Source organism: Nicotiana tabacum, chromosome 8 (assembly GCF_000715075.1).
Source record: "Nicotiana tabacum cultivar K326 chromosome 8, ASM71507v2, whole genome shotgun sequence".
NCBI lineage: Eukaryota > Viridiplantae > Streptophyta > Magnoliopsida > Solanales > Solanaceae > Nicotiana > Nicotiana tabacum.
Window position 1 is genome coordinate 24,744,620 of NC_134087.1, and position 72,089 is coordinate 24,816,708.

A 72,089-nucleotide genomic window follows, 5' to 3' on the forward strand; every position below is an offset into this window, starting at 1 on the left:
TGTGCCAGGTTGAGGATTTCAGTTCCAGTGTGCCAGAACTTAAGGTTGCTGCATTAGGGAATTCTGGTTGAAGATTTCAGTTCATTAGTGATTAAACAACTATTTGGGATTTTAGTTAATTTTGTAGAACTGGACTGTTAGCTATCTTACAGTTATAGTTATCTATAAGAACTTGTAACAGTTATAGATTATAGTTATCTATAGATCTGGATTGAATGAGAATGATTAGTAGAACTTGTAACTGTTAGCTATCTTACAGTTATATTTTGGTTCTATGTTACAGTTATGTAACTGTTAGAATGATCAGTAGAACTTGGTTCCATTTTGTGTTTGTGCTCTTCTGCTATGCTTCTGGTCTTGTAAGTTGTAAGTGTTAGCTATGTTTCTGGCTTTCTGCTATGTTTCAACTGCATAGCTTTGAATATTTTTAAAGACTGTCAGCTTTAACCAGTTACAATACTATACAGTTACAATACTATAAGTCTATTCATTGATTGAAGATTTCAGTTCATTAGTGATTAAACACAGCTATTTGGGATTTTAGTTAATTTTGTAGAACTGGACTGTTAGCTATCTTACAGTTATAGTTATCTATAAGAACTTGTAAGAGTTATAGATTATAGTTATCTATAGATCTGGATTGAATGAGAATGATCAGTAGAACTTGTAACTGTTAGCTATCTTACAGTTATGTTTTGGTTCTATGTTACAGTTATGTAACTGTTAGAATGATCAGTAGAACTTGGTTCCATTTTGTGTTTGTGCTCTTCTGTTATGCTTCTGGTCTTGTAAGTTGTAACTGTTATCTGTTACAGTTATCTTACAGTTATAGTTATCTATGCTTCAACTGCATAGCTTTGAATATTTTTAAAGACTGTCAGCTTTAACCAGTTACAAGCTTACAATACTATACAGTTACTGTGAGCACGTGATTTTTGTTTTACGTGACAATCGCTCCAAAAGAATTAAAAATGTATGTGTCATGCGTAATTTAAACCATGACCCGTTTGTTAGATGGAAAATTACAAAAATACGCATTTTTTCTTTTGTCCTGATTTGTTGCCGTGTTTAATTTTGCCTACTTTTAACATTTTATCCGCGTGAAATAAATATGTTAAGTGTTAATTAGTGGTGCTTGGTTTTATTTAATTAGTTTGTGTATTTAGGAAATTAAAAATAAAGAAAAAGAAAACAAAATTTGTTGTAAAATGAATTTGGGCCGTGCCCATTTCAAAATCTGGAGCCCAATTGAACAGCCCAAACCCCCAGTCCGAACAGCCCACCCCCAGGACACAAAACGACGTAGTTTAACACCAAAACTACGTCGTTTCAAGGCCGATCCATCTCAACCATTTAAGCCAAACTAATACAACGGCCAAGATCTCACACCCCGTACCTACTAACAAACCCGACCCGTCTCACCCGGACCGAACCCAAACCCTCAAAACGACACCGTTCCATTTAAGCCTTCAGATCCAGACCGTAGATCTAGATCGATCTAACGGTCGAGGTTCACCCACCCACTAACTATATAAGCCCTTCACCATACCCTGCCCCCCTAGCTAACACCCCTGCCTTCGTCTTCACCGAACCCATCCCCTTCAAACCCTAGCCGCCCCTGCACACCTTCACCAGAAACCCGGCGGCCTGAACGCCGGTGACCTCCACTTGAACACCATAGAACCCCCTCACCACCCTGAACATAGACCTGTTAACCGTTTGGTTCGAATCACCCCCCAGGTCCTCGAATCTTCATTTGAAGATTCGAGTCAAAACTCGATCTAACCCAACCAACCCCAGTTTCATACCAGACACTCCCCGGACCCTCCTCGTGACCAAACCATACTTGGTTTGGTCCGAATCTAACCAGGGAAACACGAATCCCAGATCTAAGTTTTTGAACTCTAGTTTTCCCTGTGCATGTTCCGTGTTTTGTTCAAAACGAAGAGATTAAGGTCTAATGGACCTTAATCGAGGTGTTTCTCATCCGAGAAACACTTCGCTTAAAAGTCCATTCAACCTTAAAGAAGGTCCGTTCAAACACCAGTGGATTTTTCTGATTTGTTCCTTAAAAAGATTTGAGGTGAGTCTTGTTTTCTTTTCTTTATTTTTGTTTTATTTCGTGTGATTTGTTTTTAAAAAAAGGGTTCTGTTCATATTTGTTTTGATTTTTGTTTGTCCACTTTGCTTAAACCTCTGTGTTTGTCTAAATCCCCCCCTCTTATTCTGATAAGGCATGTGTATTGGTTGTGTTTCGAGTTTGTACTGACTAGCTAACTCCTCAAGTGCATCTCTGCTTAGTCAGTATAATTCAAACCATGTATCGATACTGTTAAATGTCGGATTTTTGGTTACGATTGTGTATGTCAATGCTAATATAGTCGAGTCGACATGTGTCGTCAATTAGTTTCAACTGTCTGAGCATAGTAAATCAACTTGCTTATGCTGAACATTTGTTGAACCAATTAAAAACCAAATTTGTTTACTTATAGCTGTTGATTTGGATCAGTAATGTAAAAGGGATGTTTGGTTTAAATGCTGAATTGGAGGGCATGTGCACTCTTGCACAGCATGTGCATTGGTGCACCTCATGTGCATCGGTGCACAGCCTGTGGCCTGCATAAAGGTTTTTGTTTAATTTTAAAATGGTTTGACAGCATATGCTGTCAACATATCCTACTGCCCATACCTTGCTTTAAGTTTAAAAAATGTTAAACCTTTTAAAAAGTAAGTCTGCCAGGGAATGTTGATGGGGTTTAATACTTAATTAGCTAAAGTTGGAATTGAAAATGGAAGGCACATGGGAGGGGTACTGGGGGATTCTGAAAACAGGCTGTTAAAAGGGATAGTTTTGAGGCTTATAAAAGCAGGGAGACCTGGGACAGAATAGAGGAGATAGATACGGAGAGAGAATCAGAACTGAAAAAGAAAAATACACACACTGTGAGGAGTTTGGAAAGGAGAGCTGAAATACATACAAAACAGATACACATAGATAGAGAGAGATTAAGGGATAGAAAGGATACAACCAACAATCAGAAACTTTTTTCCTCCTATTATTATTGGGTTTCAATTGTTCAACTTGTTCAAATCAATTCTGATTCTTTGAAATTCCAGTTGTGTCTATTAGTCGAGTGTTTTCATTGGTTTACCACTGGCTTGGTCTGTCTGGAGTTCTGATTCTACTCCACTGGGTTTTGCTGTTATTTGGCTATTGCTTTCTGTTGGCCATAGTTGCATTTCTGCACTTGAGCCTGCTTCTTGCTATATTGCTTTGCCTGCTGCTATCTTGCTCTGCTGCTGCTGCTATTTTGTTTCTTGCTGCTGCTGATTTCCCCATCTTTTTCTTCTTCTCCTTTGCATTTTCAGTGTTTCCAGGTACACATTTCAAACCCAACTTTGGTGTTAACTGTAACAATTCAAAAGCATGAAATGAAAGGAGTTTCCTGAAGAAGATTTAGATATCTGTTTGTAAATGTTTGTGATATACTGACTTCAGATTGTATAAATTGATTAGTGTGATTCAGTAATGAAAGATTAGTTAGATAATACTCCATCAAGTTTAGCCTCTAGCTTCTTAGTTTGTAGTTGTTTGCTGGTACAAAAATGTAATGACACAATACAGAGAGGGCATGGAGAATTAGTATAGATTTTGACTAGGATTCCCGTTCAATTGAGCGACATGCATAGAATAGAATATTTCCACCTTACACAAATGTTTCTTTGTTCATTTTAGTTTTTCTTTTATCATAACTCGTTAGGCAGTACATAATATTATGTTCAAATCCCGTTAGTGACAATGCCTAGTAGTTAATTCCTTTAATTCGGCCCCAATCAGTCTAGTAAATTTCAAATTCAAGAAATGTTTGGACACAAGTATAATGTTGGGTCAATCTCGAGTGTAATTTCTTTGCCCAATTAAAGTATGTTTCATGAGTTATGACATCCCTCCACTTTGTAAATAATCGATCAGAAATTGATAAGAATCCGAATTAGGCAAAAGCCTATAGTTGAATTAGCACGTACCTTTTCTTCTAGTTTTAGAGACAAACGCATTAGAAATGTAGCCACTTTAGGATATCTTTTCTAAAAATAGAGATGAGCCTCGCCAAATAAAAGTGCAACAATTGTGGGGCCCTCCATAAATAACCATGATAATTATCTAGAACTCAAGATAGGCCATTTAATAAATTTCATGGCTTTTCTACAAAATAATAATGCGTTAGACTCTTTAGGCACGGTTTAAGTAAATTATATTCTTAAAATCGGGTGCACATTGATGTGACCCAAATTCAAGTCTCAACAGGAGTCAAAATGTGTTAACAACTACGGGTGCATTGATTGTGACGTGGTTCGATATGCATTTTCACGACGTTGCAATTCTGTAAAATAAATGATAATAATAAAAGCGGTTAAAACTTAATAAAAGCACATAAGTCACAACATGTATTTAAATCAGATATTTAGCCATTATAACAATTTAAGCGACCGTGCTAGAACCACGGGATTCGAGGGTGCCTAACACCTTCCCTCGGGTCAACAGAATTCCTTACTTAGAATTTCTGGTTCGCAGACTTCATTTGGAAAAGTCGAAAATCTCCTCGATTTGGGATTCAAGATAAACCGGTGACTTGGGACACCAAAAGCCAAACCTTTCCCAAGTGGCGACTCTGAATTAAATAAATAATCTCATTTCGAATATTGTCACTTAAATTGGAAAAACTCCACCCGCGCATTTAACCCTTCGGGGTCGGGCGCGCAAAAAGGAGGTGTGACAGCTCTGGCGACTCTGCTGGGGATGTTTGACCCAGAACCACTGGTTCAGGGTTCAAGAATTCGAGCTTAGAATAATTGTTATATTTGGCTTTATTATCTGACCTTTATTACATGTTTTTGCATAATGTGCTAAATGTTGTCTTTTACCGCTTTGATATTATCTGAACTGTATATAAACTGTGCCGAAACCTTTCTCTTCTTACCTCCGGGGAGAAGCTCGCTGGTCGAGACTCCCTATTCTGTTAGTGTCAATGCCCGAAATAAGAAAGAGGACGGATAAGTTACGAAGCCGGACGGCCTTTTGGTTCCCGGTAAGTTGCCCCTCCTCGACTCGAGTTGTCCGCTCGGGTACACGGTCTAGAACAAATACCAAGGTTTAAACCTAGTATAACTCGACTTCATGCCGGATCCCTAGTAGGAACGCTTATTTGCATCATGTTGCATTTGACTTAGGGGGCTCAACACAGGGGTTGGGTCCGTCTAGGACAAGCAACCAGAAATGAAAAGGCCACCCTGCTGCATCTTATTTGTTTTGCGCATTTATTTGCTTCGGTTCCGCATGTTGATCGGTTTCTAAAAAGAAAAAGAAAAATAGCAGTGTAGGGAGATAATTACTTATTTTGGAAAAATAAAACCAATGTCCAAGTAGTGTCGAAACCTCGTCGGAATTTTTCTAAAAAAAAGGAATAAAACCAAAAGTTGCCTTTTAGTCTGATTAAAAAAAAACATATAAAAATTGTTCTTTTCTTTTAAGAAAAAAAAGAGGGTATTTATTTCAAAAAAAAAATGGAAAACTCATAATTCAAAAAATGTGTTGTTTCTTTTGTAGTACCCTTTTATAAATTCGGACTAATAGTCCAAATATTGCAAAAAAAATATATATATTTTTAGTATTTATCTTTCTCCAAAAATAATAAAAATGTTTATTCTTGATTACTAGGTTTATTTGATTTTCTCTATGACCGAACTACGCCGGTTTGATTCTCGCACGGGGTGAGATACGTAGGCAACCCTCGGCGGGTCCAACCTCCCGTTTTACAAAAAAAAAAAAAAATCTAGATAATTTTAATTTTTGAGTCTAATAAAGTTTATCGCCTTAAATAAATGTGCAGGATGAGCACGATACAAAATGAATCATTTTCAATAATGACCAAGATCCCTTTTGAGTTGCGATTATGGTGGAACGACTTAGGCAAAGAAGGGCAAGGCAAAGTGAGGAAATATCTGAAAAATCTCCCGGATTTACTAGACATTCAGCCTCGGGGTGATATTATCAGATCATTGGTCACTTACTGGGATTCGGCGCACAATGTATTCCATTTTTCAGACTTCGAACTCACCCCGACGTTGGAGGAAATAGCGGGATACATTGGGGGTGATGAAGCTCCGTTAAGGTTCAAGTACTTGATTGCACCTAGGGCCGTCACGGTACACCGATTTTTAGATTTTCTGAAAATACCCCGAACATTTCACCATCCAGATCTTGCCAAAGGTTTCTGCAGTCTCCATCTCATGTATGCTAGATACGGTCATGAGGGCGGGTTCAATAAGCCGGATTTCAAACTATGTAGTAAAGGCAACCGACAAAAATGGGACGAACACAGGCAGTTGGCTTTCATGACGGCCTTCTTAGGTCTTATAGTGTTCCCAAGGAAGGACGGCCACATCGATCTAAGAATAACTGGGGTTGTCAGTACTTTGCTTACCCAAGATAAAAGTACTCTGGCGCCTATGATTATGGCTGACATTCTCCGGGCTCTCACTGTTTGTCGAGCCAGGGGTGACTTTTTCGAAGGATGTAACCTACTGTTGCAAGTGTGGATGACCGATCATTTATGTCATCGCTCCTCACTTTTGGGTTATGGTTCGCCAGAGAAAACTTGTATTGGAGAATTCTACACAAGAATCAAAGGGCTCAATTTACCTGAGGGAGTCACATCATGGACCTCATTTCTCCGAACTCTCACCGCCAACCAAATCCAATGGACGCTCGGATGGTCACCTATCGAGGAAATCATATACATGCCGGCAACCCGGCCTCACTTTCTGTTGATGGGACTGAAAAGTATCCAACCCTATGCACCGTATCGGGTTTTGAGGCAACTTGGGAGGTACCAAGTGGTACCGAAAGATGAAGATTTGAGTACCCAAGTGATTGAAATCAGTCCGAACGGTCATTTCCCTGAAGAAGAAGTTCGCCAAATCTGGAGTGAATGCCAACATCTGACAGCAAACACTTGTGTGATCGATACGGCAAAAGGGGAAGTCGCCCCAGGATATCACGCTTGGTTTAGAGGTAGCCTGTCTTACGAAAGACCGGCTAAGAGGCTGCATCTCAAAGATTTCGTAGAATCATCCCAATGGCAATGGAACTGGTTAGCAAAAGAGAAGGGTTATCGAGCAGAGATTGGCGATTTGAAGTTACAAATAGATAGTTTGAAATTCGATAACAGCGTACAAATCGCAGCGGATCGAAGCGAAAAGAATAGGTTGATCCAAGAGAATGAAGAACTTAAGGCCCAAGTCCAAAAATTGCGATTGTCTCTTGATGAGCAACCCAGAAGTCAATCAGACCAGCGGTTGATAAAGGGTCTGAGAAGAGAGATCACGGAATGGCGAGACAGGTTAGAAGAATCCGAAAAGGTCGTGACAGAGTTCAAGGCACGGTGGGAAACAAGAGTAGATAAGCATCGCCGATGTTTGAACCAATCAAAACGTGACCACGAGAAGGCCGTTTCCAAAATAAAGAGGGAGATGGCTACACTTGAGTTTAAAGCAGTTAAGCAGGCCAGGGATTTCCAAATGGAGAATAGATACTGTTACGACTTGTTGGCCCAAATGAAGGAAGAAGTGCAGCAGCTGAGGGATCAGCACATACAGGACTCACAGGTATTCAAGACGTGTGGTGATCAGATAAAGCACCTACTCCTAGAGAAGAAGCAAACCAGAGATAGGATCAAGGCCATTGCCCATGCCGTCACCAGACGATGTCTACGATGTGAGAACATGTCCAGCGCTACCGTCCTCTCAGCAGTAATGGGTTATGTCAAGCAGACTATGCACGAGCTGGAGCAACTTGAGAGGGATCTCACGCCTAGGACCGCGGCGAGGCCGAACGACGCCCCGCGGACACCAATTTTCAAAACTATAATGCACTCATAAGTCAAGCCTGTATCTTAGCGTCTTCTGTTTGTTTTTCCATCATGGTGATTTTTTAGTCTATTTTTGAGTTTAAGTTTATTTTTCAAAGTTTGATTTTTGCAGAATGTAGTTTGTAATAGACTGCTTCAATAATAAAGAGTTTGCTTCTTTCACGCTCATTTGTGTTGTTCGAACTACGTAATGATCTGATTCACGTAGGCATCGTGATACGTAGGCAATCCTCATCGGATCCGGTCGCATTTCTTTTACTACAAAAAATAAAAAATATATATATAAAAGGAAAACAAAAGAGAAAAGGAAAAGAAAAGAAAAAAAGAAAAGAAAAAAAAGGGGGAAAAACTAATAAGAGAAAAAATGCCGGAATGACGCATGCTCTCGTAGCAAACATATAGTAATCCGCTTAACTGTATAGGTGCATCATGCCCAACGTGAGATTAACTATCTATTATTTGCTGCAAAATTAACCGTGCGTTTGTCATTGAGCATTTTTCCCAGGGTTTTTGAAAAGACGGTTGGTTTGGTGAAAGTCTGGCCTCGCACTCATACTTCACGAGGTCAAGGAGAGGTGTTCAACTACCTGGTGTTAGGACCAGAAGCAGTACTCACACTTACTTCACCAGGTCAAAAGGAAGTGTGGAAATGTCTTCGGAAATTCCATTGCAAACAGTCCCCGTCTCTGAGGAGAGCTCAATCTCAGCCGTCCTCACACCTGAATCCGCAACTGCGGAGGAAAATAGGATCCTACGGCTCCGCATGTTGGAAATGCTGGATGACTGGAACAATGGGAAAGAGCCGCCAAGTGTCGTCCCCGGATTCCCTGAACTATTCTCCCGGTCAAGTGGGACTTCTAATGTCCCCATAAATTACCCTGCTACCCCATTTGGGTACCCAGCCACCTCCGCCTTCTCTGCAGGATCACCTTCTGAGCCTCATCCCCGAATGTCGGCCACTGATGCAAGCATGAACATCTTTACTACATCGCCTTGCCCAGCTACGGCACAGCCTGCCATGTACAAGCCAAGCCTTGACTCATCCTCTTTTACATTCCAAGCACCGTCGTTCTCAATGGAACCAACTAGGTTCGCTACCAGTACTAATCCTCTACCGCCTCAGTGCGAGCTTGTACCAGGGCAGGATCAGAACCCCAGAGTTGTAGAACAAAATGAGATGGCCAAAAGGATGAGAAGCCTTGAGCAAAGTCTGAAGAATATGCAAGGATTGAGCGGGCAAAAGAGCGTCTCTTACGCCGACCTATGCATGTTTCCTCACGTACACCTGCCAACGGGTTTCAAGACCCCCAAGTTTGAGAAATACGATGGGCACGGTGACCCCATTGCACATCTTAAGAAATACTGCAACCAATTGCGGGGAGCCGGCGGAAAAGAAGAACTACTAATGGCATACTTTGGGGAAAGTCTAGTAGGGATAGCTTCGGAATGGTATATGGATCAGGAAATGTCCCGATGGCATATATGGGATGATCTCGCCAGAGATTTTGTAAAACAATTCCAGTATAACATCGACATTGCGCCAGACCGAAACTCTCTGTCAAATTTGAAGAAGAAGCCTTCAGAAAGCTTTAGAGAGTATGCTATTAAGTGGCGTGAACAGGCGTCGAGAGTAAAACCTCCCATGGATGAAGTGGAAATGGTCACTACCTTTCTCCAGGCTCAAGAGTCTGACTATTTCCAAAACATGATGTCGGCCATGGGTAAGCCATTCGCGGAAGCGATCAAGATTGGAGAGATGGTGGAAAATGGTTTGAAGACGGGAAGGATTTTGAGTCAAGCAGCCATAAGGGCAACCTCTCAGGCCGTCCAAAGCGGGTCTGGAGGAACGACAAGGGGGAAGAAGAAAGAAGAAACGACTATGGCAGCCTCTGAAGCAAGGGAGTATCGTCATCCCAGGCCCCATTTTCCGGAAAGAGCCCCACGCCACTACTACCCCCACTCAAATTTGGCATATGCTCATCAACCTTACATGGTCATGAATGCCCAACCTTATAACCATCCACCACAACAAACCAACCGAGGCCCAGCTCCACCTCCCAGAAATCAGCCTCCTTACCGCAACCACTATAACCCACAACCCCCGCAGAATAACTACCGCCCCCAGGAGCCACCTCGACGGCGGACTTTCACGCCCATCGGTGAACAATACTCTACATTGTTCCCTAAGCTAGTCCAGTTGGGTTTCTTGCAACCAATTCCCCAAACGAGGCAAAACCCGACATCTCCTTCTTACAAAGCTGGAGTCAGATGCGCCTATCATTCAGGGGCCGAGGGACATGATACAAACGACTGCTGGTCATTGAAAAGAGTGGTCGAAAATTTGATAGAGCAGGGGAAAATAGTGCTAAGGGACGAAGAGATCCCGAATGTGACTAACAATCCATTGCACGCTCACAATAATGGGCCGCTGATCGGCATGATTTGTGAAGACAAAGAGTTCGACCCTGCTTTGAAAGCCATAATTGCCATTGTCGACACAGGGAAGAGGCCTGAAATAGACCAGAAATCAGAAAAAGGGGAGGAGGCCAAGGTTGCAGAGAGCAAGCCTGAAAAGAAGGTGGAGAAGAAAGTGGTACCAGCAAAGGGTGGAGTTCTTTACATACCGCGAGGTCAAGCCAAGAAGACGCAGAACTTCGGGATCAAAAAGACAAAACCTATGTACGTGCCAAAAGGGGCCTATGTGGTCCGGGGGACGATTCAACCACCTCGACTGAATGAGCCAGTGGTTATCGGACGCGTGCCACAAAAGCCAATGACCAACCCGTCCACAGTGCCGTGGAATTATCAAAAGACTTTGGTAATGTACAAAGGTAAAGAAGTCATGGGAGAACTTCCAGAAAATACTTTCATTGGAGGGTACTCAAATACCCAAGAACTGAACAACGCCACACAAAGGCGCTTCCCCCCAAAGAAGCCCGTGAGTGTTGAAGAGGCGGAAGTGTTCTTCCAACAAATGAAGATGCTGGATTACGAAGTGATAGATCAGCTGCGCAAGCACCCTGAGCAAGTATCCATGCTGTCATTATTAATGAGGTCAACCGAGCATCAAAAGATCCTGCTGAAAACCCTGAATGAAGCATATGTACCGGTCGAAACCTCGGCGGAGCAACTGGAGCGGATGACAGAAAGATTCTTCGCCGTCAACCAAATCTCTTTCAGCAAGAATGATTTACCCCCGGAAGGAGCAGCACACAACAAGGCCTTGCACTTAACGGTTAAATGCGAGGACTACTACGTCAAGCGGGTAATGCTGGATGGGGGATCAGGTGTTGACATTTGCCCGCTCTCCACGCTACAAAGAATGGAAATTGGGGCAGGAAGAATCCGACCCAACAATGTCTGTGTGAGAGCTTTCGACGGCATCAAGAGAGATACCATGGGAGAAATAGACCTGTTGTTGGTCATAGGACCAGTCGAATTTCGAGTAACCTTCCAGGTGATCGACATGGACACATCCTACAATTTTCTCCTCGGCAGACCTTGGATCCATGCGGCAGGAGCCGTGCCTTCCACTCTTCACCAGATGGTGAAGTTCGAGTATGAAGACCAAGAGATCGTGGTCCATGGGGAAGACGAACATGCCATTTATCGGGACCCATCCATCCCGTATCTTGAACCAAGAGAAGGGAGCGAACATACGGTCTATCAAGCTTTCGAGGTTGTGCTGGCAGAGCAGCACGAAGAGGGAATGCCTTGCCCCAGCCTTTCTTGTCTAACGCCTCGGTCATGGTGGCCAAAGAGATGATCCGGCACGGATTTAGGCCAGGGAAGGGACTTGGACGAACCCTTCAGGGAATAACAGAACCCATTACTTTGCCAGTCATCAAGAAACCTTTTGGACTAGGTTTCAAACCTACTCCAGCAGACGAAAAATGGGCAAAGAAAAGGAGAAATGAAGGCTGGAAGTTGCCTCAACCATTGCCGGATTTATATGCGACTTTCGTCAGGCCAAGGTACGCTGAAGAAGAAGATGATGAGGTCTTCACAGCTGAGGAAATCGAGGAAATATATGGGGCAATGAGGGAAATGCTCTACGAGGTCCACATGGTTCAACCAGGCAAAGGCACGAGCACTGCTGAGATGATGTACATGGGGCCAAACGCCAAACTCCAAAACTGGGAGATCACGCCATTCCCAACTAGACGGAAGTCCGGGTAGACCTGTCCTGCCACCTTTCCTGTATCACCAGTTATCTCCGGGACATAACTTGAACGTTTTCTTCTTTTCAATTGTTGTTTTGAATTCCTAGTTGTAAACGTTGTTGTCTTCCAATTTTCCAAAGAAAATATACAAAAAAAAATCATCATTGCTTTCCTATTCTTTCTTTGTTCTGATTTTTATTAGTTTTCCTTTCATCTTCCTTTTCAGTCCTAATAATGCGGCTTTAAATATGACATGCTTGCGGACTTCACGCCCAGATCACAATGAGCTATTTAACTGCGAATTAATGAACCCAGAACCAGAATATGATGCGGAAGAGGCTTTTAGGGAGATAAACCGAGAGTTGGAATATTTCGAGAATAAACCTAAGCCAAATCTGAATGACAATGAACCAGTAAACTTAGGAACCCCGGAAGAAGTCCGGGAGACCAAGATAAGCATTCACACGGACAAGAAAATGCGAGAGGCGATAATTCAACTTCTTCTTGAATTCAAAGACGTGTTTGCTTGGTCATATGATGACATGCCGGGACTAGGTGTTGATCTAGTGGTTCACAAATTACCGATTCATCCTGATTGTCCTCCAGTCCAACAAAAACAACGAAAGTTCAAAACTGAGGTCAGTGACAAGATTAAGGAGGAGATCACCAAGCAACTGAAAACAGGAGTGATCCGGGTAGTCCAATATACAACATGGTTGGCAAATGTGGTTCCAGTACCAAAAAAGGACGGGAAAACTCGGGTATGTGTAGATTACCGAGATCTGAACAGAGCAAGTCCCAAAGATAATTTCCCGCTGCCCAACATCCACATCCTCGTTGACAATTGTGCCAAACACGAGATACAGTCTTTCGTAGATTGTTATGCTGGGTATCACCAGGTATTGATGGATGAAGAAGACGCCGAGAAAACTGCTTTCACCACGCCTTGGGGCACCTACTGTTACCGGGTCATGCCATTTGGTCTAAAGAATGCTAGGGCTACTTACATGAGGGCCATGACCGCCATTTTCCATGACATGATGCATCAGGAAATAGAGGTGTACGTGGACGATGTGATAGTCAAGTCCAGGACGCAGGATAACCACATCCAAGACTTGAGGAAATTCTTCGAGAGGCTAAGGAAGTATGACTTGAAGCTAAATCCAGCCAAATGCGCTTTCGAAGTTTCGTCGGGCAAACTTTTGGGTTTCATCGTAAGCAGGAGAGGTATTGAGCTAGATCCAACTAAAATAAAATCCATCAGAGATTTGCCTCCTCCAAGAACAAAGAAAGATGTGATGAGTCTTTTGGGCAGGTTGAACTACATCAGTCGGTTTATTGCCCAGCTGACGAGCACGTGTGAGCCCATATTCAAGCTGTTAAGGAAAGATGCGGCGATTAAGTGGACAACTGAGTGTCAAGAAGCCTTTGATAAAGTCAAAGAATACCTTTCGAATCCCCCGGTCTTGGTCCCTCCAGAACCGGGAACGCCACTTTTCTTGTATCTAACAGTCTTGGAGAACTCTTTCGGCTGCGTCCTCGGGCAACACGACATAACCGGAAAGAAGGAACAAGCAATCTACTACCTGAGCAAGAAATTCACCTGCTACGAGGCCAAATACACTCTGCTGGAAAGGACATGCTGCGCTCTCACATGGGTTGCTCAAAAGCTGAGACATTATTTCCAAGCCCACACTACATTCCTCATAAGCAGGTTGGATCCCTTGAAGTATATATTTCAGAAACCAATGCCTACTGGGAGACTGGCTAAATGGAAAATCTTGCTTACGGAATTCGACATAGTTTATGTCACTCGCACGGCAATGAAAGCCCAGGCGTTAGCAGATCATTTGGCCGAAAACCCGGTCGATGAGGAATACCAGCCATTAGATACCTACTTTCCAGATGAAAGGTAAACACCGTAGGAGCGATCTCGGAGGAAGCTCATGTTTGGAAGATGTTCTTTGACGGAGCCGTGAACGCCAAGGGTATAGGGATTAGGGCAATTTTGATCTCACCTGCCGGTCAGCATTATCCCGCCACAGCTAGACTTCGTTTCTTCTGCACAAATAATACAGCTGAATATGAAGCCTGCATTATGGGCATGCATATGGCAATCGATCAGGATGTCAAAGATTTACTGATTATGGGAGATTCTGACCTGATCATCCGGCAAGTTCAAGGCGAGTGGGAAACTCGGGATGTCAAACTTATCCCATACCGACAACATGTGGAGGACCTCAGCAAGCGCTTTACCTCAATAGAGTTCAGGTATATTCCGAAGTGTCACAATGAACTGGCAGATGCACTTGCTACTCTGGCTTCTATGCTACCCTACCCGGGCAACGCCCACGTCGATCCTTTGGAAATCCAAATCAAGGAAAGACACGGTTACTGCAGTGTAATCGAGGCGGGATCAAATACGCAGCCTTGGTACCATGACATCAAGAGGTTCCTGAAGACGCAAGAATACCCAGAGCATGCTACTGGAGATCAGAAGAGGACCATTAGGCGACATGCAAGTGGTTTCTTTCTAAGCGGTGAATTGTTATATAAGAGGACCCCAGACCTCAATCTCTTACGATGCGTCGATATCGAGGAGGCAAAAAAGATCATGCACGAAATACACGCAGGTGTGTGTGGACCTCACATGAACGGGTATGTCTTGGCGAAGAAAATCCTTCGAGCAGGTTATTACTGGATGACCATGGAAAAGGATTGCTTTAGTTTCGTTCGGAAGTGTCATCAGTGTCAGGTGCACGGTGATTTGATTCATGCACCCCCCACGGAACTGCATCCCATGTCCGCACCATGGCCATTTGTCTCCTGGGGCATAGACGTCATTGGACCAATTGAACCAAAGGCCTCGAACGGACACAGGTTTATACTAGTTGCCATAGACTACTTTACGAAATGGGTAGAGGCTGTCACTCTCAAGTCGGTCACCAAGAAAGCTGTGGTGGATTTTGTACACTCAAATCTTATCTGTCGCTTCGGTATTCCTGCGACTATCATTACAGATAATGCAGCAAACTTGAACAGTCACTTGATGGGAGATGTGTGCGAGCAATTCAAGATAACACACAGGAATTCCACTCCTTATCGGCCAAAAGCCAATGGTGCTGTGGAAGCTGCAAATAAAAACATCAAGAAGATTTTGAGGAAAACAATACAAAGTTCCCGACAGTGGCATGAGCAGCTACCTTTTGCATTATTGGGGTACCGCACTACGGTACGCACATCGGTGGGAGCGACTCCTTATCTTTTGGTTTATGGGACCGAGGCTGTAATACCGGCAGAGGTAGAAATCCCTTCGCTTCGAATCATTGTCGAAGCAGAAATCGAGGACAGCGAGTGGGTTAAGACTCATTTAGAGCAATTGACGTTGATTGATGAAAAGCGGATGGCTGCAGTTTGTCACGGACAGTTATACCAACGAAGGATGGCTCGTGCTTACAACAAGAAAGTCCGACCCCAGAATTTCGAAGTAGGTCAGCTGGTACTGAGGCGTATTCTGCCGCATCATGAAGAAGCAAAAGGAAAGTTTGCCCCAAATTGGAAAGGCCCATACATCATAAGGAAAATATTGCCAAGAGGAGCATTGTATTTAGGTGATATCGAAGGAAATGACCCCGACACAGCAGTAAATGCAGATGCCGTCAAGAGGTATTACATCTGAATCATACTCCAGTGGTCCTAACACATTTGAAAATGGCAAAGGTTTTATTCCCCACTACTCCCCAAAAACTACCCAATTCTCTAAACTTTTGAGCCGCTTACAAAACAAAACAAAACAAAAAAAAACAAAAAAAAAAAAAAATTTATTGAGGCCTGAACTACGTTTGACTTGATTCCGAAAGGATACGTAGGCAGCCTCTCCCTGAGGTTCAGTCACACCAACAAAAAAATCCCATTCACCCTGAAATTGAAAATCGGGGCACGTCGAGCAGTTGAGAAGTTAGTATCACTACCTCTCTTTACCAAGCACAAGCCTTCAAATCAATTACCAAATATGATGGGGAACCAATAAGCGTCACGAATGGAGACCAGCACACCTTGAATTGAGAGAGATAAAATGAGAGAGCCTCGGCGGTGAAAACCTTCGGGCACCCTGAGGCGACGGGAGTAGAGAAACCAAAATGAGAGAGCTTGTTTAGTAAAAACTCGCAAAGAGTGCTATCAAGCGATGACAGGAAGAGAAATGAGAGAGGTCAGCCAGCGAAAACCCGCAAAGGGCGCTGTTGGCCGAAAAGAATGACCCCATCCCAAGAAAGTTTCGGCAGAGTGCCACCAGTTTGGAATCACAGATCCGTTCTGGTTCAGGAAAACGCAAGCTCTTAGAAGGTCAGACGTCCAGTCCAAAGAGCATGTCATGTCATTTAAAGCCAGCGTTATCTTCCTCAGATAAGTCTTTCTCATCCCGAAAAGGGTATTCCTTTTCTGATTTGTTTTCCCCTTTCTTTGTTTCTTTTCGAATCCCTTTTGCATTTTTACCCCGAGTTCAGGAACACCGGAAAGGACAGGTGGCAGGTTTGTTTGCACGGAATCCCGTCTCATGAAGGAAAGCACCTCATCTCGTTGGTATGATTACCCAAGCATGATGAATCATGACGTTTGACGGTGTTCCGGAGTAAAGAAGAAAGAGAGAAATCTTGAAATCTTCCCCAGCAAGTCCACCCTCGGACAAATCCCCACAGAGTCTCCCCCTGTACAAAACCCCACAGAGTTTCTCTTTGGTACAATCTCCCACAAAGCCTCCCCAGTATAAAAAAAAAAAAAATCCCCGTTGGAATTTCATCAGCACATCCCCAGCGAGTCCTTGTGTAAATATTCTCCAACAAGCTTACCCCAACAAACCCTGGGAAACCCGTTTTGAAACAAAAACCCAGCATACCCCATTTTACAGAATCCGCACAAAGAATCCACTTTGTAAATATTCCCCCCACATAGCTTCCTTTTGTACAAGTTCCCACAGAACACCTCCAATAAAATCCCCGTTGAGAACCTTCAATCAAAACGGGACCAAAAAAAAGAGAGGCCTTACGAGGCGAATCATCACAGAATCCGGAAATACAAGCCTGAGCAGTCTAAAGGTTTCGCCATTCGAATCAAATCAATGGCGGGACTTCGCAACAGAAATAGAGACGCAACAAAGCAATTGGGAACGATCAAGGTCACCGAACCAACCGTCATTTCCGAACTAACAATTTTTCTTTGTCTGAGAAGTTGAAACAGGTGTTAATCCAAGACAACCGTGCAAGAAGCAGGTGTCGCCCAAAGAAGAAGGTACACGGGTATAAGAAGTACTCCGGCAATAAGGAATTCACTCAAAAGGTAAGTTCCCGCAAACTCCCTTTTATCTTCTATTAAAACAAGAAAACTAAAAAAAATAGATCGTGTAGAATTCTCGAGCTTTATCCCCAGCCAATCAGCATTAGGGTTTTAAACCCTAAACTGAATTTTCCTTTTAATCAGCATTAGGGTTTTAAACCCTAAACTGAATTTTCCTTTCAGCCAGCATTAGAGTTTTAAACTCTAAACTGAGCTTTTCCATGCCATCAGCATTAGGGTTTTAAACCCTAAACTGAATTTTCCTTTCAGCCAGCATAACTGAGCCCTTCCATGTCATCAGCATTAGGGTTTTAAACCCTAAACTGAATTTTCCTTTCAGCCAGCATTAGAGTTTTAAACTCTAAACTGAGCTTTTCCATGCAATCAGCATTAGGGTTTTAAACCCTAAACTGAATTTTCCTTTCAGCCAGCATTAGAGTTTTAAACTCTAAACTGAGCTCTTCCATGCCATCAGCATTAGGGTTTTAAACCCTAAACTGAATTTTCCTTTCAGCCAGCATTAGAGTTTTAAACTCTAAACTGAGCTTTTCTATGCAATCAGCATTAGGGTTTTAAACCCTAAACTGAATTTTCCTTTCAGCCAGCATTAGAGTTTTAAACTCTAAACTGAGCTTTTCCATGCAATCAGCATTAGGGTTTTAAACCCTAAACTGAATTTTCCTTTCAGCCAGCATTAGAGTTTTAAACTCTAAACTGAGCTCTTCCATGCCATCAACATTAGGGTTTTAAACCCTAAACTGAATTTTCCTTTCAACCAGCATTAGAGTTTTAAACTCTAAACTGAGCTTTTCCATGCAATCAGCATTAGGGTTTTAAACCCTAAACTGAATTTTCCTTTCAGCCAGCATTAGAGTTTTAAACTCTAAACTGAGCTTTTCCATGCAGTCAGCATTAGGGTTTTAAACCCTAAACTGAATTTTCCTTTTAGTCAGCATTAGATTTTTAAACTCTAAACTGAGCTTTTCCATGCAATCAGCATTAGGGTTTTAAACCCTAAACTGAATTTTCCTTTCAGCCAGCATTAGAGTTTTAAACTCTAAACTGAGCTTTTCCATGCAGTCAGCATTAGGGTTTTAAACCCTAAACTGAATTTTCCTTTTAGTCAGCATTAGGGTTTTAAACCCTAAACTGAACTTTTCCTTTTAGTCAGCATCAGGGTTTTAAACCCTAAACTGAACTTTTTCTTTCAGCCAGCATTAGAGTTTTAAACTCTAAACTGAGCTTTTTCCATGCAATCAGCATTAGGGTTTTAAACCCTGAACTGAATTTTCCTTTCAGCCAGCATTAGAGTTTTAAACTCTAAACTGAGCTTTTCCATGCAATCAGCATTAGGGTTTTAAACCCTAAACTGAACTTTTCCTTTCAGCCAGCATTAGAGTTTTAAACTCTAAACTGAGCTTTTTCCATGCAATCAGCATTAGGGTTTTAAACCCTAAACTGAATTTTCCTTTTAGCCAGCATTAGAGTTTTAAACTCTAAACTGAGCTTTTCCATGCAATCAGCATTAGGGTTTTAAACCCTAAACTGAATTTTCCTTTCAGCCAGCATTAGAGTTTTAAACTCTAAACTGAGCTTTTCCATGCAATCAGCATTAGGGTTTTAAACCCTAAACTGAATTTTCCTTTCAGCCAGCATTAGGGTTTTAAACCCTAAACTGAGCTTTTTCATGCAATCAGCATTAGGGTTTTAAACCCTAAACTGAATTTTCCTTTCAGCCAGCATTAGGGTTTTAAACCCTAAACTGAGCTTTTTCATGCAATCAGCATTAGGGTTTTAAACCCTAAACTGAATTTTCCCTTTAATCAGCATTAGGGTTTTAAACCCTAAACTGAATTTTCCTTTTAATCAGCATTAGGGTTTTAAACCCTAAACTGAATTTTTCCTTTAGTCAGCATTAGGGTTTTAAACCCTAGACTGAATTTTTTCCTTCGTTCGGCGTTAGGGTTTTAAACCCTGAACTGAACCTTTCCCCAGCTAGTCGGTATTAGGGCTCCAACCCTGAACTGAGCATGCATATTCTCTTTCATCAATTTTATGAACTTCATGGTGAATAATTAACGAAATTTTCCTAGTGAAACTGGGGCAGAAAATTTCGTTCGTTTGTTTGTTTTTTCCCGCAGGTCTGACCTCGAGCCACATGGATCGAAATGACCCACGAGATGAATCCCAGTTCGGAATCAAAGAAGAAAAAGAAAAAAGAAGACATCCCGAGATATCAGAGTGAATGGAGAGCAGATCGACTCCAACGTTTGACTAAGGTCCTAAACCCTGCCAATCGCGTCTCACTCAGTATCCCAGAGGTTGAACAAGTCGCCGCAACTCGCAAGCATCAAGATTCAGATCGGAGTCTACAAGCAGGATCAGCTAAGACCCAAGATCAAGTCGTAAAAGAATCATAGATAGGAATCTTGTAACTAGCAGTTGACATGCATATAAGTAGTTAGTTCAGTTTCCAATTTTCGTTTGGTTGTAATAAGGCGGTCAGTGACGTAGCAGTGACAACAGCAACAACAGTAGCAGCAAGCATTGCAATCCCATGGTAGTCCCAGCTACCAAAACTTCCCGAACTACATTGACCTGATTCCTGTTTAGCCCAGGATATGTAGGAAATCTTTGAAGAAAAATTCGGCCAGATCTTTCAAAAAACATGCTTCATACGGAGTAGTCCATAGGCAAAAATCGCTCATACACGCTCACTTTATCTTTGCACGAAAACTCTTCGTGTTTCCGAACAAAGAGGGGCAGCTGTGAGCACGTGATTTTTGTTTTACGTGACAATCGCTCCAAAAGAATTAAAAATGTATGTGTCATGCGTAATTTAAACCATGACCCGTTTGTTAGATGGAAAATTACAAAAATACGCATTTTTTCTTTTGTCCTGATTTGTTGCCGTGTTTAATTTTGCCTACTTTTAACATTTTATCCGCATGAAATAAATATGTTAAGTGTTAATTAGTGGTGCTTGGTTTTATTTAATTAGTTTGTGTATTTAGGAAATTAAAAATAAAGAAAAAGAAAACAAAATTTGTTGTAAAATGAATTTGGGCCGTGCCCATTTCAAAATCTGGAGCCCAATTGAACAGCCCAAACCCCCAGTCCGAACAGCCCACCCCCAGGACACAAAACGACGTAGTTTAACACCAAAACTACGTCGTTTCAAGGCCGATCCATCTCAACCATTCAAGCCAAACTAATCCAACGGCCAAGATCTCACACCCCGTACCCACTAACAAACCCGACCCGTCTCACCCGGACCGAACCCAAACCCTCAAAACGACACCGTTCCATTTAAGCCTTCAGATCCAGACCGTAGATCTAGATCGATCTAACGGTCGAGGTTCACCCACCCACTAACTATATAAGCCCTTCACCATACCCTGCCCCCCCCTAGCTAACACCCCTGCCTTCGTCTTCACCGAACCCATCCCCTTCAAACCCTAGCCGCCCCTGCACACCTTCACCAGAAACCCGGCGGCCTGAACGCCGGTGACCTCCACTTGAACACCATAGAACCCCCTCACCACCCTGAACATAGACCTGTTAACCGTTTGGTTCGAATCACCCCCCAGGTCCTCGAATCTTCATTTGAAGATTCGAGTCAAAACTCATCTAACCCAACCAACCCCAGTTTCATACCAGACACTCCCCGGACCCTCCTCGTGACCAAACCATACTTGGTTTGGTCTGAATCTAACCAGGGAAACACGAATCCCAGATCTAAGTTTTTGAACTCTAGTTTTCCTTGTGCATGTTCCGTGTTTTGTTCAAAACGAAGAGATTAAGGTCTAATGGACCTTAATCGAGGTGTTTCTCATCCGAGAAACACTTCGCTTAAAAGTCCATTCAACCTTAAAGAAGGTCTGTTCAAACACCAGTGGATTTTTCTGATTTGTTCCTTAAAAAGATTTGAGGTGAGTCTTGTTTTCTTTTCTTTATTTTTGTTTTATTTCGTGTGATTTGTTTTTAAAAAAAGGGTTCTGTTCATATTTGTTTTGATTTTTGTTTGTCCACTTTTCTTAAACCTCTGTGTTTGTCTAAATCCCCCCCTCTTATTCTGATAAGGCATGTGTATTGGTTGTGTTTCGAGTTTGTACTGACTAGCTAACTCCTCAAGTGCATCTCTGCTTAGTCAGTATAATTCAAACCATGTATCGATATTGTTAAATGTCGGATTTTTGGTTACGATTGTGTATGTCAATGCTAATATAGTCGAGTCGACATGTGTCGTCAATTAGTTTCAACTGTCTGAGCATAGTAAATCAACTTGCTTATGCTGAACATTTGTTGAACCAATTAAAAACCAAATTTGTTTACTTATAGCTGTTGATTTGGATCAGTAATGTAAAAGGGATGTTTGGTTTAAATGTTGAATTGGAGGGCATGTGCACTCTTGCACAGCATGTGCATTGGTGCACCTCATGTGCATCGGTGCACAACCTGTGGCCTGCATAAAGGTTTTTGTTTAATTTTAAAATGGTTTGACAGCATATGTTGTCAACATATCCTACTGCCCATACCTTGCTTTAAGTTTAAAAAATGTTAAACCTTTTAAAAAGTAAGTCTGCCAGGGAATGTTGATGGGGTTTAATACTTAATTAGCTAAAGTTGGAATTGAAAATGAAAGGCACATGGGAGGGGTACTGGGGGATTCTGAAAACAGGCTGTTAAAAGGGATAGTTTTGAGGCTTATAAAAGCAGGGAGACCTGGGACAGAATAGAGGAGATAGATACGGAGAGAGAATCAGAACTGAAAAAGAAAAATACACACACTGTGAGGAGTTTGGAAAGGAGAGCTGAAATACATACAAAACAGATACACATAGATAGAGAGAGATTAAGGGATAGAAAGGATACAACCAACAATCAGAAACTTTTTTCCTCCTATTATTATTGGGTTTCAATTGTTCAACTTGTTCAAATCAATTCTGATTCTTTGAAATTCCAGTTGTGTCTATTAGTCGAGTGTTTTCATTGGTTTACCACTGGCTTGGTCTGTCTGGAGTTCTGATTCTACTCCACTGGGTTTTGCTGTTATTTGGCTATTGCTTTCTGTTGGCCATAGTTGCATTTCTGCACTTGAGCCTGCTTCTTGCTATATTGCTTTGCCTGCTGCTATCTTGCCCTGCTGCTGCTGCTATTTTGTTTCTTGCTGCTGCTGATTTCCCCATCTTTTTCTTCTTCTCCTTTGCATTTTCAGTGTTTCCAGGTACACATTTCAAACCCAACTTTGGTGTTAACTGTAACAATTCAAAAGCATGAAATGAAAGGAGTTTCCTGAAGAAGATTTAGATATCTGTTTGTAAATGTTTGTGATATACTGACTTCAGATTGTATAAATTGATTAGTGTGATTCAGTAATGAAAGATTAGTTAGATAATACTCCATCAAGTTTAGCCTCTAGCTTCTTAGTTTGTAGTTGTTTGCTGGTACAAAAATGTAATGACACAATACAGAGAGGGCATGGAGAATTAGTATAGATTTTGACTAGGATTCCCGTTCAACTGAGCGACATGCATAGAATAGAATATTTCCACCTTACACAAATGTTTCTTTGTTCATTTTAGTTTTTCTTTTATCATAACTCGTTAGGCAGTACATAATATTATGTTCAAATCCCGTTAGTGACAATGCCTAGTAGTTAATTCCTTTAATTCGGCCCCAATCAGTCTAGTAAATTTCAAATTCAAGAAATGTTTGGACACAAGTATAATGTTGGGTCAATCTCGAGTGTAATTTCTTTGCCCAATTAAAGTATGTTTCATGAGTTATGACATCCCTCCACTTTGTAAATAATCGATCAGAAATTGATAAGAATCCGAATTAGGCAAAAGCCTATAGTTGAATTAGCACGTACCTTTTCTTCTAGTTTTAGAGACAAACGCATTAGAAATGTAGCCACTTTAGGATATCTTTTCTAAAAATAGAGATGAGCCTAGCCAAATAAAAGTGCAACAATTGTGGGGCCCTCCATAAATAACCATGATAATTATCTAGAACTCAAGATAGGCCATTTAATAAATTTCATGGCTTTTCTACAAAATAATAATGCGTTAGACTCTTTAGGCACGGTTTAAGTAAATTATATTCTTAAAATCGGGGGCACATTGATGTGACCCAAATTCAAGTCTCAACAGGAGTCAAAAATGTGTTAACAACTACGGGTGCATTGATTGTGACGTGGTTCGATATGCATTTTCACGACGTTGCAATTCTGTAAAATAAATGATAATAATAAAAGCGGTTAAAACTTAATAAAAGCACATAAGTCACAACATGTATTTAAATCAGATATTTAGCCATTATAATAATTTAAGCAACCGTGCTAGAACCACGGGATTCGAGGGTGCCTAACACCTTCCCTCGGGTCAACAGAATTCCTTACTTAGAATTTCTGGTTCGCAGACTTCATTTGGAAAAGTCGAAAATCTCCTCGATTTGGGATTCAAGATAAACCGGTGACTTGGGACACCAAAAGCCAAACCTTTCCCAAGTGGCGACTCTAAATTAAATAAATAATCTCATTTCGAATATTGTCACTTAAATTGGAAAAACTCCACCCGCGCATTTAACCCTTCGGGGCCGGGCGCGCAAAAAGGAGGTGTGACAGTTACAATACTATAAGTCTATTCATTGATTGAAGATTTCAGTTCATTAGTGATTAAACACAGCTATTTGGGATTTTAGTTAATTTTGTAGAACTGGACTATTAGTTATCTTACAGTTATAGTTATCTATAAGAACTTGTAACAGTTATAGATTATAGTTATCTATAGGTCTGGATTGAATGAGAATGATCAGTAGAACTTGTAACTGTTAGCTATCTTACAGTTATGTTTTGGTTCTATGTTACAGTTATGTAACTGTTAGAATGATCAGTAGAACTTGGTTCCATTTTGTGTTTGTGCTCTTCTGCTATGCTTCTGGTCTTGTAAGTTGTAACTGTTATCTGTTACAGTTATCTTACAGTTATAGTTATCTATGCTTCAACTGCATAGCTTTGAATATTTTTAAAGACTGTCAGTTTTAACCAGTTACAAACTTACAATACTATACAGTTACAATACTATAAGTCTATACTATTAGACATTAGTAACATTTATTAATTGGAATGAAGCCAAAAGTAAAATCTTGAGGTGTTGTAATTTATAGTCATTTGTTTGCTATTTTTGGTCTTTTAAATGCTATTGTATTATGTAACATCCATTATCCATATACAGTTATATACACTCCTTAATAATACGTACAATCCGATCCGAAAATCCGATCACCAAACCGATCCGAAATTTAAAAATCCGATCCAATCCGATATAATTCGGATCGGATTCGGATTGCAATTTTTGGAATCTGAAATCCTAAATTTCAATCCGAAATATGCTAAATCCGATCCGATCCGATCCATGCACAGCCCTAGTATCTTTTGTCTATTTTTGCGACTATAGTTATGATTCCTCAAATGGAAATTAGGAATACCGCACAAGTAGAAATGGTAACATTGAAGAAAGTTGCTATCAATTAATGATCAAAGTTGGCCAAAGAAGACTGTTACATGTGCATACAAAATGGCTTGGTAAAATTTCGGGCACATGCGTCAAAGAAAAAGGAGGAGAAATTATACTTCAAGCCTAGTTTTAGGATTAACAAGTCTTGAAGTAGGGGCATTTGTAAGCATTTAAATTTTATTGGACTTAAATCCAATAAAATAATTTGTACTATATGTTAAAGACATTAGTTCAAATAAGTATTACGGGCTAATATAATTGGATTAATTATATAAATCCAATATAGATTGATTAAATAAATAAGTCTTAATCCATTGAGCTAGCCATTTAATTGGGCTAAAGTGATGAGCCCATTTCATTAGGCCCAATATGTCATCTTCCTAGAGGCCCAGTTTGGTGCCACGTGTCAAGTGACGTGGCAGATTAAGTCAAACGGAAGAGCCAATAGGATCATGCCACATGTCAAAATGACAAGGCATGCCAAGTCACGCTAAAAGGCCAATGAAATTACGTCACATGTACAAGTGACATGTTCTGGCCAATCAAATGCGACCATGTCAGACTTCAATTTGATTGGTCGGAAAAGTTTCTTCTTATCATAACTCTTCCATTCAACAGCTATAAATATGGGTCTTCATAACTCAGAAAAAATACCATAAGTTATAACAAGAAGCAGGAAAGAGCTCGTGGATCAAACGCCACAAATTTCTCTACAAGTTTCAAGCTTCAAGCAATCAAGTTCAAGTTCAAGAAATCAAATTCAAGCTCAAAAACGAAGACCAAATCAAGTTCAAGTCCCAAGCAATCAAGCTCAAGCTCAAGAACATCGTTCGTGGCAACAACTACATATTCAAGATCAAGCTCAAAGGCCCTTGAATTTATTTACTATCGAAAAGTAGAATCAAAAGATTTATAGAGATTGTAACACTCAAATATTCAAAATAAAATACTACGATTGTTGCGATATTTTCGGTCTTGATTTTATTTTCTCGACGCAATTTATTGTTTACAATTATATATATAATAAGTAGAAGTAGTTCTGCTTGCTACAAGTAATTGTTAATTTACCACGCATTGGTGGAATATCACAAGCGATATTTTGGTTCCCTAAAGATCTAAGCATATTACAAGCCGTAGTTGCTAATGTTTTTTTTAAAACGACACACTCCATTTTAATCCATAGACAATTCTTGCATCACAAAAAGAGGTGGACTTGCATGGAGCTTAGCATTTTCTGAAGTAAACTGCTTATATTACTTCTTGGTGGTGTCTTTAGCTAGTAGATGCGTCACATAGTTGCCTTCACGAAAGTTATGTCGAAGTAGTAGGTCCTTCTGCTGGAGCATCAATAATTTGCATGCATGAACATTGTTAGATAAAACCTTATGATCATGATGTATTGCATTGATGGCCTCTGTTGAGTCTGTTTCCACTTCAAGGGGAAACAATTTAAATTTTGTGGCAATTTTGAGGCCTTTGTATATTGCCTGCAATTCAACTTGTAACAGAGAAATAGCAGTATCCAGTTTTTGGAATCCCATGACCTAAACGCCCAAGTGATCCCTGAAGACTCCTCCTACACCTGAATTTTTTCCACTATTTTTGTATGCTCCGTCCGTATTAAGTTTGTACCAATATTTTTGGGGTGCATGTCAGGTTATGTCCATTATGAAGTTGTAAAGTGCCATTGGACATAAGACAATCTGCCTCTGCTCTTGCATCTACGTGAATAGAAAAAATTTTACTTCGTCGAGGTTTGAATCGTCGACTAGGTTTTGTGGTATTAAGTTGGCAGGATCCATCTATTCCTTCATTACGTGTTCCATTTGATCTAGATTTTGGTGCATTGGAGGGTGTGGTGGTCCTTGGAAGTGCATATTCTATGTGTTGTGAGCATTTAAAGTTTGTGGCTGGGCTGCATATACATTCCAAGGGGTGAAGATTGGGTTGATATTCGTTACAATCTCTCGTGTGAAGAAGGGAATTTCCATCATTGGAGTTGTGTTTATTGGAACAAAGTGTGGTGGAAGGTTCCATCCCCCCTCCCCCCATAGTTTGAGTGAGGTTGGCAGTCATGTTTGGAGCAACTGAGTGTAGAACATTGTTTATCCAAACTTGGTTCATATAATTGGTCATTGCTAGTCGAACCCCTTCCGAGATAAGTTGGGCTAGGTAATGCGTGTTTTGTAGAACAATTATTATTTCCCTCCCCTCCAACATGATATTGAATGAAATGGCATGAACCATCATCCTCATCTCCACCCATGATAGAGGTTGATGATTTTGTGGTAACAGAGGTTGAATGAGAATCCTTGTATGGTTCGGAATCTAGTTTGGTGGGAGTGGAGTGTTTGCCATGTTCTGTATATGGTTGAGTCTTTGTAGTTGAATTAGGTGATAACGCCTTCTCACTGATATTAGTATTCTTGGCATAATTTTTGGTAGTAGAAATCTTTATAGCCAGCAGGTGATCACCCTTGAAAACAAGAGAGTCGTTTTCTATGTTTTCAATGATTAGGGGTTGTATTTGCATGTCATGCGAATGGGATAGCGTATTAGTTTTAAAGGCTAGTGGAGGGGATTGGTTTCGTGATACGTGAGAAATTGAGTCGACCTCGGCAATTTGTTGATTGGTACTCTGATAGCTTGCCAACTGTTTTTTGTCAGATGACTCATGTCAATTTATATTATGGTTAACATTTGGTTTATCCGTGTATTGAGGGATGTGTTTTGATTTATTAGGACTTTTATTAGAGAGGTTATTGGTTATAAGGACTCTTAATTTTTTGCATGGGAGGGGATAAGTGGGGAGGGGAGGTGGGCTTGTGCGTTGGGATAGTAGGTTCGAGGTGTCCATTGGTAGTGGGGTCATATAGACTTCATTATTAAGATTATTTTTAGTAATAATAGAATTATTAGGTATATTGGTGGTATTATTCAAAACAACGTCTTCTTCTTCAAGTGGTAGAAAGTAGTCTTTTGTTTCAATATTGAGATCAGTATGATCTCTTGAACTATACATTTGTATGAAAGAGTTAGAAATTTGTTTGTTCTCGTACGCAAGTTTTTGTGAGGTTAGGAACTTACCAGATTTTGCTTCGAATATTTTAACGTTTATACATGTCAGTGGCATGTTGTCTGGCGTTTTTGTTGAGGTTTTTATTGAGACTTTCTTTTTCCCTTTGTTGAAGGAGACTGTCTTCTATACTTCTTCTTTGTCTTCATTTGGTTGAGTTGAATTGTGGGGAGTCCCTAGCCTTGTCTCTTCTGTAGTTTCTTTAGGCTTGGTATGATTGCATTGTCTTGTGGGATGACCTAGGTGACCATAGTGTTTGCACAATAGGTTCTCTTCTTCGTAGTTTATATGTTGCTTATGAGATCCTATGAAGATGAAGGGTTTCACTGGCTTATTTAGAGGCAGCTACACGCATAAACGTGCATATCGACCACGCAGAGCTGCTGAGGTACATGCATTTATTTTTAGGAGCCTTCCTATTGTACTTCCAACTTTTTGTAGGATTTCTCCATCATAAAATTCCGTAGTGAGTTGGGGTAGCTGAATCCAGCGGTGAAGGATTGCTTCGCTTGTGATGCTACAAAATTTGGTTCCTAGCATTGAACGGAGAGGAAATGTCCATAGATGAACCACGGGCCATTTTGAAGGGAGTTTACCATGTTTTCTTCTTTGTTGAAGCGCACAATATAATAGTCTTCCTCTAGAAGAGTTTACCATATTAAAATCAATGTTTTTTTAATCACGAAGGATTCTCTTGCCTTGTAATTTAATTATTAGGGAGAATCTCCATGGATAGTAGATTCTTTGTTTATCTTCTATAGTAATTGGGACATAATAGTTATTTCTATATGTTGTCTCTAATTGAGCTACCTCATTATCAGTAGTAACGTTAATTTCCATGGGAATTTGGTGGGGGAGTGGGGATATGATAGAAATATTTTTTTCATGTTCATTTGCCAATAATTTTTCCTTGAAGGAAGAGGATTCTGTTTCCGTTAATACTAGTTGAGGATTTATATCCGGTGATTTGGGAGGGATTGTGTCTTGATTGGTATTTTGGGACATCTAAAAGGTCTGTATTGAAGAGTTGGGTGGTATTCTTAGGCCGTCAAAAGTAATACATCCATATGTGGAAATAGTTGCAATTTCGAATTTTTATATTAAACTTAATTATTTGAAAGTTATAAAATCAAATAAGCTTTTATACTTTTAAACATTTATTTTCTTTGATAATCACAGAAATCCAACTTAATTTTTTGACGCTTTTCTTTTCAATGAAAGACTATGAGGGTGTTTGGATTGGCTTATAAAAAAGTAGTTTTTAAGCTAAAAGCCAAAAGCTATAAGTTGGTAATACTCAACTTTTGGTTTTTGACTTATTTTTGTACTTTTTATGCCTAAAAGCAAGTGTTTTTAGACACTTTTTATCATTGTCAAACATAACACAAACTAAAAAAATGTTTAAAAGCCAATAAACACTTAAAATAAGTCAATCCAAACACCCTCTGTATTACCACCTCACAATATTTAATTGTGTATACATAATGACGTCGTCTAGATACTCCAAAAAGGAAGCAAATTCTGACCCAACTTATTATAATTGATTAATTAACATATTGATTAATCAAATTTTGAAACACAAAAATTTATTGGCTTATCAAATTATTTATTGAGCTGTGAAAAAAGTTCTCGATCGTTTTTTTCTTTTTTCTGGTATGACAACATATAGTTTCCAGTTAGAGGTCGAAAAGGCTTTGCAGAGACTCTGTAACCACCTGCATCATCTGTGAGACTGTGAGTGAGGCCATATCTGCAAATAGCAAAATTGACAGTAGTAATAGCAAATAGCCGGTGGAATTTATTGTATCTTTTTCTAGTTAGTATATATAAATTATACAATGATTATATAATAATTATATAATATTATACATATATTATACATGAATTATAAATATAATATTTATTTACGGGTATTTATATTTAAGCACTTGAGTAAGTGGCTATTTAAGTTAATTACTCTAAATACCCTTGCCTTTTGATAGTTCTTCTAAACTTTTTTACCAGCCCATTCCATAGGGACAAAATTGGAAAAGAAAAATATTGGAAATTGTTATGGAAAGTGAAATGCTTTGATTTTCTAAAGCTAACATTTACTCCCTCGGTTAACTTTTAGTTGTTTACTTTTGAGATGGTAGACTTTAAGAACAAATAAATAAAATATGTATTTTACAATTTAACCTATAATAATGATAGCATTCCCAAAAGTCTCGGGAAATGATTTGGAGAATTAGTATTTAATGATAAGGATAAAACTAGAAGAAGAAAAAATATTTTATCTGGTCTACAATAAGTGACCAATTTGCTTCTTTATTTTGGTCCAGAATAAGTGACCATTTATATGATCAAGAAAATATTCAATATGTTTTTTTCAAAATTACCCTTATGTACGTATCCTTAAAAGTCATTTATTCCTCACATTTAATAAGAGAAGTAAATATTACTATAACTATGGTGCAACATTTAATGAAGGGTAGTTTAGTCACACTAACTATTTTCGTCTAGAATTTAGTATTTCTTTAATGGATGTGCCTAAAATAAATTGGTCGATTATATTATGGACCGGAGGGAGTATTGTCTTTCTCTTAATTTAGCATAATGGACAACTAACAGCTAAAATATATTTTTAGTACAGTGAACAAGTAAAAGTTAATGGTGGGAATAAATTTCTGTTTTGATTTCATAAAAGAACAGCTCTTTTATTTTACACAAAACTAATGAGTAGTTTCATTTACGAAACTGACATTTGATGAGTTTCACAAGTTACATGCTTGCCTCTGCTAAAAGCTCATTTAAGTGCTGATAGATAAGCTGCAACCATGACTTTGAATCCTGCACAAATCATCCATATGAAGACCCCAGCATTTACAGTTATTTATTTATTTATTTATTTATTATAAATATTTTGAGTTGCATGTCTTGAATCGATCAAGAACATGACCTTTGATATGAATGAGTGAATATCAAAAATTAGGGTAAAATGTTAGTAGGTAGTCAATCGTATTTCTTTTCCATACCAATAGTATTAGTATTATTCTCATACTATTTTTTTATTCTTATATTTTTATTATTTTTGTTTGATTATCTTATTATTTTGTCATTGTTACTACTTTCTTTTTCTATGGCTTCTCCACTGTCGTATTTCTTTTTCAAAATATTGTAATTATGCTTTTCTTGAGCCAAGGTTCTATCTAAAATAGTTTTTCTACCTTACAAATTAGAAATAAGGTTTGTACACGCATTATCCTCTCGATATTATACTCGTGGAATTATACTGGGTATGTTGTTGTTGTTATAGATATTTTGAGTTATGCTCTGTGCACAGAATAAAGCATGCCAGAATATCACCTCATGCTATCCACTTTCTATTAAATAAAGTTAATTAGACAAGACAAATAAAGGATAATACCTTAGTCAGAAACAGAAAGAATTATATAGATCAGACTCCAAAAGAAAACAATGATGCAATTTGTATAAGGGAATTCCCCAATTTTTTCTTAATTTATGTACATTTTAAAACAATATTTAGGTATTTCCAAAAAAAAAAAAAGTAGGAGATTTCTCTTCAGACTTTAATAATATTAGATAAATCACTCTTGTACTTCATACGATACTTAATTATACTTTTTCTTCTTTTTTCATTTTGTGGATAAAATTGGAAATCGTGCTTCATACTCTACTGAGTAGTACTATATTATTTTATAAAGGTTATTTAAACAGAGGATGACGGAAAACAGTGTTTTTAACAAAATGGCCCCGTTAAGTTTGAGGACATATCTATTTTTCGTCCTTGCAATATTACATTGATACAAATGTTCCTTTAAATTTGCTAATCTTTAACACTTCTGGTTCAACTAATAAATCTTCACAAAACAAACAAAAGTTAACATCAATAGACAATGCACCTCACATTTATCATAACCATCACTTCTTCCTCTTTTAGTCGCGCATTTTGTACGTGCAATTTCTTTAATCCTGCCGAGATTCATTTGGACATTTGGCAATTAAACTAATATTCTAAAATTAGTTTATTTTGGAAAGTACTTTTCAAAAAAATACATTTGATGAAAAATAATTTTATTTGACTAATTAATTTAAAAAATATTGTTGAGCAACAACTAGTATTTTGACTTTAAAAAAGTGCTTTTAAATATATTTTTCTCAAAAGCATTGCTTTTGCGAAGAAGTTACTCTTTTTTTGCATCTCAAAAATTGCTTCTGCTCAAAAGAATATTTTTTTTCCTTCTAAAAACTTGGTCAATACTTTAATTTTAAGAAAAAAAGAATTGTTGGCAAAAAAAAAAATTTAGCTAAAAAAAACTTGGCCAAACAGACAATAAAAGTGTTCAAGCTTAACATATTTATGGGGTCGTTTGTTACAATGATGGAATATCTCATCTCATCTTTTATATGAGATAATTAATTCCATCATTTTAGTATAAAATTTATTACGGGATTAGCTAATAAATATAATCAAATATGAGATAGACACAATCCTAAATTTTATCCACAATTATTTATCCTTATCCCGTATACTAAACGACTCCTAAAAGTATTACAGTCAAACATTTCTATAACAATATCATTTATTTCAAATTTTTTTGGATGTTTAGCGAATTGTTGTTATAGAAAACAAATATTAGAACATAACATGAAAATTGGTTGCATAAAAAAAATAACTTATATAGTGAATGACTATTATATATCAATATTGACTTGGTACGAAGTTTAAGAAAAAAGAAGAAGACGGAGTTTAAGAAAAAAGAAGAAGACTTTTAAAACTTGTGGTTTTAAAAGATTAAAGGGTAAAAGCTTTGTGGGGTCATGATATTTGTGTGATTACATAAGCTTCAATGGATAAAATAAAGAGTTTAAAGTTAATTTTTTTTTTTTGGTAACTAAACATTTTATTTACCAAGTATAATATGTACAGCTCAAGACAAAAAAACAAAACTTCCAACAGACTTGGACATATAGCCCCAAGTCAGCATTCTACACTTCCTCTATCACACTCTAATACATTCATTACTTACTCTTAAGGATAAAATTCAAACTTTCCAACCTCCTATGTATTATAGGAAACATCGCACTTCTACTATGAACCTCTTGGATAATTTGCCTTTTCAGTATCCATGTAGTTCTCCCTTTGTGTTGAAACAGTCTTGTATTCCTCTCGTGCCAAATACAGTACACACAACAGGCCAAAGTCATTCTATATAGAATTGCAGTTGAAGACTTCCCCTGTCCGTGCCTTACAGCCCAGCCAACTTCCTCCTGCTACCCCTTGGATTTCCTAGCAATCCCTTGCCAGCCCAATATCCCATCCCATATGGTAGCAGAGTACTGGCAAAGGAAAAATAGATGCTCAATAGACTCGTCTTCATTATTGCACAATGGACACTTCGAGTCGTCCGCAGGCCTCCACTTTGCAACCCTATCTTTGGTGAGAAGCCTTATATGGATAGCAATATAGAGTATAAATACCCACCTTGGTGATCCAGGATTGTTACAAATTAGTCTTCTCCAATCAACTTTTTGGAAATCCCCCTAATTTTGCAATACACTTCTTTTGTGGAGAATCTAGTCATTTGAGTTACCTGATCCTCTGTATATCCAGCTTGTTCAAATATTCCTTTTGCATTTAGGATCTTTTTGACCACCTATGAAGCTTTATCAACCTTTGCATTCCATATTCTACCTTGCTTGATATAATAGGCATGAACCCATCTAATCCACAGCTTGTCTTTTTTCCCACATACATTCCATAGATGTTTACATATGTCAGCTCTATTCCAGGCATATATATCAAATAGACTAAGACCCCCAGCAGACTTTGGATAACATAGTCGATCCCAAGCTATTAGTGCTTTCTTTGATATGTCAGCCCCACCAGTCCATAGGAATCTTCTACATAGTGACTCAATCATTTGGTAGAACAAAGACTTGTGACCAGAAGATTTGTATAGAGAATAACACAGGCTTTATCAGCTAAACTCGCCCAGCATAGTATAGGAACTTTGCAGTCCATTATGTGATTTTGCTCAGCATTCTGTCCAACAATAGTTTGAATTGCATCACAATAATCTTTTTGATACTCAAAGGAATCCCCAGATACCTGAAATGTAGCTCCCCTTGTAAGAATCCCAATTCCTGCAAGATGGCATTTTGATCTTCTCTACATACACTTCCAAAATAAATGGAGCTTTTCTCAGCATTTGCAGACAGACCAGAGGTTGTGGAGACCTCTTGAAAGCAGTCATACATCATTCTAACCGATATAGGATCCCCTCTACAAAAGAATAACAAATCATCTGCAAACCCAAGGTAGGTAATATTCAGCTTCTCACATTTTGGATGGAAATTAAAATCAGGTTGTCTTTTAAGAGTCTTCAGTCGTCTATTCAAATATTCCATTGCCAACACAAATAGAAATGGGGATAGAGGGTCCCCTTACCTTAGCCCTTTCTTTGCTTTGAAAGGGTCAGTAGGTACCCCATTGATGATAACTGAATAGGATACAGGACTCACACATACCATTATTCATCTTACAAACATTGCCGGAAAGTTTAAGCTAATAAGAATTTGCTCCAGAAAAGGCCATTCCACCGAATCATATGCCTTCTTCATATCGATCTTCAACATACATCTAGGCGATATTCCTTTCCGTCCATACCCTTTAACAAATTCGTGACTCATGATAATGTTATCAGTAATCACTCTTCCTGGCACAAATGCAGATTGGCTAGAATCCACTAGAATATCCATGACTTGATGTAGTCTATGTGTTGTAATCTTTGAAATCAGTTTGTAGAGTATAGTGCAACATGAAATAGGCATGAACTCCGCCACTCTTAAAGGGTTTTTTACTTTAGGTATGAGAGTAGTAGTGGTGTAATTTACAGGTTCATGCATGTATCCTGAAGCAAAGAATTCCAAAACAACTTTTGTAGTATCCTCTCCAACAACAGACCAAGCTTTTTTGAAGAACACAACATTGTAGCCATCACATACCGGAGCCTTTAAGTCATTTATATCCTTTAGAGCTTGAACTACCTCATCCATGGTAACTGGTGCTATAAGGTATAGTTGATGTTGTCTGTCCAAGATGCTACCTTCCTTCATAACACTAGTATTTATAGCAGGCAGTTGAGAGGCTGCGGATCCCAATAAATTCTTGTAGAAAGCGATAATCTCCCCATTAATGGCTTCTTGAGTCTGCAATAAAATACCATCTGTATTGATCAAATTCCTGATCTTATTTTAGGTCACCCTATTCTTCATGTTTGCAAAGAAGAAAGCATTATTTGAGTCTTCCAAATTTAACCATTGAACTCGTGATTCTGCCTCAATATGTTTTCCTCTATGGTATCCCAATTCTTCAGCTATTTTTTTGTATTTTTTTCCTGTGCTAATAAAGTTGGATTGTGATCATGACTCTTCATTTGTGCTTGGACCTCTGCAAGTTACTTCCTCGGGATCTTGATTCTCTAATCTATTCCTCTTAATTCCTTTGTATTAATCTGCTTCAGCCCTTCTTTCATACCTTTCAGCCTCATCCACACTCTATTCATCCAACTTCCTCCCATAGGTATTTGCCATGCTTCATTTACAACTTTCAGGAAATTGTGATGCTCCGCTATGCAGTTTAGAAAACTAAAAGTTCTTGGCCCCTGAAAATTCTCCTCATCCATTTTAATACATAACGGGGAATGATCAGAAAGATTTGGATCCAGTACAAGGACCTCTTTTTTAGGGAACCTGATCATCCACTCAGCATTAACTAAGGCCCTATCAATTTTACTGAATACATGGTTGTTAGTCCATGTAAACCATCTACCAATATATCTCATTTCATTCATATTTGTATCCACTAAATAGTCGTTAAAGTCTCTGATCTCTCCTTCATGAACTGGTGCTCCACATTGTTTGTCCTCTGCGTGTGAGATGGTATTGAAATCACCCATGACCAGCCAGGGCTCTATTTGTAGCTGGTTCAGTGCTCTCAAATTAGCCCACATCTGCTTCCTGTCCTTAATGGTATGTAATCCATAAATGGTAGTAAAATTGAACTTCAGATTCAACCTCTGTATGGTCACCACCCCATGTATGTATTGATCAGACATACTCACCATATTATAGGTAATGTAGTTTGGGTCCCATAGAATCCAAATTTGACCTCTGTTGCTATGATTATAGTTATGGTGCCAGCTCCAACCCTTTGCAATTTTCTCAGTTGTTTTAGCTACATTTTGCTCTTTCACCCTATGCTCAAGAACAACTATGATTGCTACACTTCATAAACGCCCTAAATTCCTTCTGCTTATAGGGTTTGTTTAAACCCATCACATTCCAAGTTATCAGATTCATACTGGGATAAAAAGAGTGTTTGAATCCCCAGGATCCTTACTATAGCTACTCTGTCCTTTGTTCTCCTCAGCACATCCAATATGCATCACATACTGAAAATTCTGTTCACCAAGGGGACTAAAGCCATTTGATACATTCACCTTCTACTCTGCTACATTTTGAACTCCTTTCATGGCAGATTTTCTCCTTGCAAGTTGCCATTGATCTGTTGATGGATTCCCTACTAGACTGGAATTTTTTGTGACCTGGGCTTCCTTCTCTTGCTGTACTAGTTGGTCACCTTTTGTGGCTCACACCTGTGTATCCGCAGTCTTCTCAGGTTTCTTTATCCAAGCTTGTTTTGGGTTTGTAATCTTTATCTTTGGAGCTATGGCTGGAGGCTGTTTTTGCATTGGTTTACAAGTGTGGCCAACCTGTAAACAGTGAGGGCAATATGCTGGTACCTAGTCATACTCCACTTCTTGTTCAAAAATTCTCCCATTAGGATCTAACACCTTGATCCTAGTTGGTAATTCTCTGGTAACATCCATTTCAATTAGGATCCTAGCATACAAAATCCGTTCTACTTTTGTTGTGCACTTGTCAGCATATAAGGGAATCCCTAGCCCACTTCTAGTTCTGCTTAGTGAATCCATTCCCCAGCAGCTTAGGGGAAGATTTGGGAATTTAGCCCATATTGGAACAGTTTGAAGTACTTCAACCTGAAAATCAAAGCTCGCTCTCCATGGTTTTATAATTATTGGCTTATTGCTGATTGTGTATGGTCCTGAGTAGAGTACCTCGTCCCTGTCTTCCATGCAATTGAACCTCGCTACAAAGTATCCATCATTGTGATAGAAAACTTTTGGTTTTGAGGCAAAATTCCAATGCGCTGAAATAAATCTCTCGAGAGCTCCAATGGTCGGGGTATCACCTACCACATACAGTATCAATGCTTGCCTCCACTTTGCATTTTCTTTTTCTATTTCCTCCCTGTTTAGTTCAATAATCTTCTCCCCATCCTTCACAACTGGGGCTACAAAGCTTAAGTTCATACCCCTTGCCGCCATTCTATTACCCACAAATAAGTTTTTCCATTCCCTTGTTCCAGTTGGATTTGCTGTGGATTTGTCCATCTGAATCCCCAAAGGTGCATGCTCCACTGTTTTGTTCAAATTTTGCACTCTAGTGTTATCACCAGGATTTGTTACCACCAGTTTGGACCCCTCTTTGGCCACACCATTATTTGGGTTGCACTCCACTGATTTCACTAAATTTAAGCTTCTCTGAGCACCCGAGATTACATCACCCGCTGACCTGCCCAGATCTGGAGCATTAGCAGTCGAATTTGTCACATTATTCACCTGCAGCGCTTTCTGATTCGATACCAATTGATTTCCACCATTTTTTTCGGAATTGGGACTTGTTACCCCTCTGCCGTCTACCCCAATACTCGTCGGAGTTTGGAATTCCTCCCCCTTAAGCACCAAAGGTGGCCAATCTTCCTTTCCAGCTCCCAATTGTTCCAATGATGCAATTGCTTCCTTGCCCCCTCCACTTCGCTTAAAAGCTTCTATCGTCAGCTGTTGAGTGCCTGAGCCTTCCCCAGCTCCCTCTACCCATTGTCGATTTGGCGCACGTAGCAAGACACGCTTATTGTACGCCAAGAATTTCAAAGTCTATTTTTTAAGTTAAGTTAAATTATTTTTAAAATTAAAAATATATCATTAATAGATTAAAAAAAAATATATCTCATCTTATTTGAAATATAAGAAAGAAAATAGGAATACCTTAAAACTTAGAAGGACCACATTAATTAAAAGAAGTCACGCAAAACAAAAGGAAAGAATTGGGAAGTATGTTGGAGACAGAGAGTAGTGGGTCCCATAAAATAACGGACTTTGAGGGCCACTATATACTCTCTCGCTGTAATGGAGGAAACTCATCATTTATATAAGAAGACTAACTAAAGACCAGTGTACATAAATCGCAATAAAATAGCGCACCCACTCAAAACTTAAGAATTTTTTTTTGTGGTTATCTAAAATATAGAGTATAGACCAACTCCCTGGTCGGGCACTTTCTTCAATATAGCAGTAACTATAGCACCCATCATTTTCTCATTTACTCTCTTTACCCTTTTTCTGTTGATCTTCTCTGCCGGCTATTTTTAAGAGTAAAACAGTTGAGCGGTTAATGGCGATGCCTGATCTGCCCATGGATTTCGATAGTAACAGGTAGTTTTTTTATTCCTTTTGAGTGCGTCGTTGTAATTTTTTTTCTCCAATTTTCGTGCTTTTTTTTAGTGATATATTGGGTTTATTATTGTTTCTCTTGGCTTTGCTTAGATTGATGTTTCAGTTCTGTAGTTCAACTTTGTTAGTCGTGAAAATGCTGGAAATTGAATTGCCGGAGTTTGTATTTTCAATTTTATCATAATGGCATAGTGTGAAGGCACCAGTTCGGGTTAAATTACACATACACACACACACTGACACACATAATGTTTTCTTTCTTTCTTTTATTTATACTATAAGAGTCGTTTGTTTGAAGTTTATAATGAGTTTGCAAAACAAATGCTACCTATTTTCGTTAAGTTCCACTTACTGTACTTAAAATCCTGGTTTCACTCTCTTATTAATTTCTGATATCCGTTATTAATTGTCTCTATTTTATTACTAGTTGATGTTCCCATTAGCATTTATTTTGTAATGTGTTTCCCATTGGGTGATTAATGGTAGATACAAGTGGTCTTTTATCATTTCTCCTTAAATTTTATTACAGTTCTGCCTGTCTATGTATTGTATTGTATAATGGCGCTGTGTACCTCTAATTTGGTCTAGTGACTCGAATTTTATGCTTCTACTTTCTGTGTTATAGGTGATCATGTCTCAAGCATTTTCTGCATTTCTGTGTCGGCTTTTCTATTTCCCACTTTTTGGATCAACATGTATATATGTAAATTTTCGACGCTGTTCATATATTTAAAGGATAATGCTTGAATCATCATAAAATGAGATCTGTTCAAGTGAAATATTTTACATGTTGAGAGGTAGTCCGTACATTTATTTTAATTATAAAACGAATCTAGAATTGAATGGATTGATTGTTTTATTTGATGAAACTGTAGCAGCGAGATATGGGATTGGCAATGTGGGGAAACTTTTCTTGAAGACCGTGAGAACTTTGGTAAGTTTAGCTACTGTCTCTAGCAATTTCAAGTGAGAAAGATAGTTGAGTCGAGTCATCCATGTTAAACAGGGCTGCAGCCTCAAGCAGACGTATCGGAATGTTTATGGACTGGTGTAACTGAAAATAAGGAAGATCTTTCCTACATTTTTGATGATGAGACCACTCCAGTTAAGGACTGTGGTGACTTGACACTCAATGTCAAGGGTAAAGGATCTAAATATAACAATTATCTCTATCGTCTAGTACTCAGCACAGTTTAAGCATGTTAACGTGATTTAAGTGGTTTGATCCAGATGTTACAACCAAGGAATTGGAGCAGTGCAGAGAACCTGCTAAAGTGGTAAAAAGACGCAGAATGCTGCAATTTGACGCTGAGATCCTGGATGTTTCTGGTTCAAACGAAGAGATTCCATTAACCTGCTTAAAATCAAAGGTTACTACTACTACATGTTTGCCTTGTGCTTTGAGGAGATGTCTGGCAAAGCACAGTAGCACACTACTAATCATACTTTAGCATTAATAGCATGAGCTGTTTCTCACACATGAAACCAAGTTAAGAGTGCTGTTAAGCCAACAGATCAGTAGTGGAATTTGGTCTATAAGGAACCTCATACACCTTTTAAATTCTGCTTCATTACATATTTATGATACTAGGTAAGGCAGAAAAAGTATCTGACATAGAAACAATTTTAAAAAGTGACCTACATGGAAGTTGGATAATGCAGGAGAGGGATGCATATTTCGAAGAAGCTATATGCGAGGTCTCAGACTGGTTATCCGAATATGCAGGTCAATCCGTGCAACATTATTCTAAACCTATATCTGCTTAAAACTTTTGAATTTCCTATTGACGGAATATGTTTTCCTAGATGGTGCAACATCTTCGGCTCATGAAGGTTTGGATGAGTCTTCTGAAGAATGGCTTACCGATTGCTTTAATGATCCTGAGTTGCAGCCTGGTTCCGAGGATATGTAAATTTAATCCTTAGCCTTCCGTGGCTTGTAAGGACTTGTAATTATGCTCTGTGCTCTAACGCACTTTGTTTAACAGGAATACATCTGGAGTACCTGATGTTCAAGCTGACATAATAGGTAGAGAATCTCTCTTTCCCTTGGATGTTCTCTTCCTTTCTGGTCCCTGTCTCTTCTACATTCTTTATTATGTGCTGGTGTTCTTCTCTTCCTTTTCATGTTATTCGTGTTTAATATTTGATTGATGGCAGCTTATCTGTTGCAGAGGTTATTAATTCCTCGCCAGAACGTGAGACAACTATGGTTAAAAGCAGTTCTGTTCGTACTTGTGGAAACATTATTTTCAAAGGTTAGTACTTTATCTATGATTACACTGGGTACTTATTCATGGTTACACTTAATCATATTCTCTTAGTCTCAAATAGCCAAAAATTCATAACATTGTGAAAAATCCCCTTGTTATGATATTGTCCATAGTGTGGGCTTTTCAGTGTTTACGTTTTTGCTTCAGTTATATTGCATGAAAACACATGGAAAACTTGCTGCAACTGAGCTCCTATTTTTAACTGATGACTATGTACTCAGGTAGGAATTCATACATGCAACCTCCCAAAAAAGGTGCATCTTCTGTAGTGTACCCATTCGGCTTTATCAAACCCTGCAGTGCTCAAGGAGATGTGACGTTAAAAGAGATTAACAAAAAGATACACACTCCACCACCATCCAAGTCGAAGCAAAGCAATCAAGATCCACCTTCTTATCCCACATCAGCTTTTTCTGGGAAACCTGTCGTTGGCAAGACAAAAATTAACATAGAGGGCGGAAGAGGCAGCATTACAATCATGAGAACTAAAGGATGATCTTAAAATGTGTTTTTGGCATACTTTTGCTTGGGATTGCTCAGCAGTTTCGGGGTATTGCTTTGGGCACCTTTGGCATATAAGTTGATTTGTGAATGGGTCTTTATTAGGGAGAACATGGGGAGACTTGCAAGTGGAGCAGTCTCCCATGATTTTGAAATCTCCATGTATATTGGATTAGTAGATGGATGACTTATCTATTTTGATAAGTTAGCAAATTCTTAATGCTCAAATGCTTAAAGAGGTCTTGCCTAATCAATTAGGCCAATAGATTTTTTGGATATCCTCAGGCAATGTAAGCATAATCCCAATCCAATGCAAGTCACTGTTAGTCTGTTACACATGCATCTATGGCTAGCAGAGGCGGATCCAGGATTTAGACCCTATGGGTTCAACTTTCAAAAAATTTAGCATTAAACCCATTATATTTTTAGTTATGGGTTCATATATACTATTTTTGCAATTTTAATGAATTTTTACATATAAAATTTTACTCCGCGTCAAAAGTAATGGGTTCAATTGAACCCGCCCGGTATATGCTAGATCCGCCCCTGATGGCTGGTCTATGGATCTTGTTAACAATGTGACTGGTTTTTTCTGTCGTTATTTATCTTTTATGGGTTGCCAAAGGGAGACTGAAAATAAGTCAGTTGATGTTGCTGGATTAGGCAACTGATGTACAGTATATTACAAACAAGCTGATCTTGAAATGTTATCAACTTGTCAAGCTGGTTTGGTACGTTGTTATGAGCAGCGTTGATGCTTGATCTTGGGTCTGAGGTATGGGTCGAATCATGACAAACAAGGTTTGGTGCTTGTGTAATTCCTAAGCAGCTGATCTATGGAATCCATTTTCAGAAATCTATGGCATGTTTGTATGGGAACAAAATCTTCTAAAACTATGGACTCTCCCCTCATAAATATAAAAAATCCCATTTTGAGGACTCACTGTGTTTGGCCTAAACAGAGCTTTCCCAAGAAAGAATTTTCCAAAAATATAAAGCAGACATGTTTGAACCAATAATTCTCTTAGAATTTGCTTTGCTTTGCTGTATAATCTTATAAACTGTTTATACAAAGATGAGGTACTATAATGTTTTATGTTTGTTTGGTTTCTATTTGTGAAAAAAACAATGTACATGCTGTCTGCTCAATCTCAACCCTCTCAAATCTCAATTTAAATGGATTGGGATGAATCTTTCCTGTGGCTCATCATAATTGGATCACCTTCCTTTTGACTGTCGCTGAATATCCTTATTCAATTCATAAATTTTGTACTTACTGCCCTGTCGCAATGACAAATATTTGCATATCCTGCTATTTATGACAAACTATCTTTAACATCATTCTTTTATCACGTAATTTACATATTTTTCCTCGAACGACAATGTCCAAAAAAAGAAAAAAATCAACCCGAATGATGCCATAACATCAGTAACATATTTACAGTAAAAGTTCGATTCCCAATTTGTAATCCCTCCCCTATTTCCCATCTCATATCAACAACAACCCAGTAAAATCCTAGAAGATTTCTCATCCCCTATACCTATATAATAATAATAATAATAATAATAATAATAATAATAATAATTACATATTTTCACCTAAGAGTGTCATTGGCCGGATTGGTTCGGATTTTACAATTACCAAACCAATTGTATCGGGTTATTAAATCTAAAGACCAAACCAAACCAATAAAATTCGAGTTTTTCAATCTCGATTTTTCTCGAATTTTCGGGTTATTCGGGAGGTTTTCTGGTAACATCTTCGTAGAACAAAACATATAAGATTTGCTCAAAATATTTCTTTAATCCTAGTAAGATACAACTATATAAAGTATTTTCCAAGAAAATAATACAAAATATGAGATGTGTCATGGCATTATCCTAAAATTTTCAACAATAAAAACAATAAAATTATGTAATATAAATATTGCTAATTAAAAATCCATAACAAAAATAAACATAATCTAAAAGTACTAAGGCATGCTAAAATAAATAGATTATTAAGGGAGTATTAATTACATGACTAAACGCTAAAGAAAAATAAAAATAGGTTATGCATTTTTATCTAAATTGTTGCAAAATAAAAAATAGATATTTAATACTTTCTCGTTCGTAATATTGAATTGAATGTCTTTTGTTAGCATTTGTATTGATTTGATTTTGGTTTGGACTTTTGTTAGCATTATAAAATTTACTAATATTAATGGCTATAAAATCTATTGAAGCATTCAAAAGTTCTAAGTCCAACCTTGAAATAATACCTTAAAAGATAAAATTATGAAAGTTTTTAAGAAATATTTATAAATTACATCACAATAAGTATATTTATATATTAAATATATCTAAAATTTCTATATATGTAATGTCAGGTTGGTTTGGTTTCGGTTTGACTTTCTTTAGTTAAAACCAAACCAAACCAAACCAATTATGGTCGGTTTTTTTTTTCCAACACCAAACCAAATCAAACCAAACCATAGTCGGGTTTTTTTTTCTCAGTTTGACTCGGATTATCGGGTTGGTGCGGTTTGTCGGTGTAACGACCCGACTTGTCATTTTGAGAATTAATGTTCCGTTCGGTGGCTTAAGGTCTCGAGCAGCTTTGAAATGTGTATTATGAACTGCGAGGGTAGTCAAGTTTGATTTTTCAGATTATTTGGGATTTAACTGAAAGAACAATTTTTGTTTTGGAAGCTTAAGTTGAATAAATGGACCGGATGGTAAAATATGTGTAAATGATCCCGAAATAGATTTTTTATGATTCCAATAGCTCCGTATGGTGATTTTGAACTTTGGAGCGTGTCCAAAATTCTTTTTGGAAGTCTATAGTTAAATTAGGCTTGAAATGGCAAAAATAGGAAATTTGAGTTTGGAAGTTTGACCGGGGAGTTGACTTTTTGATATCGGGATTGAAATACGATTATGAAAATTTGAACAGCTCCGTTATGTCATTTATGACTTGTGTGCAAAATTTGAGGTCAATCGGAATTGATTTGATAGGTTTCGGCATCGAATGTAGAAATTGGAATTTGTTAGTTTTGAATAGGCTAGATGTTGGGGTGTGATTCATGTTTTAGTATTGTTCAATGTAATTTGAGATATCGACTAAGTTTGTGTCATATTATGTGATTTGTTAGTATATTTGGTTGGGGTCCTATGTGGCTCGGATGAGTTTTGGAACAGATTTTGGAAGAAATTGGTATTTTGAGCATAAACATGTAATGATCTAGAGGTCCATTTTTAGTTCTAGAGATCAAAATTTGATTTCGATCCTTCCGGAATTTTTATAATGAATTATAGGAGCGATCTGGAAAGTTTGGTCTAATTTCGTCAAGTCGCGATTGGCTTTTTAACGTGAAACATGAGTTAATTATTTAACGAGCGAAATGGGTATCGCACTAAGCAAATGAGCTCCAAATTGAGTTTCGATTTAAGGACTAGGTCCGTATTGTTATTTGTGACTCATAGGAACAAGAATCATCAAAAATCTGAGTTCGTATGATGGAGTTAGAGCATTTTTAGTGAAGTTAAAGACTGCTAGTGCAGCAGGATCTGGTGCGCACCTTTAGCAACCAGATTTGACACTTTCAGCGACGGTAATTGGGCCTTTAGCGACCAGAATCGTGTTTTTAATGTTATTCTGGGTTTTAGCCCATTTTGACATTTTTGGGTGCAAGAACACGGCCTGGGGCGATTTTTTGAGCAAGAAATTATGGGAAATCTTGAGGTAAGCCACTTGTGATTATTTCTACTCCATAATATTGAATTATCATCGAATAATCCGACTAGATTACATGTTTCTGAGGTGTAAATTGAGGATTTGGACCTAGGGATTTGAAAATAAGATTTGAGGATTTGAAGGTCGAGTTGATGTCAGAATTTGGTAAATTTGGTATGGTTGGACTCGTGGTCGAATGGGCATTCAGATTTTGTAACTTTTGTCGGGTTCCGGGACGTAGGGCCCCACAGGAAATTTTTGAGTTAATTTCGATTTTAGTTGGAAAATTAGCATTTTCATATGGAATTAATTCCTATAATTTGTGTTGACTGAATCGAATTAATTATGATTAGATTCAAGCTGTTCGGAAGTTGATACGCACAACTGAATTTCTGGAGCATTGTTTAGCTTGCTCGACATTGGAATCGGCTTATTTGAGATAAGTAACTCTTTTAAACTTAGTGTTGGGGGTATGAAACCCCGAATTATGTGTTATGTGATTGATGTTGAGGTGACGCACATGCTATGTGACGGGCGTGTAGGCGTGCACCCTGTGAATGGTGACTCTTTTTTTTCCAGAACACTGTATAGTGGTCCTACTTTGTTGATATCTGTGTTTTCACCATGTGATAAGTAAATTGAGCTGTATATCATGTTAGATATCATGTTTAGGCTTTATGCCGATATTGTTGGGACCCATAGTGGTCGTTTATTGCTGTCATATCACTGATTTCATTGATATTTCATACTCAGTCATATTCATTTATTCATATAATATCTCAGTCTCAGTTGTTATTATTGATACATTATATTATCATTTTTGGGCCAATTTTCATGACATTTTAAGCCCGAGAGACTGGAGAGATTAATGACTGAGTGAGGCTGAGGGCCTAATTGTAAGGATGATTATGGGATCGGGCTGCACGCCACAGTATATTGTTAATCATTTATGACTGAGTGAGGCCGAGGGCCTGATTGATTTATGCCACAAGGTGGCTTGTTATAGCGTTTGGGCTGAAGGAGCCCCTCCGGAGTCAGCACACCCCCGGTGAGCGCAGATACCTACTGAGTGCGAGTGCCGAGTGACTTGGGAGGATTGAGTGACTGCGAGGCATGAGTGACTGTGAGAATTGAGTGAATTGATACTCTGAGAGTATGCATATGATTTTGTCACTATTTTTCATTGCATTGGCATGCACATTGAAATATAGGCATAGAGATGTACTTTCCTCATGCCATTTGAAAAATGAAATCTCCTATTTTGAAAGAAAGTTTTATGGGAAAGATCATAGTTTTCAGACTTACTCATATTTTGGTGATTTTAGTGAAAAGAATTGAGTTTTACTATTATACTAAAATATTTCTTTTTGGAATTGTGAACGAGTTGAGCATTTTATTATTGAGTTATTCCTTGTGATGCTTTAATTATATTGTTCGGTTGTACTCATACTACACTTCCTGCACATTGCGTGCATATTTTGGATGTCGACGTTGCTGTGTTCGATGGGAGCTGACTTGGAAAATGTACCGGCATCACGGTTGTAGCTGCCTCTTGTTCATGGCAGCCTTAGAATTTTAAACTCTGTTTATGTAATTGTCAAACAGATGATGTATTTTTTTTTTATTTTTTTTTCTTAGAAGCTCATGATTTGTACTACCAGTCCTGGGGAGGTGTATAAGAGATCATTTATTTTTCCTCAGTAAGTTATATTGTATTGGACTTGATGAGTTGGCTTACCTATCAAGATGAGTTAGGTGACATCACGACTAATTAGATTTTGGATCGTGACAATCGATTTCCTTTGTACACCCCTATTTTCACCCTTCTAGTGATAGTTAATACCTTACATTTAAAAAAAAAATGTAACTCTTCTAGTTTGACCATCTCATCGTACCTAGACCCATTCTATTTCTCGAAACGACAGTTTTACTCTAAAGTAGAAATTTCTTGTTGGTCTCTTAATGAATGACACAAAGTAAAAGATTTTTAGATCTCAAAATGCAAATTTATCAAAAACAACATATTGGCGGAGATTTTGGGATCTTGTAATTGATATTTAAATGCATTGATTAACGGAAAACATATATTAATCTCTTGAATACAGCCACTAATATTGGCAAGACAGTCGTTTAGAAAAACTAATTCCATTTATGCAAAATCTTTGACAGTGAAAATTTTGCGGTTGATCTGTTCTTACCATTGTTAGTATATTTTGACCTATAATAACATTTTAATTATTTAAGTTTTGCATTATCAATCTATAATTACGTATTAATTACTGTTTTATTACATTATCAATCTTCCCATTTTGTGCAAACTTAGGACCACGCATATATAAGTAGGAGGTTCTCTACCATAAAAAAGTAACGTCAAAACACAAAAAAACTTCGAGTATGGCTATTTCAAAAAGATCACAAGCTACTTTGCTTCTCTCGTTGGTCGCCTCATTATGTTTCCTTGAAGTTTCTCTCGTGAGTGAATATTTTTACTATTTTGAATTTTTATTTATTTTTTGCTTTGAGCATTCATTAAAAAAACTTGGTCAAACAGGCTATAATTCGGCTTAAACTATTGTTTAAACAATGATTTGATAAGTATTTCTTTTTCATCTTTAATTTGTTGAATAAACAGGCATATCGACGTTTTGACGCTTCACTTGTAGGAAAACCGCCGATTGGTCCAAATACTTGCCCAGTTCCTACGGATCTTTTTATTATATTTATATAATCAATTAATTAACTATATTTCAAGAAACTAAATGACCTTTTTTTTAATGCTTTTGTAGAGTGTTCGAGTGCATGTGATCATCGATGCTCAAATACATCTCACAAAAATAACTGTTTATTATTTTGCAATAAGTGTTGTAACTGGTGTCAGTGCGTTCCACCGGGTACTTTTGGACAAAAAGATTGTTGTTCATGCTACAGAGATTGGAAGACACAAGAAGGAGGACCAAAATGCCCTTGAAATTTTTATTATATTTATATAATCAATTAATTAACTATATTTCAAGAAACTAAATGACCTTTTTTTTAATGCTTTTGTAGAGTGTTCGAGTGCATGTGATCATCGATGCTCAAATACATCTCACAAAAATAACTGTTTATTATTTTGCAATAAGTGTTGTAACTGGTGTCAGTGCGTTCCACCGGGTACTTTTGGACAAAAAGATTGTTGTTCATGCTACAGAGATTGGAAGACACAAGAAGGAGGACCAAAATGCCCTTGAAATTTTTAGACTCCATTTTGGACAATGAGAAACATTTCTAGTTGTTTTTTTCCAGTTTTTGGTTCAAGAATGACTCTTATGCGATATGGAACCTATATTTCTTCTTATAAGTAAACTTTTTATTTACGATAGTTATCTTTTTTTTCTGAGTTTTACATGATTTTTCAAGTCTTTGGTTTCATTCTTAGTCTTTGGTTTACTTCATTCTAAAGGACAGGAATACACTGAGGGGTCGTTTGGTTAAGAGTATGAGATAGATAAGGAAATCCCATTGCATAGCTAATCGTACCATTTTAGTACAGATTAGTTTCCATGATTAATTAATATCCATAATCAAAAGGGGATAAAATAATTCCGTATTTTATTCGAAATTGTTATTCATTATCCTACCAGCCGTGTATGGTCATAACATGAAATTTTTGGGGCTGAACGAATAGAAGTCTATGTAATCCAAATGCCACAATATAATGCAGGAATGTGGAGTATGGCATCAGTGAGAATTGCTCGATCGACTGATTTCATTTTGTAGATACTATTGAATGTAGGTCTGATTTTTTTTTTCTATAGCGAAAGTAGTAAGTTGATGAAAGTTGTTATTTAGTAGTACTTGATAAATATAACAATATGTTGAATCGTCCCCTTTTATTGAACGACCTTAGATTCAAGTCTTGAGTCAGTAGTATTATGACAAATTTCTCACTTTCAACATTTAAAACAATATGCACATTAGCTATGGAGACTCAACTACGGGTATGAAAATTGTGGCTAATACAATCAGACCTTTCAATGATGACATTTCTATATAATAGTTATTCATTATAAAAGTAAAGTTTTACTCCGAAGCAATTTTTAAGTTATATTACCTCTTTGTAACAGCTTTTTGCCTATAATGCAATAAAATCCCGAGGATCCTCATATCGCTCACCTCCGAAGACAGGAGGGTGTAGCCTAGTCCTTTTGTCCAGTAGCTTCTGTGGCTCGCTGGCCATAGCTGGGCTAGGCTCAAGTACGGTTGTTGCTACTGGCTGGGCCCCGCCCACAGGTAACGGGCCCGGGGTCTGATAAACAATAACTGCATGCCCAGGAGCCTGAGCAATAGGAGTCTGTGCTCCCTTTCCCGCCTGAGATGTGGCTGGATCTGCTGGAAATAAACCAGCATGGGTCATAGTATCCATGAACCGCAGCATATGGCCCATGACCTCCTGAAAGCCCGGTGCTAACATGAAATTGACTGGGGCTGGCTCTACTGCGGGCACTTCGCCCTGCTCCTCAATAGTGAGATCCTCCACTGGATCCACTAGTGGTGCAATTGGGCAACTCTGGGATGTCCTCGTCCCGTACCTAGGGCTAGTGCCCTCCCCCGGCCTCGACCTCTAGCAATAGGGGGAGCAGCTCCTCATGGGTCTGGAACGTCCGTCATGTGTGTTCTCACCATCTGTGAGAGATTAAGAGAAAGAAACTTAGTATACCATCAACTGCACGATAGGAGATGAATAAAGAGTAGTTTTCTAACACCCTATAGCCTCTCGAAGATAAGTACGAACGTCTCTGCACCGATCTGCAAGGCTCTATTAGGCCTGCCCGTAACTTGTGAGACCTGCGTGAACCTAGTGCTCTGGTACCATGTTGTCACGATCCAATTCTATAATAGACCGTAATGGCGCCTAATGTCGCTGCTAGGCAAGCCAACAGTGACCTAGTTACGTGATTCCTCTTTTTAACAAATTTTTCCAAGTAATTAAACTTTCCTTAAATCAAAAGATTTGAGAATTTGTGGATTTAAAATAAATAACATGATAGCAACTGAGTGCAATCATAATCACGCAATAAAAACCAAAATCACAAGTCTACTAGTGTGTACCAAGACCTGGTGTCACAAGTGTATGAGCATTCTAGTAGAATATACAAAAGAACACTAGTCTACTATCACAAATGAAATAGACAGAAAAATATAACAAAAAAAAACTCCATCTGTTGCAGAACGGCTCGGAAGGTAGCTCACCGTGAAGTCTTGAAGTGTAAGTCAAATGTGCGTGCCGGACTGATATACAGATGCATCTGCCTCAGATCCTGCACATTTAAGTGCAGAAGTGTAGTGTGAGTACATCAACAACATGTACCCATTAAGTATGTAATGACCCGATTGATCGTTTTACTTTTTAGAACCCCGTTCTCCTAGATAAGACTTCTCGTACTTGCTTTTACTAATTTATGACTTGCGGGAATTGTTGGTTCGGGATTTGAAAGAGTTTGGGTTGAAATCAAACACTTGGTTCCTTAAGGTTGTCTTAAAAGGCCAAGTTTGACTTTGGTCAACGTTTTAAGTAAACAACCTCGGAATTCGGATCTGAAGGGTCCAACAGGTTCGTATGATGATTTCGGACTTGAGCGTATGTCTAGATCGGGTTTTGGATAACTCGAGAGCGTTTTGGTGCCTAATAGTGAAAGTTGATTCCTTAAGGATTTTGACATTCTTAAATATTTGGTTTGGAGCGGATTTTTGTGTTATCGAGGTCCAAACAGAGTTTCGAGATCGGGAATAGTTCCATATTGCCATTTAAGACTTGCACGCAAAATTTGGTGTCAATCCGAGTAGTGTAAGTGTGTTCTGTCCCATTGAAGGTAAATTGAAGAACTTGAAGTTCATAAGTTTGATTCAATTGGTTTTAGGGGGTGATTCTTAGATTTAGCATTTTTCCGGGCGTTCCGAGGGTTCGAGCGAGTCGGTTTTATGATTTCAAACTGAAGCCCAGGTATCTGTCATAACCGCACCTGCGGTTGGTCAGCCGCAGGTGCAAGAATGCAGAAGCAGTCGATCCCTCGCAGGTGCGGCCAAGGGGGAGGAGCCTAGGAACCACAGATGCGGCTCCATTTCCGCAGAAGCGTACCCACAGGAGCGGCCCCGAACCGCAAAAGCGGTCCCAGCCAGCCCAGCCCAGCTCCGCAGATGCGGACTTTCCCTCGCAGAAGCGAGACCGCAGATGCGGTCCCCTAACCACTGGTGCGGAAATCGCTGAAGGCAGTACCTTCATTTAATACGAAAATGTGTCGTTTTTGACACATTTCCTTCATTGTTTGGGCGATTTGGGAGCTTCCAAGGAGGAAATTCCAACCTAGCACCGTGAGGTAAGTTATTTCTACTTAATGTGAGTTTAATACTTGAGTTTTGGGTAGATTAACATATAAAGATTAGTGAAAATTATGGAATTAGAGTAAAACCTAGAATTTTGATAAAAACAAGATTTAACCACGAAATTTGTTATGGAATGAAGTAGAAATCATATATTCTTGACCCTTAGGTTATGGGTAACAACTTCCCTAAAATATTTCCGGAATCCGGGCATGTGGGTCTGGGGTTGGAGTTTAGGAAACTTGTGTTTAGAGTTGGGGAATTACTTTAATAGTTAGAATACGAACTCTTGAGCTTGTATTGACTAGTTCATACCCAGTTTAGTTAGTTTTGGATCGTTCGGCTCCAACTTGAGAGTTTGAGCACGTTCTTGATATTGGAAGTAAGCTTTAGAGCGAGGTAAGTCTCCTTTCTAACCTCGTAAGAGGGAAATAAACCCCTAAGTGAATCTAATAAATGTATGTGATTGTTTGTGGGGGCTACGTACGTACGTGGTGACGAGAGTCCGTGCGTAGCTACTATTATACTAATTGTCCGAGTAGTTTAGGACCTGTATTATGCCATACTTGCAAATGCTTATATTCTTTCATGCTAATGAGATCACTTAGGACATGTTAGGGATTGAAAATAAACATAAACGAACGTACGCACTTACTTGAGAACTTGTGTGAACTTATTTGAATATAATTGCGCCATTATGTGCCTTATTGATAATAATTGATAATTGTGGATCAGGCCGATCGCCTCGGTAAAAGTAGATGCATCTATGGTTCGCGCCATTCGACCCTCTGGCAGTGCACAGTTTCTTTTATGTTGGACCGGGCCGTACGACCTCGGCATAATGTGTGCATGATATTTATGTGAAATCTTATCCATGACTTACTCTGTTAAATGCCTTGAAGTGCAACTATTATAAGACATGACTGAAATTGATATACTGTTCTCTTTAAATTCTGAGCTTTCCATTATGTCCATGTTATCCATGCTTAGTGTAATATTTAATTATCATTTGTATTGACCTTAGTAAGTGTCAAGTCGATCCCTTTTCGTCGCTACTTCTTCGAGGTTAGACTAGATATTTGTTGGGTACATGTTGTTTATGTACTCATACTACGCTTCTGTACTTAACTGTACAGGATCTGAGGAAGGTACATTTGGCTACCCGACTGGTGTGCATCCTTGATAGTAGGCCGAGATTACACGGTGAGTTGCTCCCTTCCTATGTCGTTCAGCAGCATGATGGAGTCTCTCTTATTTTTTACTGTCTATTCTATTTCAGACAGTATGATAGATTTATTCTTTTGTATTTTCTACTAGATGCTCATATACTTGTGACACTAGATTTTGGCACACACATTGGTAGATTATTCTTTTGGGTTGTATATCTATTACTTTATGTTGCTAATTATCACTTATTTTAAATTCAAGTTAAGAAAATGCTGGAGATGTTTTGGTAAAGTAAAATGAGAACACACTAATATCTTTGGTGTCTGACAATGGTGTTGGGCGCCATCATAACCTATAATAAAATTGGGTCGTGACAAAGTATCTAGTCTAACCTCGAAGAAGTAGTGACAAAGGGTCGATTTTGACACTTACAAAGGGCCAATAATATAATAATATGAAATTCTAATTAAAAAGGATAGATTGAAATGACAATAAAACTCGGAGTAAGAAATAAATGAACAATACTTTTGCCATTATTAAGAACCGAATCATTTCCCTCATTTAAAATAAGTAATTTCTCAAACCAATGAATTAATATCAAATATAAAGGGGCTTCCAGTTTTGTTATCACGCATGAATTATGCCGAGGACGTACGACCCGATCCAAATATACATATTCATAACTGTGTGCGCTGCCGAGGGTCGAACGACATGAACCATAGATGCATCTATTAACCTACCGAGGTGAACGACCTGCTCCCATGAGAGTAGTGAAAAAGGTTACCTCGCTCGCGGAAATTACTTGCGACGCGATAAATATAAATTTCTCAAGTTACCATAACATCCCTCAATTCTTTCCAAAATAAAGAAAATTTAACTTGAAACTTTTGAAATCTTAAGATCCTCAACTTAGCCCCACTCAATACAATTAGCAATTATAATCAAATAACAGTATCCACAAAGCATGGTATGAACCTAAAACTACCCGAACATAAGCATGAAAAGTAGCTATGTACGTACTCTCATCACCTCGTGCGTAAGTAGCCCCCACAAATAGTAGCACATATTAATTTAGTTCACTTATGGAGTGAATTCCCTCTTACAGGGTTAGAAAAGAAACTTACCTCGTCTCAAAGCCTATTTTCCGGTCCCAAGTTGTGCTCAAACCCTCAATTCGATGTTGAACAATCCAAAACTAATCAAATGGTATATAAATTAATCAATATATGTTCAGAAGTTCATATTCCAACTATTGTAGTGATTACCCAACCCTAAATGCAAGATTCCTAAAATTCACCCTCGGGCCCACATGCCCGAATTCCAGAAATTTTTGAAAAAAGTTGTTACCTATAACCTCATGAACTCAAATATATGATTTTCACTAAATTTCATAACCAATTTTGTGGTTAAAATCTCATTTTTATAAAAAAAACTAGGTTTTCCGTCTAACCCATAAGTTCCACAAATTCACATGTTAAAATCTACCCATAATCTACATATTAAACTCACATTAGGTAGAAATTACCTACCCTTAATAGCTAGGTTGAAATTCCACTTTTTGAAGCTCCAAAATCGCCCAAGTGTGCAATAAATGAACCCAAAATTGGCTAAGTCACGATTATTAAAACTCTCTGCCCAGCTGCCTCATTCTTCGCGAACGTAGAAAAGGCCTCGCGTTCGCGAAGGCAATGGAAGAGGCCCAGAAATCTTTTACCCATCGCGAACGCGATAGGAGCCTCGTTAATGCGGAGGCTCGCTTGGCCTACCCTACGCGAACATGAAGAATGACCAACGGCCAGGCAACTCAGCCTTCTTTACGCAAACGTGGGCCAGGTCACACGAACGCGAAGGCTAGAGGATCCATACCTCCGCGAACACAGTCCATCTCATGCGAACGCGAAGGGCAAAAGCCCCAGGCCACAATACCTCAAATCCTTCATCGCGAACGCGAAAGTCTGACCGTGTTCGTGAAGAAGGAAACAAGAAACAACAAATTTGGTGTGTTTCAACTCAACTCCGGGCGGTCTGAAACGCACCCGAGCCCCTCGGGACCTCATCTATCTACTCCAATAAACATAATACAGACTTGCTTGAACTCTTGAAACGCTTAAAACAACAATAAAACCAAGAATCACACCCCAAAACCAAATCGAATCAAAATATGAACTTCAAGTTTTCAAATTGCTCCGAGCACGCCAAATCATACTTAGACTACTCGGAATGACGCTAAATTTTGCATGCAAGTCTTAAACAATATTACGAAACTATTCCCGATCTCAAAATTCCAATTAGACCTTGATATCACCAAAACCTACTCTAAAACAAATTTAAAGAACTTAAAAACCTTCAAAGAAACATTTTTCACTATTAGGCGCCAAAACTCTTCCGGTATTCAAACCCGATCCGAACATACGCCAAAGTCCGAAACCATCATATGAACCTACTGGAATCGTCAAATCCTGATTCCGAGGTCGTTTGCTCAAAATGATGACCGAAGTCAAACTTGACCTTTTTAGCCAACCTTAAGGACAAACTTGTTATTTAGTACTTGATAAATATAACTGTTGAATCGTCCCCTTTTATTGAAAGATCTTAGATTCAAGTCTTGAGTCAATTGTATTATGACAAATTTCTCACTTTCAACATTGAAAACAATATGCACATTAGCTATGGAGCCTCAACTCCGGGTATAAAAATTGTGGCTAATACAGTCAGATCTTTTTATGATAACATTCCTATATAACAGTCATTCATTATAAAAGTCAAGTTTTATTTCGAATCGATTTTTAAGTTATATTTTACCTTTTTGTAATAGCTTTTTGCCTATAATAACAACAACAACAATATACCCAGTATTATCCCACAATATGGGATTTGGGGAAGATAGTGTGTACGCATACTTTACCTCTACCTTGTGAGGATAGAGAGGCTATTTCCAATAGACCTTCGGTTCAAGAAAACATAAGCACCACATTAATGAAAATATAGATAAGAAGGAACAATACCAAAAAGCCATATAAAAGCAGAATAAAAATAACAAGACAATAAGCTGATCAACAGTGAAAGAAAACAACGGTTAGTCATAAAAACCTACTACCAATAAAAAATGAGACTGCGTGCCAATACTACTGTTATGAACACTCTAGACTACCTACTCTACTACCCTAATCCTCGACCTCCATACCTTTCTATCAAGGATCATGTCCTCGGTCAGCTGAAGTTGCGCCATGTCTTGCCTAATCACCTCTTCCCACCTCTTCCTTGGCCTACCTCTACCTCTCCATAGGCCCTCCAATGTCAACCTCTCACACCTCCTCACTGGGGCATCCATGCTCCTCTTCTTCACATGACCAAACCGCCTAAGCCGCGCTTCCCGCATCTTGTCCTCAATAGGGGTCACACTCACCTTGTCGCGAATAACCTCATGTTTGATCCTATCTAACCTGGTGTGTACGCACATCCATCTCAACATCCTCATCTCTACTACCTTCATCTGTTGAAAACATATTTATAGCATAACGTTCTTTGTATAATTACCCCCATTACAGTCATATAGAATCTTTAAGATCATTGCTAATAATTTTATAAAGATGCACACAAGCTTTTCTGTTAAACAAAGTTTCTATCTAGCGTAATATATAAGATTTGAAGATTTGCACATGATATCTTTTTCATTGGACAAATTTCAAAAAAAAAAATAGATAGAAAATGTAGTTGTTAATCTCTTAGATTATCTTTAAGGGAAAGTTATTGGATACCTTTTTCTTGAAAATATGGACATGAATCTTCGCCAATTCAAGCGTTATTGTAGACAATAAATTGCGTCAAGAAAATAAAATCAAGACCGAAAAATATTGCAACAATCGTAGTATTTGATTTCGAATATTTGAGTATTACAATCTCTATGAATCCTCTGATTCTTCTTTTCAACAGTAAATAAAAGAGTCTTCGAGCTTGATCTTGAATTATATTTTATTTTAATCCAAGTGCTTGAGGCCTGATCTTGATCTTGGCGTATTTTTAATCTAAGGGCTTGCAGCTTGTTCTTGAATATTCGTCTTGATCTTTTAATCGTTAGAACACTTGAATGCTTGTAGCTTTTAGAGAGATCTGCAGCGTTTGATCCACGAGCTCCCTCTTGCTTCTTGTTATAACTTCTGGTGACTTTTTGAGTTATGAAGACCCCTATTTATAGTTGTGGGAGGAAAGAGTTACGATAAGAACAAACTCTTTTCGACCAATCAAATTGAAGTGTGACAAGGTCGCATTTGATTGGCCAGGACATGTCACTTGCATACGTGGTACAATTTCATTGGTCTTTTAATTTGATTTGGCATGCCTTGTCATTTTGACACGTGACACGTTCCTATTGTCTCTTCCATTTGACTTGGTGCGCCACGTCATTTGACACGTGGCACCAAACTCGGCCTCTAGGAAGATATCATATTGGGCTTAATGAAGTGGGCTCATCACCTTAGTCCAATTAAATGGGCTAGCTCAATGTATTAAGACTTATTTATTTAATCCATATATATTGGACCTATATAATTAATCCAATTATATTAGCCCATAATATTTATTCGAACTAATATATTTAACATATAGTCCAAATACTTTTATTGAATTTAAATCCAATAAAATTTAAATGCTTACAGTTATACTAGTAAGAGAATGGAATCTACGAAACAAGGTACAATTACAAAGTCCTTCCACCTTAATCTTGAAAGATTTATTTTTTCAGGTAGCTATAAAATGTATGCCTTAGAGTTTAAATATGTATAGGTTTAGTTACGAATTCATTAGTAATGTATTAGCTTTCTTCAATATTTAACTAGTGAAATATGCATATCTTTTGAGATTTTAAATTTGAATAGTTTTATTATCTTTTATATGTAACATTAAGAAAGAAAAAATAATTGATTTTTGGATAATTTTTTCCTATAACACCCAAAAAAATGTAAGTGTCAAATCTTGTTATAGGTGCATAATAGCCATTCACTATACAAAATAAAAAAATATCAAAAAAACGAGACTGTTACAAAGGGTTGATTGTATCTAACTGTAACAAAACAAAAAAAAAACGTTGCGGCTATTTACAATAATTTGTCCACAAAAGTTAAAAGAGGGCAAAGTGAGCATGAATAATTATAGTCTATTTGGCCAAGCTAGAAAAATTCGCTTGTTTAGAGAATTATTTTTAAAAAAGTACTTCTCGAAAAAATACTTACGGAGAAAAGCATTATGTTTGTCTATTCTTCTAAAATCAGCTTATTTTAGAAAAATATTTTCCAAAAAAGTATTTCAGTGAGAACCAATTGTTTTTCGCTAATTAATTTTGAAAAACACTTTTGAGAAGTAATTAATTTTTGGTCAAGCTTTTAAAAAGTATTTTTAAGTATATTTTTCTCAAAAGTGCTTTTCAAAGAAATATTTTTGAGAAAAAAAAATACTTTTTTCTGCTTTTGCTCACATCAAAAGTATTTTACTTTTTTTTTCTAAAAACTTGCCCAAACCCTTACCGTTAAAAAAATTATTTTTGGCCAAAAGGAAAAAAAAATCTCGACCAAACAAGCTATAATACATGAATTTCACCTCTCTTTTTTTTGACCCGTTTCATCTTCCGAAACAAAATAAAGTTTCTATTAAAACTAAAATTTCATTTAGCCTCACATTTATACGCTCGGTGGAATAAAACGTGAAAAGGTTACGAGAAAGAGAAACCTCGTTTCTGGATGCTTCTAAACTTACTACTATAAATATCAACTACTCCCCTGAACCCTTTGCATTTCCAATTCTGACAACCCAAGTTAATATCATTCTGCTCAGTGCTCAAATTTTAAGGTCGATCTTAAGCAAACAAATCCTAATCCAAGCTCAATCAGTTAAACCCCCTTCTCATTTACACGGTTCTGTTAGGGTGTAATTCGGTGATTTTTTTTCCTCTAAAATTTCCTCCCCCCCCCCCCCCCTTTTTTTGGTTATTGTTTTGTTTCCAGGATCTTGTATAGAGCTATTTATCCATTTAATCTTGTTTGGCTGTTGGAGAATTGGGAATGTCTCATATCCTTCTGATATGTTTCTTTTCTCTGATTTTCTTCATGCTAATTTTCATCGTTTTTTTCTTTCCCTTTTCATTAACAAGGCTCTTTCTTTTTTCATTTGTTTGGTTTCCTAGATTTTTTTTCCGGGGGGGGGGGGGTGTTTGGTGGGTAAAAGAAGTAGAGATTTTTCTAGTGCAAGCTCTCGTATTATTTTTTAGCCCATTCTTTCATATTGTTTGCCTAGAATTGGGTAAGAGTCTGAAGATAGAACTTTTTTTGGGGCAAGCTCTTATTTTTTCTTTTGGCGCTTATTCATGTACAAGTTTATTTATCCTTTGTTAGATTGCCTAGAAATTGGGGGAAGGATCTAAAAATAGAGCCTTTTTTAAAGTGTAATCTCTCGTACTATTAATTGACCATGAATATGATTCTTTTGACATTCATGCATATTTTTGTTTAAGTTACTAAAATATCAGTGAATATTAAATTCTGAATCCACAGTTTAGAAGGTACGATTGAATTCGGTGCTAAGAACTTTAAAGGTTGAATCATCTAGTTTAAATTTTCAATATGCGTAAACTTGAGATTTTATCTTCAGCTTTGGGGTCCAAAGACTAGATTTTTTTTCCTTTTTGGTTCGACGTTGCCATACTTTAATTCGATCCCTACCTGTTTTGACCTTAACTTAAGCTAATGCGGGAACCAGAGAGATAGAGATGGTGAAAGGGCTCAAGCCAGGGAAAATCACAAATCCAAGCAACCTAAGAATGACGGATTGACCCCTGAACAAAGACGAGAAAGGTTCCTCCTCCGCCAATTTTCTGCAAAATAAGTCTCGTGTTTTAGGGCGATTAGTTCTTGTTCCTAACACGGATGTTGTGTTTAATATCTCAACAGGGATGCAAAGGCACTTCAAGAAAAGGCGGCAAGGAAGGCAGCACAGGCGGCTGGTGGAGGGAATTTTGAGAAATCGGAAAGTTATAAGATCAAGAACAAATTGTAGGGAGGTTGTTTAATTGGAAGGAAATTAATCTTGTGGGTGAATCTGGCATTGGTTATGGATTCTTTAGGTCATTGTTTATCATGTCATTTCAAGTGTCTGAAACTTTTTATTCTCAGTAGTTCTTGTCTGGCATGTATGTTTGGCTTTTGGACCTTTAACTTGTATCTGATCTTCAATGGAAATTCCTGTTGTGATTAATCTTACTGGTTTCTCTCTCTTTTCTTAGAATATAATTAGATGTAAACTGGTAATTGTGTGCTAAATTCAGAGGTGGGAATAAATTACTTATACATTTTTTGTGGATTTTTTTAACAAATGCAAGGTGTAATTAACAAAAGTAAGTAATCCAACTATTAAAAGTTGAAGGAAATAGTTGCAGTTGTTCGAGTATGTGCAGTGCTAATTGGGACAGTACATGCGTGTCTATACATACTAGGGCTGTGCATTTGGATCTGATATCCGAAATCCGATCCGATCCATTCTATTTCGGATTTTCGGATTGGATACAAATTGTGTTTTATGAAATTTCGGATTTTCGGATTGGATTCGGATTGGTATGATTTTAATCCGATCCGATCCGATATCCGAAATTATATGTACCTATATAAATACACACTAAAATTTTAGGGTTATGCTTATTCATTTTTCACACACCCCCTCACTCACTTAGATTTTTCCGCCTCTCTTGCACCTCTCTTCTCTTCAGTGAAGACTAAAAGAGTCTCATTGACTCAAACTTCCGATTTTACTTTGATTTTATGTCTCTTTCTTCCGCCTCTCTTCTCTTCTCTTCTGTCTTTTATGTCTATTTCATGTTCTATTCTTCAACTTTTGATTTAATTTTGATTTTTTTGTTTGTTTTGGTAGATGGAAGATGAGATAGAGACACCGAATAAACTTTAAATTGTTGAAAATTTTGGTGACAATCCGATCCGACAATCCGAAAAATTATCTGATCCAAAGTTTAAAATCCGATCCAATCCAATGTTAATTCGGATCGGATTCGGATTGCCCTTTTCAGAATCCGAAATCTGAAATCCGAATCCGAAATAGGCTAAATCCGATCCAATCCGATCCGTGCACAGCCCTAATACATACTGCGCGTAAGTTGCATTACTTCAAGAGTTAGAGATTATAACAACTAAGCTATGTTTAATTTTCTTAATATTACACACAAAGTGTTGCCAGAAGAATACTTACAAGAGGTCGTAGGTAGATAGTCATCCTTTAATTCGGAATTTAGTCATACATACATGATATAATCATGCAATAAGATTACTAAGCTACTATAGCGATAAGGTTGTGAAACAAAAATTTTCTAACCAAACACAACGAAAGGTAGTCCAGTGCACTAAACTCCTATTATGCGCGGGGTTCGGGGAAGGGCTGGACCACACGGGTCTATCATACGCAACCTTGCCCTGTATTTCTGCAAGAAGCTGTTTCCACGGCTCGAACATGTGACCGTAATGACTCGACCAGTTGTTTTGAGTATTTGCATTCAGTTTGGCGGTTTGAGGTCATGAGTAGCTTCATACGGTGCATTATGACTAGCGTGTATCGCCAGTTTTGGTTTTCGAATGGTTCGAGATTGATTTGGAATAATAATCCTCAACTAGGAAGTTTTGAGTTGGAAGAGTTGACAAGTTTGACTTTTGTGTATTTAACTTCGGATCCGGATTTTGAAGGTCCCGTCAGGTCCGAATGGTAATTTAGGACTTGGGCGTCTGCTCGGATTTGCATTTGGATGTTTCTAGAAGGTTTTGGATCTAAATGGCAAAAGTTAGCAAGTTGAAGGTTTGAAAGTTCATAGGTTTGACCGGGAGTTGACTTCGATGTTATCGGATTCGAATTTTGGTTTTGGTAGTTGGAATATATTCGTTATGTCATTTAGAACTTGTGTGCAAAATTTTAGGTGATTCCGAGTTGTTTAGACGTGTTCGGCGTAACGTTGGAATTTGAAAATTTGAAATAGTTTATTAAGCTTGATTTGAGGTGTGATTCATAGTTTTGATGTTGTTATGGGTGATTTGAGGCATTGAGTATATGTTTTTGGACTTGTTATATGTTTGGATGGGGTCTCGAGAGGCTCTGGTGAGTTTCAGATCATTTCGGATGAGTTTTGTATTGGTGGTTTGCTGGTCTAAGGTAAATCGTGTTCGCGAAGACAGGTGAGTTGCAGAAAATTTGTTCTACGCGTTCGTGGATAGGGGGACGCGATTGCAAAAGTTCTGTGCATGAAGGTCTATGTGTTCGCGAAGATTGGGAGCTGGGAGCTCTGTGCGTCGCGTTCGCAATGTTTGGGCGTGCTGGTCAACACGTTCGCGAGCCGTTTGTCGCGCTCGTGGAGAAGGTTTCTGGTTGGAGGTAGTTTTGTGCTTCGCGAACGCGAGGCTTCTTCCGTGTTCGCGAAGGGTTCACCTGGGCAGTGCCATAAAGCACTCTATTTTCAGACTTTGAGTTATTTTATCACATTTTGAGTTGGGAGCTCGAAATTGGGCTATTTTGGAGAGAATTTTTACCACATGAATTAGGATAAGTACTTTTGACTCATATTAGATTATTTTACATTATTCAATCTTCAATTTTGGCATTTGATTTGATGAATCTAAAAGAGAAATTATGGATTTTTGTCTAAACTTTTCTAAAGTGAATAATTGAGTTTTGAACATCGATTTAGAGTCGAATTTGAGGTATGGTTGGACTCGTATTCGAATGAGTTGTCGGAATTTGTGAGTTTTGTCGGATTTCGTGGTGCGAGCCTGGGTTGACTTTTTGGTTGACTTTGAGTATATAATTAAAGATTCGGCGTTTATTATTTGGGTTTGCTTCCTATGGCATTATTTGATGATTTTGAGTTACTTTTGGCTGGTTTCTAGCCATTCGGAGGTCGATTTGTGCGGGGTGGCGCTTCTAGTGTATCAATTCGGCTTGTTTGAGGTAAGTATTTCGCCGCTTTATTGGGGTAATTTTACCTACAAAATGATATTTTTTGCTACATATAGGGGTGATGCATACACGAGGTGACAAACATATATGCATGTGCCAGGGTTTCCATGCTCGGGAGGGGGAAAGTATATACTTTCTTATGTTTTGACGAACTTGGTGATTCTTTGACTTGAGCTTTATTAATACTATGACTAATAAACTTAATTAACTGCGTTGGAAATCATGTTAGAACATGCGACATCTTAAAAAGGATTTAGCGTGTTATTTTCGAACTGTTTACATACTTAATTGACCATAGTATCATGAACATCGATTTATACCTGTTGTGTCATGCTATCTGAGCTTCTTTATCCGTAACAATAATTGAGGATTGGGGCTTTAGGGCTATGTTTGGCACGAGGGTGTTTCCGTGCGCTTAATATGATGTTGACACCATGAGTATTGCCGTGCGGTGTGAGATAAGATTGGCCGATTGGTTGTTACTGTGTGAAAAGAAATTGATTTTTCTGTTATGATTACTTGTTCGTTAAACACTTACATGCCCTTTACTCTGTTTTCTATTAATGCTTGTTGTCTTGTAGATTCCTTTCACTTTCGTGTTCCTTATGTAGTTACTTCTGTGTTTCATATTTGGCCTGATACTTTGTATCCATGTTTCTACCTTTTTTGTTACTATTACTCGTATGCTTTTACTTGATTTACTTTTGCTACATATTTTTCTTCGAATTTGTGCCTTTACTGTTATTTGCCCGTACATGTTACTTGCCTCTATTTGTTACATGATTTACTGATTAGTTGTCTTGACCTGTCATATGCCATCACTTACAACATGCCTTCCCATAATATATGTCTTTAATTGCTACGTGCCTTCACATGTTACATGATTTCGCTTCTTACACACCTCTAGTTGACATACATCATTTCTCAATTCATGCTCTACACATTTTTGCTTATTCTAATTTGGTGATTTTTTGATTGGTTGTGTGTTTATGCTTTATGGAAGTTTGGTTTAAAATGTGGGAGATTAGCGCTAGGGTGCTATGTTGCTCACCTTACATTGTTTGAGTTTGTATTCCTAGTTGAGTTCCGCGTATTAGTTTTCTTGGTGTTACGTAGTGAATTTCCGTGCTTGTTGTTATTGCATAGTTTCATATGAATCTATATTGATATATATGGGATCAGGTTGCACGCTGCAATAAATATTGATATTATTGTGTGGGATCGGGTTGCATGTTGCAACGGTAATATATATTGGCTTATTTATTGTTGTGGATCGGGTTGCACGCTGCAACGGAGAAGACGTGTTATATATATATATATATATATATATATATATATATATATATATATAGAGAGAGAGAGAGAGAGAGAGAGAGAGAGATCTTGGAGTTGCGTAGTTGTGGAAGACGAAGCCTAGCATTAAAGACGTACCCACATTCCAAATTCAAGCTACCTTTTGCTCATGACAGGTTAGAATTTTAAATTATGTTTATGTAAACTTGAAACAGATATTGTCTTTATTCTTCATTCCAGTTTGAAAATCTAAATCATAATGGCTCATGACTTGTACTACCAGTCCTTAGGTTATTGTATACATATTTCAGCTAGTTCAATAGTGATTTCTTATTATTCTCGTTTGAATTGTGTTGACGGTTATTTTGCTTACCTAGTGGGTAAGGTTATGTGTCATCATGACTAAATGAATTTTAGATCGTGATAGTGACTTCCTGGTCATATTGTAATAACTTTACCTTAATAATAATGATGTGGGTACTTTGTTGTGGGAACCTGCACCATTTATTCATTTTGATTCATAGATAATGATATCCAGTCTTAGATTGTATGTATCCACTTACATTTGCTAATGTAGCTAGTAAGGCTTATTAACCACACTTAATCTGGCAATAATAATTTAAATTCTACTATCTAATAAGAGGGAGTTAGCAACTGGACGACATGCCTGCCTGGCAATTCTAGGGCGTTATGGTCATTTCATGAAAAAGGTGTAATATCATTGGTCCAAGTGGAATTTTACTGTGGTTGCTGAATTAAATTTTGAGTGCCCGGACTAAAAACGCCCCCTTGTGGATCCCACTCTGGTACTCTCAAGTCAGGAAAAGCACAGCTGCTTCTGCTTTGGCTATTCTATCTGAAAAGGTGGGTCCCACATTGAGACTCTGGTACTTCTCCTCTTTTTTGGCCTCTTCGTTGATACAGTAGATGTTTTTTTGGCTAATTCTTCTTTCACGTATGCTTAGCCATATCACATTTTAAATTATTGTTTGTTATAAATATATTATATTATGGATGTTCATTTAGTACTCCGTTGTAAATAAGCTTCCTGAAGAAGCTTATCCATATGGGACTCCACTGTAAATATGTTTATCTATTTAGTACTATATTGGAAATAAGCTTCCTGAAGAAGCTTATCACTTCGGTACCCGGTTATGGATAAACATTACCCCCAGTAGAAGTTTATCTATATCGGGTATAATAAGCTTATCTTTTCAGTACCAGTTATGGATAAACATTACCCCCGGTAGAAGATTATCCATACAGGGTATAATAAGCTTATCTTTTCAGTACTCCGTTATGGATAAATATTGCTCTCAGTAGAAGATTATCCATATCTGGTACAACAGCAGCTTACACAACAGCTTGTAGCAGCTTACACAACAGCTTACACAACAGCTTATAGTAGCAGCTTACACAGCAGCTTGTAGTAGCAGCTTACAGAGCAACTTCCTTTCTTCTATAAACAGAAGAGATTTCAGTTCATTATGTACATCAGTTTGAATTCGAATAATATATCAGTTTCTCTCTATACTTGTCTTTACTTTATAATCTTTGTTTTATAATACGTTATCAGCACAAAGCTCTACCATCTCGAGCAAATATTTTGAAAGTATCTGAGGTAAGAACTTTATTTTCCTAAATAATGTCAAATCTTTCTAAACTTGAATTTGTAGCCCTGGATATATCGGGCAAAAGCTACATGTCTTGGGTGCTTGATGCTGAAATTCATCTTGATGCGATGGGTCTGGCAGACACCATCAAAGACAAAAATCAGGCATCAAACCAAGACCGTGCCAAAGTAATGATATTCCTACGCCATCACCTTGATGAGGGCCTGAAAATGGAATATCTTACTGTTAAAGATCCAGTCATACTGTGGAATAATTTGAAATATAGATATGACCACCTGAAGATGGTCGTTCTTCCACAAGCACGATATGATTGGACTCATCTAAGGCTACAAGATTTTAAATCTATCAGTGAGTATAATTCTGCTATGTTCAGAATTATTTCCCAATTGAAGTTATGTGGTGATAATATTGCTGATCATGATATGTTGGAGAAAACTTTCACCATTTTTCATGCCTCGAATATACTCCTGCAGCAGCAATATCAAGAGATGGGATTTAAAAAGTATTCTGAACTTATCTCACATCTTCTTATAGTAGAGCAACATAATGGGCTATTAATGAAAAATCATGAAAGCCGACCTATTGGTTCTTGTCCATTCCCTGAAGTGAATGAGACGAACTTCCACCAAGTTAAACGTGGAAGAGGTCGTGGCCCCAGTCGTGGTCATGGTCGTGGTCGGGGAAGAAACCCCAATCATGGTAATAATAATGCACCAAAGAAGCCTCCTCACCACCAGCAGTGGAAAAGGAAGGAACAAAAGCATGAAGCGGTGCAAGCGCCAAATGTAGAAAATGCATGCTATAGATGTGGAGGAAAAGGGTACTGGTCACGTACTTGTCGTACGCCAAAGCACCTGGTTGAGCTTTATCAAGCCTCCCTGAAGAAAACAGAGAAAAATGCTGAAGCAAATTTTATTTCTGAAGATAATTTAGACTTCATGCATTTGGATGTAGCTGATTACTTTGCACTCCCAGAAGGAGAAACAAGTCATGCAATCGGTGGTGAATCTGTAGAAATGTAAATATTTTAATTTTTGTTATTTGTAATAGATAGTATGGTTATGTAATTGTTGTACATAAAGAAAAATTATGATTTGATGTTTACTATAATATATCTTATTTATGTCATTTTAAAGAATATGGATAATATTATTAGATCAACTTAAACTCTAGCAGAGTTTGCAAGAAATATACAACCACCAGAAGTAGTTATATTTCATATATCTCATTTTAATTATATTTTGTTAACCACCAGAAGTGGTATATGTCTATGATCACCAGAAGTGATAATTTAGGCTTTCTATAGTTACAATTAAAGATAAGCTACATAAATATTCTCTATATTAAATGCACGTCTCGATTTGCTCCTGAAGTAGTAAATATTTTAAAAGAGGTTGAGGCATCACAATTTGATGTGATTAATGCGCATTCAGATAATTATGTTCGATTTCCTGAAGGATGAGAACTTTTGATAATATTAATCCATTCCCTAAAGTGAATGTGACAATACTAATAAGTCGGGTAAATATGAACGCGCTCTTGATGTGAATACATTACAATTCACCTCTAGAAGAGTTAATATAATTGAGAGAATATATACTCAATATTTCGTATTTTAAATTTGCTCCTGAAGAAGTAACACAGTTGAAATTGCCTCCTGAAGTGGAAAAATATTATGAAGAAGAGTTTTCGTGTGCTTAAACAATTGTTTTACATTGTTTATTTGATTGTGATTTTCTCTCATGATACCAGCAGTGTCTGAGCAATATTTGATAGTACAAAATGTATCAATAACTCCTGAAGAGCTAAATGTTTGCCTAAAGAATACATGACACCAGTAGTGCAAGATAAATATTAGATTGTGGATAATAAATTAAGGCTCTCGAAGAGCTTATATACAAATATGTCATTCATATTATATGATTATGGTCAAAACATATGTTGTAGTAAACCTGAAGTTTACTAATACAAATGGCTATCATATTGAGACTACAAATGATTGGAAGATTGATAATCTTCATGTTTCCACAATCATAGGGGGTAAAATAATATGTATGTGAGAAGTTACCTGCCTTATTCTTTAATTTGTACTATATCATGTATCACAGTAAACCAGAAGTTTACTAAAGCAAAAGTTTATGCCATAGTAAACCAGAAGTTTACTAAGAGATAGCACATGACATGATAAACTTGAAGTTTTCATTTGCCATTTTTAAATGAGCTATTTGAGAATTCAGATAAGCATATACTAAAGAACTAGAAGATTCTTCAGGAATTCTCATGTGTTGCTTGTTCTCATAATGAATTGATTATACCAGCTAAAGTTGGGACTAAGACCCCTGATTCTGAAATATATAAAAGGTGAATATGGGACCCGTTCACCTATCATGTGAACCACTTATAGGTGCATATATGAGATGGTTACATGTGTGATTATTGTCAACCTGCAGTTTGGCATTTGGAATTGCTTTTCTCGATTAAGAGCATAATTTTCAGATTATGAAATCAAGACAGTTCATCTTGATAATGTTGGTTTATATCCAAGCTGGTTTAGCATTGAATACCTCCTATTAATGTCTAAACCATTGCTTATGAGAACAAAGCTTCATGTGTTGGTCTAAGATTTTCTAAATTACATATAGCAGCACTTGTATGCATCAGATCAACAATATATGATAAGTCCTCCCTTCACAATTGGTTTAGGATCAGAAACCAAATATTTTTACTATCTTTTGTTGTGTGGTATATGATTAATTTCTCTACCATAATACACAAAGATATGTTTCCCAAAGATGATTGGGGATATATGTTAGTTTTTCTAACATTTGGGGGATGGAATAAGCAGTTGAAAAATATGCTATATGAATCGAATTATCATGATCCTCACTTAGAAGATAATTCATGTCGAATGTCAGAAGCATTTGCTGATCTAAAATTAAATATCATATTTCAGCTGCAAATGCTCCTATTAAAATTAAAGTCCCTGAAGGATAGAGTTTACTGTACGCATGAAGCGTGGTAGACCAATCGGTTCCAAAGGTAACAATCCTTGAAAAATAGTAGGAGCTAATGATCAAAATGATCATAATAAGGAGGAAATATGCTCTAGAAGAGCCCACGACATAACATTTCATGAAACTCCCGAAAAAGTTCAGGTACCTGAAAATAAAGAAAGTGATGAGATCTCCACAAGTTATGTCGCTTCGGAACTGACACAAAATGATCGTCGACGATATATTTAATACAATATAGTGCACAATATTGTAAAAGATTGTGAGGATATGACTAGCAGTCCAGACACTTGAAGATGTCATACCATTTAGATACAAGTCTTAATCTATATGAAGATCCTTGAAGGATTGAAAATGCCTGGAGCATATAATTCAAAGTCTTGAGAAATGTACTCGATCAAATTATAAAGATCTTTGTACGGTTTATAGCAATTGGTGTGTGTGTGTGATATAATCGCCTCAGTAAATATTTGGTGAAAGAAGATTACATAAATGATGTTATTTGTCCATGTATTTTTATAAAGAAAATGTCATCAGAATTTGTTATACTTGATGTTTATGTTGATGACATAAAATTTGTTGGAACTCCAGAAGAGCTCCAAAAGGGTCTTAAAAATGCTTTTACATGGACAAAGTGTACCCATTAAGTACACCAATGGATATTCAATCACTTGAAGTGAATAAGGATCCGTTCCAACATCTAGAAGATGATGAGGAGCTCCTTTGTCCTGAAATACTATATCTCGGTGTAGATGGTGCACTTATTTATCTTGCTAATGCTAACAAAAGTGGTGCAGATCGTATTGGTAATGCAGATGCAGGTTATTTATCCGATACCCATAAAGCTCGATCCCAAACCGGCAAGCAGGGAGTGAATATGATTGAGATCAGTAATTCATTCGAGAAACATGTGGGTTGGAATGTGATAAAAGACCCACAATATTATACGGAGACAATGTTTCATGCATAGCCCTATTAAAGGGAGAATTTATAAAAGGAGATAGAACGAAGCACATTTCACCAAAATTATTCTACACACACGATCTTCAGAAAAATGGTGACATTGATGTGCAACAAATCCGTTCAAGTGATAATCCAACAGATTTATTCACTAAATCTTTGCCAACTTCAACATTTGAAAAGATGGTATACAAGATTGGAATGCGCAGACTCAAATATTTGAAACAAGGTTTTCATCAGGGGGAGTAAAATGCGCGCTGTACTCTTTTTCCCTTACTAAGGTTTTTCCCACAGGGTTTTCCTTATAAGTTTTTAATGAGGCAACCAGCAATGCGTATTACTAAATATGTATACTCTTTTTATTTAAGTGGTGTTTGTCAAACAGGGAGAAGAACATTAACTTATGAAATGAAAGGGTCTTTCAACTTGGAAAGCATGATTCGTGTTATAAATATATTATATTATGGATGTTCATTTAGTACTCCGTTGTAAATAAGCTTCCTGAAGAAGCTTATCCATATGGGACTCCACCGTAAATATGTTTATCTATTTAATACTATATTGGAAATAAGCTTCCTGAAGAAGCTTATCACTTCGGTACCCGGTTATGGATAAACATTACCCCCAATAAAAGTTTATCCATATCGGATATAATAAGCTTATCTTTTCAGTACCCAGTTATGGATAAACATTACCCCCGGTAGAAGATTATCCATACAGGGTATAATAAACTTATCTTTTCAGTACTCCGTTATGGATAAATATTGCTCTCAGTAGAAGATTATCCATATCTGGTGTCACACCTCCTTTTTCCGCACCCGGGGGGCGCAGGGGAGTTTTTTCCAATTAAAGGACAATCAAAACGGGATTTGTTTATTTATTTCAGAGTCGCCACTTGGGAGATTTAGGGTGTCCCAAGTCACCAATTTTAATCCCGAATCGAGGAAAAGAATGACTCTATATTATAGTCTGCGTACCAGAAATCCAGATAAGGAATTCTGTTAACCCGGGAGAAGGTGTTAGGCATTCCCGAGTTCCGTGGTTCTAGCACGGTCGCTCAATTGTTATATTCGGCTTGATTATCTGATTTTATACAAGTATGAACTTATGTGCAAATTTTGACTTTTAACCGCTTTATTATTTTTTACAAGAGTGTGAACATCGCTTAAAACACGTCTTTGGACTGCGTCACATGAAATGCACCCACAATCCGGAACGCATTTTATTTGATGTTTTGAGATTTGGATTTGGGTTGCATGAAATGCACACCCGAGCTTAAGAAAGTAAATTATTAAACACGCGCCTAAAGAGACTATCGCGTTATTATTTTGGGAAGGCCACGAAATTCACTAAGCGGCCCTCCTGAATTCTAAGTAATTTAAAACAAGTATTTACTGAGGGCCCCGCAATTTGTATTTTTATTCGGCGAGGCTCATCTCATTCTTACTTTTTTAAAAGAATTTGCAACGTCATGGAAATGCATCTCGGGCCACGCCACAATCAATGCGCCCGTGACTAGAGACATATTTCGACTCCGTTGAGATTTGGATTTGGGTCACATAAATGTGCACCCGAGTTTAGGGAGATAACATTATTAAAGGCGCGCCTAAAGCAACTAGCGCATTATTATTTTGGGGCAGGGCCGTGAAATTTACTAAACGGCCCGTCCCGGAATCTAAGTATTTAATACATATATTTTGCGAGGGCTCCGCAATTTGTACATTTTTATTTAGCGAAGCTAGTCTCGTTTTTTTTTTAATTTATTTATTTATTCTTTTTTATTATTATATATTTTTTTTATTTTTTTTTTAAAAATGTCATTTTTACGCCTTTAACCATACTAAACCTTACAGCTTCTTTACAACTAAAATCTCATAACTTGTTAGAAGTTTAATAAAAAGAGTTTTAGCGAATGAGTATTTCGGGAGTAGTAATAGCATGTACTAATAATAAAATTTTTTGAATGAACTAAGCGAAGTAAAGGACGAACAAATTAACGTCGAACTTGTGTCATAGAACAACTAATCAAACTTGATTACATGACATCAAATAAATAAGAATCACATAACGCAAAATGAGCAAAAATGCATACGATGAAAACATAAGCAGAAAATTATCATACCAATTTCTATATTGCATCTTCGAACATTTAACGTAACGTTTCCTTATCTAATACTTGAGGTTTACTAACCTTTGAACCTCGGCAAACTTAGGACGACAAACACGACCCCGACGGAACTTAAGCCGGACCTTTCTGAACGAAGAACAATGACGGAACCTCGGACAACGCCTCGACGTACCGGACCTCGACTCAACCTTTGGACCTTGGACTGGAACTCGACCTCAACACAAGGTCGAGCAGCTCGCCTCCATGAACTCCGGCTCAACTAGTGGCGTGAAGCTGACGGACTGTTTAGTCGACGATTGTGGGGGTCGACGGGCAGTGTTTAATGGTGACGGGGTGATGGTGGTCGACTGGAAAATGACGAGGGCGTTGGTTGCGACAGTAGGGTGGGTTGTTTGGGCAGTGGTTAATGGCTGGAGCTCGGACGTGAGAGAGTGGTTG

General features: G+C 37.9%; 2 protein-coding genes across 5 annotated transcripts; one reads left to right on the forward strand and one right to left on the reverse strand.

The window, feature by feature from the left end:
* Positions 1-35,502: 35,502 nt before the first annotated feature.
* LOC142163006 (uncharacterized) lies at positions 35,503-37,179 on the reverse strand. The gene is made up of 4 exons (XM_075220249.1): positions 36,877-37,179; positions 36,679-36,795; positions 36,385-36,483; positions 35,503-36,099 (listed from the first exon to the last, which is right to left on the reverse strand). The coding sequence occupies exons 1-4, from the start codon at positions 37,177-37,179 to the stop codon at positions 35,503-35,505; spliced, it is 1,116 nt and encodes a 371-aa protein (XP_075076350.1).
* A 1,134-nt stretch (positions 37,180-38,313) lies between these two features.
* LOC107820214 (protein XRI1) lies at positions 38,314-41,818 on the forward strand. Of its 4 annotated transcripts, none has more exons than XM_016646447.2 (9): positions 38,314-38,598; positions 39,492-39,550; positions 39,623-39,757; positions 39,847-39,986; positions 40,279-40,342; positions 40,423-40,525; positions 40,605-40,645; positions 40,791-40,874; positions 41,111-41,818. In XM_016646447.2, the coding sequence occupies exons 1-9, from the start codon at positions 38,558-38,560 to the stop codon at positions 41,383-41,385; spliced, it is 942 nt and encodes a 313-aa protein (XP_016501933.1). In that variant the 5' UTR covers positions 38,314-38,557; the 3' UTR covers positions 41,386-41,818. The 4 variants fall into 4 exon arrangements, with proteins under 4 accessions (XP_016501933.1, XP_016501934.1, XP_016501935.1 ...); XM_016646448.2 differs by having other exon boundaries at positions 38,326-38,598; positions 39,495-39,550; XM_016646449.2 differs by lacking the exon at positions 39,623-39,757 and having other exon boundaries at positions 38,326-38,598.
* The last annotated feature ends 30,271 nt before the right edge of the window (positions 41,819-72,089 follow it).

What these genes read in the sequence shown, in the direction of transcription:
- LOC142163006 (XM_075220249.1), bottom strand. Translation starts at nt 37,179, where the DNA reads ATGGAAGACAGGGACGAGGTACTCTACTCAGGACCATACACAATCAGC. An exon ending in AATTACCAACTAGGATCAAG is followed by an intron (nt 36,796 to 36,876) that starts GTGTTAGATCCT and finishes CACTGTTTACAG; the next exon opens with GTTGGCCACACTTGTAAACC. An exon ending in AGAAGACTGCGGATACACAG is followed by an intron (nt 36,484 to 36,678) that starts GTGTGAGCCACA and finishes CTTGGTGAACAG; the next exon opens with AATTTTCAGTATGTGATGCA.
- LOC107820214 (XM_016646447.2), top strand. Translation starts at nt 38,558, where the DNA reads ATGGCGATGCCTGATCTGCCCATGGATTTCGATAGTAACAG. An exon ending in TAACCTGCTTAAAATCAAAG is followed by an intron (nt 39,987 to 40,278) that starts GTTACTACTACT and finishes TGGATAATGCAG; the next exon opens with GAGAGGGATGCATATTTCGA. An exon ending in TGGAAACATTATTTTCAAAG is followed by an intron (nt 40,875 to 41,110) that starts GTTAGTACTTTA and finishes CTATGTACTCAG; the next exon opens with GTAGGAATTCATACATGCAA.